General features: G+C 39.2%; 3 protein-coding genes and 1 pseudogene across 6 annotated transcripts in view; 2 read left to right on the forward strand and 2 right to left on the reverse strand.

Moving 5' to 3' along the window:
• The first annotated feature begins 20,102 nt into the window (after nucleotides 1-20,102).
• LOC103717261 (phytolongin Phyl1.1 pseudogene) lies at nucleotides 20,103-22,207 on the forward strand (annotated as a pseudogene). Of its 2 annotated transcripts, none has more exons than XR_015971157.1 (2): nucleotides 20,103-20,187; nucleotides 20,360-22,207. The product of XR_015971157.1 is annotated as a phytolongin Phyl1.1 pseudogene, transcript variant X1 (transcript). The 2 variants fall into 2 exon arrangements; XR_015971158.1 differs by having other exon boundaries at nucleotides 20,187-20,459; nucleotides 20,574-22,207.
• A 6,878-nt stretch (nucleotides 22,208-29,085) lies between these two features.
• LOC103717260 (single-stranded DNA-binding protein WHY2, mitochondrial-like) lies at nucleotides 29,086-53,869 on the reverse strand. 2 transcript variants are annotated; one of them, XM_008805576.5, is made up of 8 exons: nucleotides 53,714-53,869; nucleotides 36,856-36,977; nucleotides 36,683-36,780; nucleotides 36,495-36,587; nucleotides 35,978-36,072; nucleotides 35,802-35,875; nucleotides 31,258-31,346; nucleotides 29,086-29,510 (listed from the first exon to the last, which is right to left on the reverse strand). In XM_008805576.5, the coding sequence occupies exons 1-8, from the start codon at nucleotides 53,743-53,745 to the stop codon at nucleotides 29,388-29,390; spliced, it is 726 nt and encodes a 241-aa protein (XP_008803798.1). In that variant the 5' UTR covers nucleotides 53,746-53,869; the 3' UTR covers nucleotides 29,086-29,387. The 2 variants fall into 2 exon arrangements, with proteins under 2 accessions (XP_008803798.1, XP_088562949.1); XM_088706823.1 differs by lacking the exon at nucleotides 31,258-31,346.
• Nucleotides 36,978-44,760, reverse strand: LOC148700658 (uncharacterized). The gene has a single exon (XM_088706822.1). It carries the CDS (start codon nucleotides 42,556-42,558, stop codon nucleotides 41,314-41,316), a length of 1,245 nt encoding a protein of 414 aa, XP_088562948.1. The 5' UTR covers nucleotides 42,559-44,760; the 3' UTR covers nucleotides 36,978-41,313.
• A 12,664-nt stretch (nucleotides 53,870-66,533) lies between the features above and the next one.
• Nucleotides 66,534-72,089, forward strand: part of LOC103717257 (PHD finger protein At1g33420-like) — a 7,595-nt gene continuing 2,039 nt past the window's right edge. The window contains exons 1-3 of the mRNA XM_008805574.5: nucleotides 66,534-67,332; nucleotides 67,771-67,897; nucleotides 70,152-70,367. Of these exons, the coding sequence (XP_008803796.1) occupies nucleotides 66,984-67,332; nucleotides 67,771-67,897; nucleotides 70,152-70,367 (692 nt within the window). The 5' untranslated portion in view covers nucleotides 66,534-66,983. The remainder of the gene's footprint in view (nucleotides 67,333-67,770; nucleotides 67,898-70,151; nucleotides 70,368-72,089) is intronic.

Below are 72,089 nucleotides of genomic sequence, written 5' to 3' on the forward strand. Positions count from 1 at the left end.
TCCTCTGTGGGTTGATGCAGAAGTGGGCAAAGGTATGATTTAGTTCTGCCATTGTCTATTCTTGGCCCCCTTTTAGGCCCTGATGTTGGAAGTAACTTGATAGCTCCAAGTCATTAAGGTTGACGGGGAATTAGAATTATTTTTTTTCATTTCACTTTATTTGCTTTTCTTTATTTTTTTCTCCTTTTCTACAGGCTAAGTTGTTTTACTCTGATTCGGCAGCGGTTGAGTTACTAATCTAATCACTTGGCTGGACGATATTTATATTAGATTATGTTAAAATTTTAAAAGCTGGGTTAGGTTGGACTGCTTGGTTAAGCGCTTGGACTTTTTTAGAAAAGTTTTTAAATATTATTTTTAAAAATTACATATATTGTAAAATATTTGTATAATTATTGATAATACCTATTTTAAATGTAACTGTTTTAATAATTTTTAAATAATAACTCGTATTTTATAAATAAACAGGTCGTTTATATTTTATCTTTTCAAATAACAGAAATTATCACATCAGATTATATAAAATATAAACTACAAAGGAAGTAAATGCTATCACCTTTGTCAAGAAAAAAGAAGCAAGGAATAGGGGCGGCGGGCACACCTATGCATATTATACGTATATTTAAAAGAGAAGGAAATCAAGACTACGAATCTAAAGTAGGCACAAATGTAGAATCTAATTCATATAGAAATAGAATATGATAATTAACAATTAATGGCTGTGAGATTTTGTAGCTTCATAAAGCTCAACAAGAATTAGCACGTTGAGGTTTGAGGCAATAGATCTCGTACATGAACCATTTCCTAACCTTAATTCCACAAATAAAAACAAAAGAGAGACTAAAAACAATATAAAAAATAAAAAATAAAAGACTCATTATAAAAAGAAAGAAAAAGAAGTAGGAGGGGAAGGAGGAGAAGAAAGAAGAAAGGTGACGAAGAAGAAGAAGAATAATAAGGAAAAGGAAAAGATGGAGGAGAAAGGGAACAAGAAGGAGAGAAGAATAATAAGGGGGAGGAGGAGGAGGTGGAGAAGAAGAATGACAAGTAGAAAGAGGAAGAGAGAAGAAAAAGATGAAGAAGAATAACTAGAAGAGGGAGGAGGAGGAGAATAAGAAAAACAATTACAATGAGTAGGAGGAGAAAGAAGAAAATTGAGAGCGAGGAGGAGGAGAAGGAGGAGCGGAAGCAACAAAAGAACAAAAAGGAGAAGAATAAAAACATGGAGGAGGAGGAGGAGGAGGAGAAAAGCAGCAACATGAAGAAGAAGAATATCCAAGCGGAGAAGAAGAAGAAGAACAACAATGTTAACAGGAGGACAAGTTAAAGGAGATGGAGCGACTTTGAGATTATGCATCTTAAAACATGATTGGGCAGCCATGCCTATGCGAAAGACCTAATCTGGTCGCTTTGCTGCTTTAAATTACGAGCCTCCCATGAGGTCTGCTGGCCTTGCGGGCTGTACATTTGTGCAAGAACTATTCATAGTTCCTTGGTAGATGTATAATTTTGTACGTTGCAAACTTCACCTCAAGTCGGCAGCTTATATAGACTCCAGCTTAAAGAAGTGCGGTATCTGTTGCAACATCCTGATATCCTGCACAATTGGCCTAATCGTCCAAGGGAATCCCTCCCCTTTTTCTAAAACGTCGGCAAGTGCAAGGGTATCACACTCAACAATCAACTTTGGAAAACAGATGCTAGAAGCCAACAATCTACAGGTTATACAAGTTTTCAATAGGTTGTCAACATGTCAAATGTAAGAAATAGTTGATTTCACAATTTCACTTTGCTAGCAATGCGGTAGAACTGTGTAAGATTTATCACCATCAGCTTCATGAGTTTACAACCTACATTGACGAAATAGTTTCATGCATTGTGTGGCAAGTTCATTCGATAAATATATAACAAGTGAAGCCTCATGCCAAGCACTGTTGCTTTGCGTTATGACACCTCCTCCTCTAGACTTTCTGAATTCCTTCGTGATCATTTGAAGACATTAGAACCCCTTTTCTCATCAAAGGTCTCCTCAAATCTTTGTGCGCATGCTCTTATCATCCAAGTCGTTTCTAGATCACCTCATTAGAAAATCTGCATTTCCTGTCCTTCCTATTTGTACCAAAGAGATGCCACTAGTATCTTGAAGCAATCTCTTCATTTGTCAACATCCAATGCATATTAAAATTTTTGCGAGAACCCCAGAAGGCATGTTACTGAAATATGGCTTATTATTACCAAGAACAAGTATATGACATTATGGATTATTATCATCACCAGTAAGTATAGATATCATACTCTTTTTTTTTTTTTTTTTTTTGAATTGGAGTATTTTTTCTCGTTTTCCTCTGTCTTTAGTCCATCAGTCATTGGTTGTGCTCTGATGGTGTTCTAAGTAGATCTTGGTGTCCATCCTACCTTGTTTCAACTATTTGGTCCGAAGGTTCAGTCCTGTACCGTCGAGTCCAAAGACTCGGCTCCATTCCCTTTTCGAGGTCAAAATCAAGGTAAGGGATGTTTTAGTTTCTTGGAAGTGGAGCGACTCCCTCTGTACATTCATCCTCTAGGAGGACGTCCGGATAGATGCTTCTTGACATCTCAACAAGAAGGTTGTTCTTGCATTCTCAAGCGCTCTGCCTTGAAATGTTCCACAAGCGGTAGTGAGGCTTGGATTCAGATGTTAAGCTTGGATTCTAATTGTGGACTGGACCGAAACCCCTTCTGGATTCTAATTGTGGAACCATGAAAAGACTTCTTGTGCTAGATGGTGAGTTCGGAAGTTCTGGAGGTGAGCCTAAGTTGGTCCAGACTTGCCAATTGGTAATTCCGGCCTGATTTTTTTTTTTTTTTTTTTGCTAAAAACGGGAGTATCATACATAACATGTACGGATATAACCAAAAAAGTCAAAAAACAGTATATCACGGAGTGCACTGGGCAACTCTACCTCTTCTACCCAGAGATGGTCCCCCGAATGGTTGACAACAAAAGAGGCCATCAATCTGCAGCTTCATTGGCCTTTCTAAACACGTGCTTCGCCTGAAGCACCATCCTACTACGGATCATGGCTCGGATATCTTTCAGCAGTGGGTGATGATCACCGACCCCTCTGGAAACCTGCATGATCCACCTAATGACCGTCGCCGAATCATCCTCCAGAATGACCTTTCTCTCCTATAGGGCACGCCAAACGCAGCACAAACCATCCCAGGCCGTTCTCAGTTCCGCCTCTGGCACAGAGGTGTCAAACAAGTGGGAGCCCCCAGCAATAATCACCCTGGAGTCTGGGTCCCTAACAACGAAGCCCGCCCCACCCCTCCTACCATCTAGGACGCATCTATTGAAATTGACCTTAAGAAAACTTGGGGGTGGGAGCTCCATGGTTGAAAACACCAAACGGGACGCTTCACAAGCAGATGAGGAGCTCCAGATATCCCGAGCTGTCAAAAGTCTATTCAACCGGATCGCCTGAGAGGCCTCCACCGCCAACAGTCGCGCCCTCTCCACCACTACCCCAGGTGATGGGCAGCTCTCCCCAAATGTCCAGGCGTTCCCGGCCTGAGTTCTTAAAAAAGACCTGAATTACAAGCCTTTGATGGATCTTGGCAAAGTCCAATGTGGCCGAACCAAATCCGTGGGTATGCCAGCTCCTTGGCCAGGCCTTCTACATATCACATGAGAATTATTTGTTACCAACCTGTCATGGTCTGATTCACTTCAATGCATGCGTGGAACAGAAAGGTAAAAGATCAGAACCTGCTCCTTGGATAATTTGTAAGCTGCCTATGATGGACAAAACTCCTTTGTTGACTAAACATTGGCCTTATTAAATGGCACTGTCCGTTCTTGTGGAACGTAGACCAGCTGCATTGATTCCGTTGTCTGATTCAGAAACGGATGGCGATCAGTTGTTGCGAGCAAAATCACAAAAGCCATGTGAGCCCCATTAAGCTGGTCTCCACATGCACCATGGAAAAGCTGTCCTAATGTGACGAGCGGGAGCGCAAGTTTTCCAATGACACTGATGAAGCTTCTTAGCAAAAGGCCGTGAGGTTGCGAGGTATTTGCCGACTGTGTCGGCTAACACCAGGTGGCTGATAGGCGATGGGCGGAGCGTCGATGTGACCGATGATCCATGGGTGGACACTTTGCCTCTGAGATGTTGGCCGACGATGGTGGATACTGAGGCAGCAGAGGGGCTTCGGGTGTGTGACCTCCTAGCACCAGGGAGGACAGAGTGGGATGATACCAGACTACATCAGCTGTTTGGGACACATCTTGCTGCGAGGGTACGGTCCCTTCCAGTACCAGATTGCGAGGGGCCAGACGTTAGGGTCTGGGGCACCTCATGCAGGGCCAGTGTCAGGCTGGGTGATCTATCCCGGGTCATCCAGCAGGAGCATGAGCGAGGACCAGACTGCGCCTGGATTTGGAGGTCCGGCCTCCAGCCGAGGGCAGCACTCTTTTTATGGAAGGTGATGTGGGATCGCCTTCCGACGAGAGCAGTGTTGAGCCGGCGTGCTTTGGGGATCCCCGCGGAGTGCGGGGTTTGCAGTGTTGATGAGACTGTGGATCATGTTCTATTTCAGTGCACTTGGGCGAGATCGACATGGCTGTGGACAGGTATCCCGGAGGAGGTGTGGCAGGAGAGGAGCCTCTTCCTGCATTTGATACGACAGGGGTTGGCCAGTCCCGGGTCATGCCAGGAGGCCATCCGAGCGACTTGCACAGCCCATCAGATCTGGCTGGCAAGGAACGCTCGCATTTTCAGTGGGCGCAGGATGTCGCCGAGGTTTGTTGCGGAGTCTGCTCGAGCACTAGCGATGGAGTCCAGACTTCCTACCCCCTCAGACACACCCTTGACAGCTTGGGACACCTGGGGTTCCTCTACTGCTCAGGCAGCTCCTCGGACGGTGTTTTTCACCTGGGAGCCCCCACCCCCGAGCTTCCTCAAGGTAAACTTTGATGGGTCGGTGTTGGACAGAGGTACGCGAGGCGGGGCAGGCTTCGTCATACGGGACCCTCACTCTAGGGTTGTGGCAGCAGGTGGCTGCCAGTTGTTCGTCACATCAGTTCCAGGGGCAGAACTGCGAGCTGCCTGGGCAGGTCTTCGCCATGCTCGGCAGGTGCTGCAGGCCAGCTCGATCATCCTAGAGGGTGACTCGGCTACAGTTATTGGCTGGATCCGGCGGGGACTGAGTGGTGAGAGCATCGACCATCCTCTGATCCGGGACATTAGGATGATGGTGAGGGATGGCGTGGCCTTTGAGGCCAAGCATGTATTCAGGGAGGCCAACGGGGCGGCTGATTGGGTGGCTGCATTCGCGGCCCACCACTCTGGATACGCTCTGTGGGTGGGAGAGAGAGAGTTGCCATTGGCACTTCGTGAGATTGTGTATTTTGACTTTATTGGGTGTATTCAGACACGCGTTGTCTGAAAAACCCGGCTTTAGCAAAAAAAAAAAAAAAAAAAAAAAAAAAGGCCGTGACCTTTTGTGGAGAGTGCCGTTCATTCAGGAAATGAGGCATTTGCTAAAAGACTAATTAGTGGAGCCCCATCATGCGACGAGAGAGGAGCTTATTAGTTCTTGACATGACATGGCTTAACATGGTGATGAGATTCCCAAACTTGTTATAATGTTGGCTCCCCACGGTGTACTAACATTTGGCAATGGTATCTGATTGGGGATTCTTTATTAATTTATTGAGAGAAAACGATTCTTTATTAATTAGGAAGGCTTTCTGGTGCACTAGCATTGGAAGTGCCGAAGTGGGATGTACATGCCCGTTTTGAGAGTATTGGTAGTCGCGAACGTTCATCAGATTATTTTTTTATAATCATTTAACTCAATAAATTCGGTCCGCCTTTGGTCAATGCACCTTCTTTCTATGTCTTTCTAGAAGTAACAAATCATGGGTGTATTTGTTAATATTAAGAGTACTAAAACATAGATTAGAGGCGGAGATAGATGACCAGATGACGTTAGCCTAGTCTAGGGTTTGCTTCATAAAATATTGTTATTGCCAGTGCACGCCGGAAAAAGGTTGAAAACTTGTAACTTCCATTTGATTAAATATTTTTAGTTTTTATGTAACTTGTAGCAAGAGTATTTTGGAAATGTGAACCTATTATAAATGTGCGAAGTGGCAAGTAGTGGAGTTCGTTATTAATTTATCAGGAACAAACAATTATTTGCCTTTAAATGAGGAGACTATATGTTACCTAAGAAATTCATATATAATTTAAAAATTCTGCAAGAATTATATATATATATATATATGTCTAATATCATTATTCACGTATACCGAGAATATATACATTATTACCTCAGTAACCATCCCTTAATCAATTATCCTGTCAATAGCTAAATTGTGGAAAAAGGTAAAAAACTAAAAGGGCGAAGAGGGTTCCATGTGGTTAGACTTATTTCTGTTGTAATAATCAATTCAAAGAACTCAAATAAAACTTAAATAATTTAATATCACTGAAACAACTGATTCCAATACGTACCTCTTTGATGTCGTTTTCTTTAGATCCAAAATAAAATAGATAATACCTGTAGATCGGTCCGAGGCGTGTAGTCACTGTCTTTGAAAGAGATTCGCCTCCTTATATGCACCGGATTCTGGCGATCCCTTCCCAAGATACAACGGACATTGATTTTGTAGACGTGTACAATACTACAAAATTTCTTGAACTCAGCAGGAATTTTTTTCTTTGCTCGTACACTATGGTTTGATAAGAAATGAAGAAAGAATAGAAAAAGGAAGAGTACAGAGCTTGAAATGATCACTCTGCTTAAAAGACCGTGAAGGAAACCAAGCTTAAAAAATTCAAAGAAAGGGATGAAAGAACTCTGTTGTTTTTTTTTTTTTTTTTTCTCTCGTTGAAGCCCCTTTATCTTTGGCTTCACACCAGGAGACGTTAGGCCCCAACGTCTCCCTATTCAAGAGGTTTTTAATGACGGTCTTCCGTTGAGTTTTTCAACGGGTGGATCATTCAAGGGTCAGTTTCAAAACGTAAGAAATGAGAGACGGTTTCGTAACCGTTCTTCTCAAATTTCAAAAACTTCTTACATTTCCCCACCATTTTTGAAATTTTAAAAATTTAAAATAATTTTGAAAATAATAAAAATTCTGAAAATTCAAAGTACAAGCAATCAGTACACTTAGCTTTCGATAAAAGGTGTCTTCCAGACTTGAACCTTCTTCTAGTTGGTATTTTGCCATTCACACCGGTCCGAAGTGAACAAAGTCTTGAACTGGGACTTTATGTATAGATTTTAAAATACCGAACAACTAAGAGTTGACCCTGCATGTGAGTTCCATCGGGGTAGCGCATTACGGCCGTGCGCAGGTATCTTGTTTTGTGAGTGTCTCCTAGAGAACAAGTCTTAATTCTCTATTTGACTGCAGCCCCACAGTCACACTCACATCGGTGATATCTCCAAGGGTATACTGCAACTCTATACCCTGCTATAATAGCCTTGATATCATTAAGGCATTACGCCATCCTCCTGTCTAGTGCAGTTGAGCACCTGCTCCATAGAGATGGGTAGTGAACTGAGTTCACTTTAAATTTGGTGCTCCTACCAACCACTCAGTCAGCTTGTTTGTCCCATGAACCTACATCTTGGGATCTCCAGTCAGATAGGTTGGGTTGCCGCTGACGGTGACTCAAAAATAGGCTTTAAACCCATCCCCCTCGAAGCATATTGAACTTGTCCTCTCGACAAGCCCTTGGTCAGATGAACTGCCAAGTTTTCCACTGATTTAATATAACTTAAAGTTATAACTCCAGTAGAGGTGAGCTTCCTTAAAATTTTATATCGAAGCTCAATATGCCTAGACGACTTCGAGTTGTGATGTTTACTTTTTACTTTTGCTATAGTCGCCTGATTATCACAATTAATTAGAACAGCAGGAATAGGCTTATCCATCATGGGAATATCTGATAACATACCCTTAAGCCAATCTGCTTCTCCACCAGCTAACTCTAAGGCTACCATCTCAGCCTCCATGGTGGATCTAGTAATCAAGGTCTGCTTGGAAGATTTCCAAGCGACTGCACCACCACCTAGTGTAAAGACAAATCCACTAGTGGCCTTTGTATCTTCGGAATCAGAAATCCAGTTAGCATCACTATACCCTTCTAGTATAGTAGGAAAACCAGAATAGTATATCCCGTAGTTAATGGTACCCTTCAAATATTTAAGAAGCCTGTCTATTGCATTCCAATGTGTTTTATCGGGATTACTAGTGTATCTACTTAGTCTTCCTACAGCATAGGAGATATCTGGTCTTGTACAGTTAGATAAATACATAAGACTTCCAATTAATTGAGAATACTTTAATTGGAAAATACTATCCCCACCATTTTTCTTTAATTTTATGCTAGGATCATATGGGGTACTAACTGGCTTGTAATTTTCGTACCCAAATTTCTTTAACACCTTTTCAACATAGTGAGATTGACTTAGAACAATCTCATTTTGTGTCCTTTTAATTTTGATTCCTAAGATTACTTTAGCTAATCCTAGATCTTTCATGTCAAAATTATCACTTAAGTATTTCTTCACTTCAAAAATTGTGACATGTTCACTACTAAAAATTAAAATGTCATCTACGTATAAACATAGGATAATAATAGACCTATCAAATATTTTCCAATATACACATTTATCGAAGTCACAAATATTAAAGCCATATGATAAAATGACTTGGTCAAACTTTTCATGCCACTGTCTAGGAGCTTGTTTTAATCCATATAAGGATTTGACTAGCTTACACACTTTATTCTCTTGACCAGGAACTACAAAACCTTCTGGCTGCTCCATATAAATTTCTTTATCTAACTCGCCATTAAGAAAGGCTGTTTTCACATCCATCTGATGGAGTTCAAGTTTATAAGATGCCGCCAATGCTATAAGCACTCGAATTGTAGTTATCCTAGTGACTGGAGAATAAGTGTCAAAATAGTCCATTCCTTCTCTTTGACTAAAACCTTTAGCAACTAATCTAGCTTTGTATTTTTCAATGGATCCATCAGGATGTTGTTTCCTTTTAAAGACCCATTTGCATCCTAGTGGTCTAGACCCTGGAGGTAAGTCGGTTAACACCCATGTATTGTGTGAAAGGATTGATTCCATCTCACTTTTAATGGCTTCCTCCCATAGAGGTGCATCACTAGATTTCATTGCTTCAGCATAAGTCAAAGGTTCATCTTCAACAAGGAATGTGTAGAAGTCATCTCCTAGGTTTTTTTCTATTCTAGGCCTCTTGCTCCTTCTAAGTTCAACTTGGGGTTCTATTTCAGTGTTATCATTTTGTGATTTAGAGGATTCTCCTATTTCTAACTTTCTCTTTTCTTTCATAGGAAACACATTCTCAGAAAATACTGCATCATTCGATTCTTTAATAGTGTTCGGTGTAATGTCAGGTACATCTGATCGTACTACTAAGAATCGGTATGCGTTACTATTTTCCGCGTATCCTATGAAAGCTGCATCGAAAGTCTTAGAAGACAGTTTAGTCATCTTGCTAGAGTTAATTTTAACTTTTGCAAGGCAACCCCAAACTTTAAAATATTTTAGACTAGGTTTTTTACCCCACCATAACTCATATGGTGTTTTCTGGTTATCTTTAAATGGTATACGATTAAGTATTTTACATGCTGAAATTAGAGCTTCACCCCATAAATTGTTGGAAAGACCAGAACTAATAAGCATTGAGTTAATCATGTCAAGAAAAGTTCTATTTTTTCTTTCAGCAACTCCATTTGACTGAGGAGAATAAGGGGCAGTAGTTTCATGTATAATCCCATGTTCCTCACAGAATTTTTCAAATTCTGTTGAACTATATTCTCCTCCTCTATCTGACCTCAGTCTTTTTATTGTTTTCTGGGTTTGATTTTCAACCTTTGATTTATAAATTTTAAATTTTTCTAAGGCTTCATCCGTAGTTTTTATTAAATATACATAGCAGTATTTTGACATATCATCTATAAAGGTAATAAAGTATCTTTTTCCTGCTCTCGTCAAAATACCGCTCATCTCGCAAATATCACTATGTATTAAATCAAGTAGGTTAGAACTTCTACTTGTTGATTTAAATGGTTTCCTAGGTTGTTTAGCTTGAACACAAATTTCACATTTTTTGTTCTTCTCTAAATTATATTTAGGAATTAAATCTAAACTCATCATTCTTTTGAGAGTATTGTTATTCACGTGTCCAAGTCTACTATGCCACATCTCTAAAGAGTCGATATGCATAACAAGTGGAGAAGAAATATTTTTATTCATATTGTAGCATGGTAATACACTCAATTTAAATAACCCATTAGCAACATAACCCCTCCCTATAAATGTCCCACCTTTGGTAATTACAACCTTATTTGATTCAAACACTAATTTAAAGCCTAATTGACTCAAAAGAAAACCACTAACAAGATTCTTGCGAACATCTGGCACATGTTGCACGTTGTGGAGAGTAATAATTTTTTCAGATGTGAACTTCAATTTTACTTCTCCTTCTCCAATCACTTGTGCAACACTGGAGTTGCCCATGGTCACAGTTCTCCCTTTAACCTCCTGGTAGAAAGAAAAAGAGGAAATATCAGAACATATATGGACAGTAGCTCATGTATCAATCCACCATTCGGTTGGATTGTAGGCCAGATTTAACTCAAGTTTTGAGATTACTAACCTGTCCTCGATTCCAGTAGAACCAGAACCTGTTATCATATTTGCCTGAGGAGTCACTTTGTCACCTTGCCCCTTGACTTTGTCCTTTCTATGTCTACACTGTTTGGCAAAGTGTCCTGGTTTTCCACAGATATAACATGTTCTCTTGCTCTGTTCCTTTTGAATCTTTGGTTTTGGCTTCTCAAAGTGTTTTTTGGGTTTATTTCTCCAGAAGTTAGTTTTCTTCGTTTCTACTAAGTTTGCCTTTGCATTAACTTCTGAGTCAATACCCAAATCCTGTTTATGGTTATTCCTGTGTTTTTCTTCTATTTGAAGGGACACAAGTACTTGATCCAAAGAGAGGGTGTGTCTCTTATGCTTCAAAGAGACTTTAAAATTTGTCCAAGAAGATGGAAGCTTTTCTATAAGGGCTGCCGCCTGAATTCTCTCATCTATAGAAATTCCCATTGCGACGATCTTCGCCACTATATTCTGGACTTCATGTGCTTGATCAATTACTGATTTTTGATCTACCATTTTGTAAGAAAAATATTCTCCTATGATGAACTTTTCTTCTGATTCGGTTTCTTTACCATATTTCGACTCAAGTTCATCCCACAATATCTTAGCTGTACCCTCAGCTCTAGAGTAGATGTCGTATAAGTTATCATTTAGTGCACTAAGTATCAAACTTTTGCACAAACGATCATCTTTATCAAATTTGTATTTAGCAGCTGATTTGTCGGGTTCATGATCCATTGGGTCCTTAGTTGAAGGATTGTTTGAAACCACATAAAATAAATCTAATGTGTCTAACCAAGACTCCATCTTTGTTTGCCATCTAACAAAATTCTTTCCATCAAATGACTCGGGTTTCAGGATATCGTTTAATGAGTTCTTAACTTTATCCATCTTTGTATTTCAGAAGCGAAAATCTCTTTCAAAAATGTTGTAATAATCAACTCAAAGAACTCAAATAAAACTTAAATAATTTAATATCATTGAAACAACTGATTCCAATGCGTACCTCTTTGATGTCATTTTCTTTAGATCCAAAATAAAATAGATAATACCTGTAGATCGGTCCGAGGCGTGTAGTCACTGTCTTTGAAAGAGATTCGCCTCCTTATATGCACCGGATTCTGGCGATCCCTTCCCAAGATACAACAGACCGTTGATTTTGTAGACGTGCACAATACTATAAAATCTCTTGAACTCCGCAGGAATTTTTCTCTTTGCTCGTACACTATGGTTTGATAAGAAATGAAGAAAGAATAGAAAAAGGAAGAGTACAGAGCTTGAAATGATCACTCTGCTTAAAAGACCGTGAAGGAAACCAAGCTTAAAAAATTCAAAGAAAGGGATGAAAGAACACTGTTGTTTTTTTTTTTTTTCTCTCGGTGAAGCCCCTTTATCTTTGGCTTCACACCAGGAGACGTTAGGCCCCAACGTCTCCCTATTCAAGAGGTTTTTAATGACGGTCTTCCGTTGAGTTTTTCAACAGGTGGATCATTCAAGGGTCAGTTTCAAAACGTAAGAAATGAGAGACGGTTTCGTAACCGTTCTTCTCAAATTTCAAAAACTTCTTACAATTTCATCTCGGGGCATAAGGCTAGTACAGTGTTTCGAGTTTCACAAATAAGCAAGGTAGAATGTTGATTGCAATATGCCCGGTGTATGTCTTTTTGCTTTAAGCCTTGTTGGTTGGATGAAAACTATTTTCTTGCTTAGCTCCTAACGGGTGCCCATACAAGAGTTCGCTTCGTAATATAGTATGCCCAGTGGCTTCTTTCTTTGAGCCTTGTTGGTTGGATGGAAGCTATCTGCTTGCTTAGCTCCAAACCATTTCTTCTAACCTATCTAATTCTATGTTCCTCGGCAGTGTTAACAGCATGGATTAAGGCAACCTTTATTTCATTGCTGGCGGTTTGTTAGGTTTCGGCAACTTTTCTTTGACCAGAATTGACAAGTTATTATCGTGCAAAAGCCTTTTTGGACAAAAATATCATTTGCTAGTGCATTCATGTGGATTTTTTTTTTTTTTTTTTGTTGGGCCGGGGGCGGGGGGGGGGGGGGGGGGGGGGGAGGGGGAGGGAGAGAGGTGTTGAGGTGGGATGTTGATGGTACCCTCACATCAAGGTTATTACGATTTTTTAAACCTCATCAAGGTATGGAAGGTTCTCTGAAAGAGTCAAAACTCGGAAGCTTGATTCAGATAAGTATGATGGAGAAGGAAATTGTCAACGCATATGTAATGCTACACCAACTACACCAATGATGTGTAGATTCTTCCAAGGAGTAGCTGATGTTGGAGTTATCAAATTAATAAAATATATGTTGTCACTCATAAGTAACTCTCCCACGAGCATGCAAGGCACATCATGATATCAAAATTAGATAGCAGAAATAATTTAAATAATAACGTTCAAATTCTAATTAAATAACAAAATTAAAAGTCTTACAAAATTAATAATATTCTAAAATCTTGCATCAACTCTAAAAGAAAATCTAGTCCAAATAAAAGATGTCAAAATCTTGTCAATAATCGTTATTGAAATCAATACATTCAATTAAGAATCATACAATATACTAGAAAGAAGCACATATAATAATAAAATACTATGCATCAACTTCATAAATCAAGAATGATTTGTTTAAGAAAATAACTATAATTTGTCAATAGATCTAGAAAAAAGAGTTACATTACTTACCTTGCGAGCAAATACAAAGTATCATTCCAATCAATTTCAAAAATTCTTCTAAGATCCTGATTTTTAAATTAACAAAATTTATTATAATTATTCCAAAAAATAAAAATTTTAATTCCAATACCCTCATAGGGCTAATCAAGCGAGAGTGTCCGACACCCAGGTTGGTCTAATCAAGACAAAACTCATCTGGTCATGTTCGAACTAGGTACAAATAGTTTAATAAAGATCGAAGGTAACCAAATCTAGTAGTATTTGGCAAGGACTAGGGTGAGAGCTGGCACGCTGCCCGACGACTCTAAATCATGATCCTTCATCTAGGTCGATCCAAAAATTACTAATAGTTGTACTTATGGAGTACAATTAATTCTAGAGAGAGAAAGTTCAGATAGGAAGAGATAAGAAAGGAGAGAGACAGAAGAGACAGACTCCCTTTTTCTTCTCCAAATAAAGGGAGTCTATCTCTCCCTTTTCTCTATAGGCAGAGGGGGTGGCATCCCATGGTGGCTCAGCCTTGAGTGATGGTGACCACGGAGACTCTCAGCCACAGTCATCACTGACAACGACGGCTGATAGTGGCAAAACCTAGAAGAAAAATGGGCCAAAACAGGGCACTCTATTTCAGATGGTTTTTTGGCGATTCTCCAGCCTAAATCTCATCTAAAATAGCCAGAGAGAGAAAGGAAGAAGAAGAAGAAGACCTACCTCAATCCGACGAGGTGGTCTAATGGCTCCTTTCGGCGATAAATCGAGGAAGAAGATTGGAGGAGGAGCTTTGGATCGGTGGCTCGATCTTGAGTGAACTCCAAAGAGGAAGGGGGTCTTTAAATAGGCAATCCCGGCCTTATCTGGCCAGTCTTTAGATGGTGATGGGACTTCGATCACCGTCGGGATCGCAGAGGAAGAAGACTCCCAGCCGGAGTCTTCCTCCCGATCCGTCCACATGTGCATCGCACATAAATTCCAAGGCCAAAATATGGTTGGGCTTGTCAAGTGGACCGGGCGCAGTCCACTAGTTTCACATTCTCCCCCCTAAAAAGAATTCGTCCACAAAATTTTTGTAGCTATAGTTCAAAAAGTAGAGAATATTTCTTCCAAATCAAATCATAATGCTTCTCAAATCAAAGCCATCTTATTTGACCTGTATCAAAATAATTCAATTCACCATCCTTTTACTACGCAACTCTGATTTAAACCACAACAGACTCATGTCAAGTCTAAGTTTTCTAAAATTACCAATTTTTTAGTACATGTATTGCTATATCTTAATCCTTGTGAACACTTCCAAAATTTAAAAGTTCACATTCTTCTTTTGATAGATAATCAAAGAATGTTATGTAGCCACTTAATCTTTTCCTAGCAACATAATAAGTCATCTAACAAAAGCAATGGGTATGAGTAATACTCGTATCAAACAATACATAGGAATAAATACTAAAATTAGATAAGTACATATCACTATCGCATTAGTAGCTTGTGCATCTTGTTGCATAATAGCATAGACCCTTCGTTGGGTTCGTGGTTTTTGACTTGCCTCCTTTTTTTGTTTAGTTGTGAGGGCAGGTTGATTTTCCTCCCTTTGTGGACATTTAGCTATTTTATGACTCTTCTGCCCACAACCAAAGCATGCACTGGTGTTCTAGTGATAATCATTTACAGCATGATTTCTACCACATCTGGAACATTTATTGCTATTCATCTGCTCAGGGTTGTCACTCTTTGATCTCTTGTTTGAACTCTTAGTGTTTCTATTACTCTGTTCCTGAGATTTATTTGACCTATTCTTCTACTTTTGATTCATTTCTTTTTTTGCCTGTTCTTCGTTAACTTCCCTTTCAATTATCAAGGCTTTATTTACCACATCTGCATAGGTAGTCAATTCGTATGGCACTACTTGTTTCCTTATTTTGATTTTTAGTCCCATCTAAAATTTGTGCACTCAATCTTGCTCATCCTTGACTAACCTTGGAACAAATGTAGCTAGTTCGGTAAATTTAGCTTCATATTCTGCAACAGTCATATTTCTTTGTTTTAGATGAATAAATTCTTGCTCTTTCTGTGTCCTTACACTTCGAGAAAAATATTTATCATAGAATGCTCCTTAGAATCTTTCCCAAATGGCTCCCTATCTTGCTCATATTTATGTTCCAATATCTGCCACTAATTAAATGCCTCATATTGCAACATGTATGATTTATAAAAATTCTTTTCATTGTTCTGGCATCTCTGAACAGTGAACGTGTTCTCCATCTCTATAAATTGTCAGGTTCCAAAGGTTTCGTAGTTCCCTTGAAAGTTGGAGGATCTAGCTTCTTAAACTCAACTATGTTACTACATTGCCCGTACTGCTCCCCTTGTTCTTGCTATTGCTATGCATGGTGCAATTGCATTTGATGTCGTCGACCTGTTACTATTGGAGCAACTGCTACTGTACCTACTGTTGCATCTGCATTATACCAACTAAGGTCTATATAACCTGGCCTAAGCTCGGCTCTTGTTGTTCTATCTGAATATTCTGGTAGGATCGACGAATCCCTCTTGCTGAGGGGTGCCACCAACTTGTTTGGATGTGCCACCATCTTGCTGGTTTGGTACCTCAACATTAGCACTACTAGTAGTCTTTCTCATCTGATGTAGAAGCATCCTAACCTATATCCATCAGATAGTAGCATACCCATAATAAGCTTACCAACTAATTACAAGTATTTACAAACTTGTCACAATCATCATAAACTAACGTCCCAATATCCCTAGTGTCTATCCACCTACGCTCATATTATGTCTGATTCTACAACTTATGATTCATCTATTTATGCTCCAATACCATATTAATTATCATGCCTCCAACCCGAGATTGCGAGCCGGGGGTTGTAGCAATCACCACACACTCATAGGAAACTCTTTCGGTGAGCATGCAAGGCATCTCATCACGATATCAAAATCAGGCAGCAGAAATAATTTAAATAATAACGTTCAAATTTTAATTAAATAGCAAAATTAAAAGTCTTACAAAACCAATAATCTTGCATCAACTCTAAAACAAAATCTTATCTACGTAAAGATGTCAAAGTCTTGTCTTTAATTGTTCTCCGATGAAAAATTCCTGAGTCTAGCTAATTTTTTGGATATGTAAAAATAGTAATAAATCATATAATGAGCTAGACAACTTAGTAAGCCATCATATAATAAGCTAGACAACCCAGTAAGCAATGAACACTTTAACTAAATAAATCAAGCAATAAAACAATAATAATATAATAAAATTAAGAATGCAAAATATATCAATTCAAAGCCAAATCGATGTGCTATCACTTCAAATTTCAAATCTTGTTTCGTAAATCAATTATTTTTCAAATTATCAATTTTATCTCGACACCCATGAGCTATGACCACATTTATACCATATGGCTAGGATAGAACATGAGCTCATCAAAATGCCAATGTATAACCTCCATTAGTAGGGTATCGATATGCCAACATATAATCTCCACTAGTAAGGTATCGATATGCCAACATATAAATCCCACTGGCAGGGTGTCGATATACAACGAATAACCTCTACTGGTAGGGTGTCGATATACCGGCAAATAATCCTTACTGACAGTGTCTCGATATACCATAAATAACCTCCATTGGCGGAGTGTCGATATACCAGCGAATAATCCTCACTAGCAAGGTATCGATACATAGTCTGGCTGCGAGTCCAAATATGTTTGCAAAAACTCGTTTTCTCATATTTAGTGCTCCAAATCATAAGATACATAAATTCATATGACATCGAAATCAATCGAACATATCTATATCGAAATCAATATGTTCAATTAACAATCAAACAATATTTTAGAAATAAGCACATATAATAATAAAATACCGTGCATCAACTTCATATATCAAGAATGATTCATTTTAGAAAATAGCTATAATTTGTCGATAGATCTAGAAAAAATAGTTATATTACTTACCTTGCGAGCGAATCCAAAATATCAGTCCAATCAATTTCTTTTTTTTTTTAAGATTCGAGTATTTAAAAATTATCATAATTTATCATAATCATTCTAATAAATAAAAGTTCTATTTCAATACTCTCATAGAGCTGACCAAGCAGGAGTGCCCGACACCCTGATTGGTCTAATCAAGACAAAACTCTGATCATGTTCGAACTAGGTACAAATGGTTTAATAGAGATTAGAAGTGACCAAATCTCATAGTGTTTGGCAAGGATCAAGGGTGAGGGTTGGCACGCTGCTTGACGACTCTTGATGAGGATCTTTCAACTAGGTCAATTCAAAAATCACTAAGAGTTGTACTTATGGGGTCCAATCAACTCTAAAAAGAGAAAATTTAGGTAGAGAGATAGAAGAAAGGAGAGAGAAAGAAGAGAGAGAAAAGAAACAAAGAAAGAGAGAGAAGAGAAAGACTCTCTTCTTCTCCTAAATAGGGGAGAGTCCATCTCTCCCTTTTCTCTTCGGTCAGAGGGGGTGGCAGCCCATGGTGGCTTAGCCCCGAGCGATGATGGCTACGATGGCTCTCAACCATAGTCATTGCCAGCAATGATGGCTGGCGGCAGCGAATCCCAGAAGAAAAAGGGGCCAAAATAAGGCACCATGTTTCGAATGGTTTTTCAGCAATTCACCAACCCAAATATCAACTAAAATAGCAAGAGAGAGAGAAAGGAAGAAGAAGACCTACCTTGGTCTAGTGAGGTGGTCCGACGGCTCCTTTCAGCGACAAATCGAGGAAGAAGACCGGAGGAGGAGTTTGGGATTGGTGGCTCGATCTTGGGTGAACTCGAAAAAGGAAGAAGGGAGTCTTTAAATAGGCAATCCTGATCTTATCCGGCCGGTCTTTGGATGGCGATGGTACTACAAACACCATTGCGATCGAGGAGGAAGAAAACTCCTAGCCACAGTATTCCTCTCGATCCATCCACACGTGCGTCGCATGTGAAGCCCAATGCCAAAAATATAGTTGGGCTGGTCAAGTGGACAGGGCCGGTCCACTGGTTCAACACGTCATACTTATCCTTAAATGTGTATGTTATAATAACTGGAAAAGCAATCGACAATTTGGCAAAAATATGACAGAAGAAAGTGGGCCCTCTAGAAATGAGCTAAATAGTTTAGATGACTCCCCAAAAAAATGATTGCATATGATTAGAGTAGAACTGCTCTATCATGCCTACAATTTTTAATTCCTATACTAGAAAACAGACGTAATTTTGAGATATAATCATTAATTTGGGGTATAGACTATGCATTCTGGATAAACACACAAATAAGCAATCATGTACCCAAAAAAAATACACATTAAATAGGATATCTAGCACAAGCAGTGCAAATGATTTTTCTGATAGAGATTAAAGTAGAGGTAGAAATGCATGGGCCCCACCCTTACTAGTTCATTATGTGCTAAGAGAAGAACAAATGCAAACAGAAGAACAAAGCAATAGCTTTACGAAAACAAATATTTACAGCTAAGTTTTCACAGAAGGATTTTACTTAGTGAGAACCAACTCTTCGGAAAAATAAGTTCATGTCACAGACAACAGGCTCAAAATCGATGCAGGATAATGAAAATCTTGTACTATCTTTCACATTGATAAACCTCAAAATAATAAATGATATACTAATACTCTTAACCTACCTATCTTGCACATCTTGAAGTGAGAGTCTTGAACGCTACCATTTATCCCTTCTCAAGCAAAGATGATACGCTACCCCTGGCTCAAAATAATCACTTTCTGCTTTTGCATAAAAGCTGCCTAGAAAAATATGCTTGTCGCACTCAAAGGAAATCTCCATCACTTATTGGTACACATAAATTGACTTTATTTTTTCCTCTTATTTTCTCATCCAATGTCACATCGTCTGATGTTTTTGACCATCCATGCTTATCTCACTGACAATTAGTTTACCAGTGCATCAGAAAAAATCAAAATGATAGAGCGCTAAAGAAGATCATCAACGAATCTGACTATCAGAAAAGGAAATCAAATAACCAAATAAAAGAAGGATTTGGCATTTTAGTTACATTATATGTTTGAAAAATGAATCTCGAGCACTTGCAATATATTTTGACAATACTTTTTCATCTATTATCTGTTAGTAAGAGCGCTACCATATTTTTCTTATCTTATATTTTTTTTGTAATTTTTAATTAGACACAATAAAAAAATATTAGAATAAATAGTCTTCTAGATGCAACATCAGCTTATCATATGAAATTCACATAAAACATCAAAAAAAAAAGTCTGTTATCTTATTTTTCCATGAGATAATTAAAAGGAGTGCTTGTGACCAACCCAATTTTGAAAGTGATTTCAAAACATGGAAATTTTGTACCATTTGTTCTGTGCTAAGCCTAAGCTAAAAATGTTCATTGGACCATTTATGTATAATTTTATTAAATCAATAGAAGAGCAATCTGATACAAGGAAATTGTTTTTTGATCAAATTCATGAACTGAACTTTCTTCCATGTCTATATTACCTCAATTTTAAGCTAATTAAAAAGGAGTATTTTCAGAATGACTCTAAAAGCAAGATCTGCCGAAGAATTTGTCTGCAAATGACCAGCAGGGAAAAGACCATGAGCCACAAGCCAGCCGAGATACGACTTTTGAAATACAAAAACAACTAAATTACTTGATAACTAGAGATCCTATCCAAATCGGCTACTTCCAAATGAATTCTCAACTAAGACCTAGGCGTTCAGATTGAAGTTTTCAGCTGCCGGCCAATTCCCACTGATTTAAGAAAGCCCGTTGAAATGGATAAATAGGTCGTGTACACTTAATCAAGTTGGTAGGTACTTAGACATTAATTTATTTATTTTTTCTTTATTTAAATATCTGGGCAAAATCCCCTCTCAAAAGAAAATTAGGGACAGCCCCAGAGAGCGCTTTATTCAACTTATTAGAATGAAGAAATTGTGTGCGTGTATATGACATTTTATTCCTTTCCCATTCTATTTAAGCTGAAGCAACCAAAAAAGAGAGAAGTGGCGCGAGTCTGTATCTAGGGTTTTTGGATCTGGGCCTCTTCAGAAATCCTGAGCTTCCTAGCAAGCGATTACGGTACTTCTTTCTCTGGATTCTCTCTGTTCTCCTTTCTCAAAAGCGCCGAACTTTCATTTGACTGTGTATTCTTCCCTCCGAATAATTGAAATTAGGATTTTTTTCTTGAACTAGATTTCTTGCAAGAAGTAAGGAAACGTCTTGATTTTCTGAATTTTCATCTTTGGCATACGATATTTTCTGTTGGGAGGAGAATTCCGCTTGGCAACTGCAACCTTTGGGGTTTATATTGGATCCTGCATCCGGTCTTCTTTTGTGGCATATTTCCAAAACCCCAAACCAAGAACTAGTTCTCTAAATTTGCAAGATCTGTGGCTAGATTATGAAATCTGAGGAGAGACCCGAACAGAAATTTTTCCGAGCTTCTGATTATAATCGAAATCCTTCTTGAAGCTCAGAACTTTGATAAATTCCCGGCGGTCAAGGTCCGTGTGGTTTGTTTCATCTCATGGCAAATCCATGGAAAGCAGAGATCTGTGACTGGATTATTAAATCTGAGGAGTGATTCGAAACCGAAAGGTCAAAGTTTTCAGAGCTTCTGATCATAATCCTAATCCCTTTCGAAGCATAGAACTTTGATGAATTCACAGCGGTCGAGGTCCCTGAGACTTGTTTCATCTCATTGCAAATCCATGGGAGTAGAGATAGTAGAGCAGTCATCAACAGATTCTTCTATGGACAACACAGTGTACTGCTGCATCGCGAAAGGAAACAGAATTCTCTACTCTTACAACACCAAAGACCGTGAGCTTGAGGCCCTGGCGGCCCTCTGCCTTGCGAATGCCCCACCCTTCCACAGGTGGTACTTCCACACTGTTGGGACAAGAACTTTTGGTTACTTGATGGAAGGTGGATGCACCTATTTCGCCATTGTGGAACCTAGCTTGGGGAATCTGGAGATCCTTCGGTTCCTAAAGCACATCAGGGATGGGTTCAAGAAGGTCTCAATGAATGGTTTCCATGATGAAGTGGTGCCCATCATCCGGCAGTTGATCAACTCATTGGAAAGAATGCCTCGACCAACAACAATTTCTGTTGATGAGAGCTTGGAGGGGAATGTGTCAAGTGATAGTTCCATATCTGGAAGGACCCCTTTACTTGGAAACAGCAAGCATGATAAGAGGAAGATGAAGGACAAAGTAGTTGAGAATCATGAAGTTTGTGAAGACCGTATAGACAGAGGAGTGAAGATCAACATGCCACCAGAGCCAGTAGGCAGTATGCCGTTGCAAAAGAGCTCAAGTTTGAGGAGGACTCAGGCACCGCAAGTTGAACAGAGGTTGTGGTGGCGACATGTGAAATTAGTTGTTGCTGCTGACATTATCCTTTGCTTGGTTTTGTTTGGTGTTTGGTTGGCTGTCTGCAAGGGTTTCAAGTGTATTTCGGATGGATAGCTAAATGGGTTAGATTTGGAGAACAAGGATAGTGCGGGAATTGGAAGCATGAAACACTTCATTGGATGTTATTTTGAAACGTTTATTTGTTTAGAAATGAAAGATGGATGCAACAAAACTACAACACGGTTGATATTTCTTGTTGCAACTTTTAGGAAGAATGGATTAGGAGATTTACTTGGCAGTTGTCAAGATTATTGAGATATGGTGTATTTGTATGTATTCATTTGCATTTTTTTTTCACTTCAGTGTTACTACTGCAACAATGGCTGCTTATATGTACTTCATGCTCTTGTTTTGTGTGGTTCTTGAGCAAACAGATAAAGCACGATATAAAATGATATTTTCAGTTTCCTTTTTGACTTTGTTTACATTTGCTAATCGACTGAAATTCATTTTTTTTTTGGGTCAATGTGGTGTTAGAAATAGAAAGGACAGCTCTTAATTGACAGTACTCTAGTTTGCTATATGTTAACTTGTTATGAGGTTTATACGAAAGTAACATTTGAACTCCAGAAAAAGCTAACTTTATTCTTCTTGCTTTAACTTCCACTTCTGAACAAGCATTGATGTGGCATTTTGGAAAACCGAAGTTCATCTGTATCTCCTTTTTTAATTTCTATTACTTATATGAGATTGAAATTGTTAAAAATTGTACTAAACTTCTATGGCATTAGAACTTTTTCGTTTTCATAATGTTGCTCAAAGGTAACTTTCTTAAGATGTACTTCTATGTACTTCTATGTTACTGTTAAAGTGTTGCCGATAGCGAGAAGCTTACTAATATAAAGAGAGGGAAATCCTAGAACAAAAGGTGAAGAAGCGAGGGAGGAAACATGGCAAAATAAAAGGAAGGAAAAAAGAGGGGCGTTGCTTAAAATTCTGCTATATATTCTTGTAAGAAAAATGATAGATGGAGAGAAGGAAGAACTTATCAGTTGAGGCGTGATTTCACTGTCCTTAAGAATAGATCGCGCCCCTCGGAGAATGAATCTCGGTGTAGCAGGTAATGGCGGCCTATCCTCCAGGATACAACAACTGGATCACTCCAAGCGCACACTCGCAGATGCCCGCGGGGGGGGGGGGGGGGGGGGGGGGGGTCCCCCTGCGCGTGATAATCGCAACGCGCCCGGTTAAACGTTTCCGGATCGGATTCGCCAATTTTGGTTTGGACCTCCATTGGGCTCATGCGCGCGTGGGCTACTTTCTTTCTTTGCTTCACCAAGTTAAAAGGTTGAATACTATATAAAGATCTTTTGAGTTTTGTTCCTTTCCAATGTGGGACTAAAAGAAATTACACTAGACAAAAAGACAAAAGACAAAGAAGGGCAGACTCGGAATTTTGAAATATTCCAACAATCCCCCACATATTTTAAAATTCAATAATAAGTTAACGAGCGCGAGAGTTCAATGCATCAAATTGGTGTCTTTGAGACTATGAACCATTTTTTTAGGACTAGTAAGTATGACTTACAGAACTTTTGGTGAAACATGAAATTTCTATGAACCAAAAGTCCTTTATGTAAATCAGTGACTCATAGCCCACATTGACCTCTCAAGTTCTGGGCTTGTTCTAAACGGGTTGGTGCAAATAGGCCATGCACCTTACCTGGATATTCATGAGTGCTTTAGAACTGCCTAATTCTCATAGGAAGCGGCCCCACTTCCACACCCATATAGGTGGATCCATCAAGTGTGTACTGCAGGTATACACACCATCCTAAAGGACTATGGTATCCATTAAGAGCTTTACCTCATCCTTATCTACTACAGTTTGCACTATCTACACCATAGGGATGGATTTTCAAAATTAAATACGATAGTGTACTCACAGTCAACTAGCGACTTGTTATTACCCATATGAACATGCTTCATGGGATCTCCAATCACACATGTTGGGTTTCTGTCGTTATTGACTTTGATATAGGCATTAGTCCCATCCCCCTCGATGTTTCACTCACTAGTTTTCTACCTAGTGGTTTTGTCAAAGGATCGGCCAAATTCAACTCTGACTTTACAAACTCAAGAGATATAATCCCATCATCAAGCAGCTGCCTTACAATATTATGTCTCAACCTTATGTGTCTATTCTTTCCATTATAAACTTTATTCTTAGCTCGATATATAGCAGCTTGGTTATCACAAAGAATAGACACAGAAGGTGTTGGTTTATTCCATAATGGAATATCTCCCACAAGTATCTATAACTATATTCAAATCAGTTCCCATTATAAGCATATCATTAACATACAAACATATGATCACAACAACATTATTAACAACCTTACTATAAACACACTTATCAGCTTCATTAATTAGAAAGCCATTAGATACCAATACTTTATCAAATTTTTCATGCCATTGTTTAGGTGCTTGTTTTAATCCATATAAGGATTTTACTAATTTACAAACTTTGTGCTCATTACTAGGAACAATACAACCTTCAGGTTGTTCCATGTAAATTTCTTCATCTAATTCTCCATTCAAAAATGCAGTTTTTACATCCATTTGGTGAATTACTAAATTATGAATGGATGCTAATGCAATGAGTACTCTAATAGATGAAATTCTAGAAACTGGTGCAAAGGTGTCAAAATAATCAATATCTTTTCTTTGTGAGTATCTTTTTGCTACTAATCTTGCTTTAAACTTATCAATTGAATTATCTGGTTTTAACTTTCTTTTAAAAATTCACTTACAACCAATTGATTTAGCACCTGGAGGCAAATCAACTAAGGTCCATGTATGATTAGACATAATAGACTCTATTTCATTATTAATAGCCTCCTTCCAAAAAGGTGCATCAGCTGAAGTTATTGCTTCTTTATAAGTTTGAGGTTCATTATCAACAAGAAAGGTGTAAAAATCATTTCCAAAATTTTTCTCTTTTCTAGTTCTTTTACTTCTTCTTAAATCAATTTCATAATTTTCATGTGCCTCCTTTTCTTGTTTATTATGAGACTGAGAGTCAATTTTTTCTTTACCTAGTTTCATAGGAAAGATATGTTCAAAGAAATCAGCATTTTTAGATTCTACTATAGTGTTGGGTTCCATAATATTAGATTCACATTTTAATACCAAGAATCTATAAGCAGCACTATTTAATGCATAACCAATAAATAAGCAATCAAAGGTTTTAGGTCTTAACTTTCTTTTCTTTGGTTCAGGTAATAGAACTTTGGCCAAACACCCCCACACTTTAAGATATGTAAGGTTAGGTACATGACCTTCCCATAACTCATAGGGTGTCTTACCAATTTTCTTATAAGGTATTCTATTTTGAATGTGACAAGCGGAGAGAATAGCTTCCCCCCACAAATAAAGAGGTACTCCTGAGCTTATTAACATAGCATTCATCATTTCTTTTAGAGTTCTATTTTTACGTTCAGCAACTCCATTAGATTCAGGAGAATATGGTGGGGTAATCTCATGGATTATACCTTTATCTTCACAAAATTTATTGAAGAGATTATACTCATATTCTCCTCCTCTATCAGTCCTTATTCTTTTAATTTTCTTATTAAATTTATTTTCTACTTCAGTAACATATTGCTGAAATTTTTCAAAAGTTTCATCTTTAGTCCTAAGTAGATATACCTTAGTGTATTTAGAATAATCATCAATAAAAATTATGTAAAATCTTTTTCCTCCTCTAGTTGGAGTGTTTTTCAAATCTCCTAAATCAGAATGTATTAATCCAAGTAATTCAGTTTCTCTTTCTATTGACTTATGACTCTTTTTAGTAGATTTAGATTCTACACACACTTCACATTTATCATTCACATTTCCAAAGGTAATATTATTTAACAAGCCTAGGTCTTTCATTTTCTTGATATAAGAAAAATTAACATGTCCTAATCTACCATGCCATACATCAACAGAATCAATCAAATAAGCAAAAGATGATGCATTTTCATTCATAGTTTCGGTTACATTCAAGACAAATAAACCCTGGTTACAATAACCCTTCCCAATGAAAACATTATTCTTAGTCATTACAATTTTATCAGACTCAAAATACACTTTAATTCCAGCCTTTCCTAATAAAGATACAGATACTAAGTTCCAACGGATATTAGGAACATGCAGCACATCATTCAGGGAAAGGACTTTTCCTGATGTTAGCTTGAGGAGTACTTTTCCTTTGCCAACCACTGGCGAGGGTCTCGAATCACCCATGAACACTTGTTCTTCGCCTTCATTTAATGGAGTGTAGGAAGTATATGCACTCCTATTGCCACAAATATGTCTGGTAGCCCCAGAATCTACCACCCAGTCCTTTGCTGCCATAACCATGTTGGTTTCAGACACAACTGCTGCAATAATATCTGTCTCTACCAAGTTAGCATTTGGTTTAACAGATATATCATTCCTTTTTCTAAACTTGCATTGATTAGCATAATGTCCAGGTATTCCACAAACAAAACAAGTTCCCTTTCTTTTAAAACCAAGACCTTGGAACTTAGGTTTCTTATCATTTTTGAGATAATGCTTCTTGAACTTTGAACGAGACCCACCTGGTTTGCTGACTATTACATTGGCTTTGGAAGTCATTTCCTTGGCCAATTGTTCTCGGTCTCTGACTCGATTTTGTTCTTCAATTCTAATATGAACAATAACATCTTCAAGACTCATATGTTTCCTTTTGTGCTTCATGCTGTTTTTATAATTTTTCCAAGACTCAGGTAATTTTTCAATCAAACAGCCGGCTAGGAAAACTTCTTGAAGCATTATATCTTCATTTTTAAGATCAGTGACTAACCTATGAAAATCATGTATTTGGGATGACACATCCCTATCCTCGGACATTTGAAAGTGCAGAAAATTTCCTATAGCATATTTCTGTACTCCAGCATCTTCTAACACATATTTTTTATTCAAATTTTCCCAAATTTCTGCAGCTTCTTTGTATGAACAGTAGACATCAAAAAGTTCATTGGACAGTGTACTCAGAATTGTGTGTCTACAGATTTTATTTCCATGTTCCCACTCTTTGAATTTAGTGTCAAAATCTTCAGACCCTTCTATCGGTTTTGACTGATTTAAATACTGAGCAAAATTAAGCATATCCAATGCAGAATAAACACGTTCTTGCCATCTCTTAAAATACATACCATTGAAACTCTCAATTTTAGAAGTATCAGGAATTGATCTAGCAGTAATCATAGCAGAATCCATGCCGAACTATTCTTAATGTTGAGGCGTGATTTCAGCCCCTCGGAGAATGAGAGAGAGAGGCTTTTTGATTGATTAACTCTATCGGATCTGATAGGGTTTAAAAAGAAATGAAGATCAAAACAATTCAAAAAATAAAACGGCAAAAAGAAACCTGACTCAAGCCCACACTCGCGGGGGGGGGGGGGGGTCCCCCTGCGCGTGAAACTCTCAATTTTAGAAGTATCAGGAATTGATCTAGCAGTAATCATAGCAGAATCCATGCCGAACTATTCTTAATGTTGAGGCGTGATTTCAGCCCCTCGGAGAATGAGAGAGAGAGGCTTTTTGATTGATTAACTCTATCGGATCTGATAGGGTTTAAAAAGAAATGAAGATCAAAACAATTCAAAAAATAAAACGGCAAAAAGAAACCTGACTCAAGCCCACACTCGCGGGGGGGGGGGTCCCCCTGCGCGTGATAATCGCAACGCGCCCGGATCGGATTCGCCAATTTTGGTTTGGACCTCCATTGGGCTCATGCGCGCGTGGGCTACTTTCTTTCTTTGCTTCACCAAGTTAAAAGGTTGAATACTATATAAAGATCTTTTGAGTTTTGTTCCTTTCCAATGTGGGACTAAAAGAAAGTACACTAGACAAAAAGACAAAAGACAAAGAAGGGCAGACTCGGAATTTTGAAATATTCCAACAATTCTCTCATATTTGCTTAATATTAGGTCCTTGTGCCCCATACTAACAGAAATATATGGTTTAGAGGTCAACGAACAGGTCCGTGATAGATGAAAGTTTTAGATTTTGAAAGTGAATAGGTCTGGTGTTTGGTTACAAGTGAAGCACTGGAATTTGTTGTTGGATGAGGAAAATGGCAAAGGTTCGGTTTAATGTCTTGGAGGGGAAGGAATGAGTGGAAGGAAATAGCAAAATATGGTTTCAAGAGTTCAAGGATTGGTTAAAAAGTAGAGAGGAGATTGCATGGTGAATGGCAATAATGAACAGTTGATAGCTTATATTTTAGGCAAATGGCTAAGGTAACTGAATTGAAGTTTCTCATGAAGCTCTTTGGCTTGTTTCTCCCCCCTATACCATTAGAAGTTGGGGTGTTTAAAGCCATCCGATTGGGTTAAATGGGGGATAGGTTGGCTTGCAGGATAATTTCTCAAGTAGCTATATATAACGTGGCTGATAGAATGGTTTGCAGGGTCGCTATAGGATGGCCATATCCTCTTATTTTGTTAAAGACTTCTGCGTTATTGCAGTATATATTCTTTCACCTAAAGCTGATTGCTGCTGAGTTAGGTGAACCCAAAGGTACGCAAACAAAATAGTTATTTCCCATTTTTTTTCAGCACAATTTTCTCATTTCTCATATTACAGATTTAGATAATTTTTGGTCGGTCCATGTCACAGATTTGGATATAATATATTTAGATAACTTTTGGTTGGCTTTTCCGTTCATAGTTTTTGCATGGCTGCCTTTTTTTTTTTGGGAGTTCAAAAGAAATTAGATATCTTTAAATGTTGGAGTTCTATAAGAATTAGATAACTTTATAGAGTTTTTTTCCTATGTGTTTTTTTTTCCTACGTGGTTTTCTCATTTCTCATGCGACAGATTCAGATAACTTTTGGTTTCTTCATGTAACAGATTTAGATAGAATAGATTTAAATAACTTTTGATTGATGAAAATAGGAAGACACGGTTTTTTTTTTGTTTTTTAATATTTTTCTGAATTTTTTGGAGAAATTTTTTTATGATTTTCCCTTTTTATGTCTTGTTTTTTACAAGATAGGTTTGCAAGTAATGGAGATATCTTTCCGGCCAGCACCTTCAGTTTCTCACCCTAGATCCCAAAAGGCACGGGCAAGGCTTGGTGAAGTCTGAACCCTTGTTTCTGCCCACCATACTAAGCATGAAAATACCTTTTCAGCAGTCAAAGTGTATCTATATTTTATAGGATCCATGGCAAATAGTGAATTACATATTAGTACACGAGCGTTCAGTGACAACATCTGGGATCCTGCTGTATAGGCACAAGTTAGGACGACAAGGCATTTCGCTATTTGTTAACGATGATATACGTGGATGCACATCTTTTTATTCCATGCTAATATAGGTAGACGCACATATTTTAAATACATGAGCCATCTATGCGTTTACAAACAAAACCTCAAAGCCCGCCCTGTGGGAAGAAAGCATGTCATCTGCCCATTTTAGTTGAAAAACTAATTTAATTTCCATCACCAAATATGCGAGGACAATTGACACTGTTAAGCTACTAACCCAACTCCTCTGACAGAACAATATTGGCATCATGATGTTTGAAGCCACAAGCAATAGTCAAGGTATCGAATTATATCATCATCATCTTTCCCATTCGAAATCTGGGTCTGGCCGCATCTCTCTCTGCTTTGGCCGCTCCCCTTCGACACTCTCCAACTGTGGCTTAACGACCTGGTCCCAGCCCATGATATATGGCAAGATGAACTGCACAGAAGCAAAATATTTAGTGCTAGTTCCATTTAATCAATTATCAAACGACATACAATATAGCTGAATTTATTGCAATAAAACACAAACAGCTAAATTTAAAAGCACCCATCATATATGCGCGCATGTATACATTCATACATGTGTGTGTATATATATATATATATATATATATATATATATATATATATACATGCCAACAGATGGTGACCTTAGGATTTAGTTGAGCTCATTTGTCATCCAAACTAAACCCGTCCCAACTCTCCAAATCCACACCAGCAACCACCCACAAGCTCTGACTTTCCAATTCAAAAATAGCAACGACCATAACCAGAACAAATGCGTACCGGTGTTTGTTAGATTTTACCTTCTTTATCACAAGATTTAATAAATCCTTTCTCAAAATTGCCGATCATGTTATCTCAGGTTTTCCCTCTATCCAAACCCTTAGAAGAAAATTCATTTATTCCCCTTGGTCCTTAATGCCTCCTCTACCTTTATAGCACATGATCGTGCTGTCTTGATTGATTCCTGGCAATGCTGTCTAAAAATAATAGCCTTGCACCTCTGAAAAGGTCATTTTTATCCTTCTAATATTGCCGCACATTTGCATTAAAATCTCAACTTTGTAAAATTTAGCTATTTTCCTTGATTATCTTAAACATAACAAGTCGTACACCATCACAAGCCTCACTTCCATCTTGTAAGGTTTTTCTACAATCTAAAATGCATAATTACTATCATAGTGACCCAAAGGCACTTCCTCTATTTGTTCATCCTAACAAAAGATGGAAAAAGAAGCTAAAAGGATGACAGTAGTGCATCTCCTGGCCATCAATTATTATCCCATAAAATTTGTGTTCCATATGTTCTCTACCTTGACTGATTTTAAGACTCTCATCCTGGAGAACCTCCATCCTTTCCAATTCAACATTTGAATCAAGTCTTAAATCATCAATTAACATTTTATCATAGCAAATATTATCCATGATGGAACCTCCTCTTAAATACAGCAATCAATTCATCCATGTCAAGTGTAAAGCCGTGAAAGACTTATTTGTCACCCCTTATGCAGTCCCACCATACTGAAATTCTCAACACACTCTTAACTACTTTTCATTTGTTTAAATTCCTTCATTCATGTATCAATCCTGTTTTACTGCTTTACAACACAATTTTCCCTTGTGTGCCACCAAACCACCCTCACTATAGTCTATCATATGCCCTTCATCAACAAATTCCATGTGTTACTTCCTCATATCGACCATTACATTGATTTCACAAGCAAGTCCAAGGCTATCCTTCATGGCATAAAACCAAATTTGTTTTAATTCTATCACCCTCTTACACAAAGGTCACTTCGAATTTCTATCACTTTGATCAATATAAACAGAAACCACAAAACTGCTCTAACACCGGATTAGGATCCAAATCACATGCAGGCTGCCAAAGCTCCTTCAGCAAGACCACCCATTAATGCATCAGTACATACAAGTCATAATGCACAACAAAAAGAGGAAGCAAATATGCTTTCTGCATAAACATGCAGTCACAATTTATAGTTACTTTATATGTTCCATGGTGCACATGTCAGTGACTATACCTGCATGTAAGTTACATTACATATATATATATGAATAAATGCAACTCTATTAGCGTGCATTTGTTTTATCCTATGATTTGGAAGGAAAAAATAACATTGTATAGAGTTCCACTATAAGATAATGGTTCCTGCAAAACTTACACTAAAAGCTGCACGCACCACTGCAAACTCAGCTTTTGCCACGGGTACAGAAAAACGATCATTTGTTTTCTGGACAGAATTCATGACAGCTGCACAGAGAGAGTAATTGTAATACTTACATGAATACTGCAGTTTGCAGACCATGGTTGATAATATTTAAGCATCCATAGAGTAACAAGCACATAAACTCAATAAAGGACAGAGAAACACCAGACTTTCACAGTTCTAAAAGCTCCATAGAAATGCCAACACTTCTTACGTGTGAAAACTCTTGTATTCCCAAGAAACACCTACCACTTGACAGGACTTTCTAATCCCCACCTTCCTTTCCTCCAATCCCCCTTCACCATGCCCACCACCACAATTCCAACCTCCTTCCCAACAATCAGCACTCAACTACCATCATCTCCTCCATTTCAATCTTCATCACCACCACTACTCTACCATCATCACCATTTCCACCTACAACCCAATGACAACCAACATAACCATTGTCATCATCAGCAACACCATCACCACAAATATGAGGTACAATCAACGCTCTGTAAATTCTGGAACACCAATGATACTCTGTTCAGTCCACACCACCCCTTGGAGATGGAGGTTAAACCCTTAATTTTTGACAGTCATGGGGACCTCTGGATTTAGGTTATAGCATAGGTTTGTGTATAGTTGAAAGAAATGAACCATGTTAGAGTGTGGATTTAGTGATAGAAATAAGCAAATCATATAGGTGGAGTTGGTTGCCATAAAGCAGGCATATAGCTTGGAGTAAGCATCATGCCTAACGTAAGCATCATGCCTAACGGCTTCTGAAAAGCGGGCATAGGCAAGGAACAGTTATGCCAGTCAAACTTGCTTATGCCATGCATAACTATTCAAAGTTAGAGGTGCCATTAGCTATTTCAGGAATAAAGCCACCATTTATGCCTGTGTCCTCATTTTTAAATGGATACGAGCAATATCAACCAAAAGTTATTCTAGACACTGTAGCCAAACAAATAGCAATGACATTTGGCACAACCATCTCTAATCCACTTTTGTGTTATGCCTGAACTGAATGCAGCCACGGGATTAGATGGCTTAGGAGAATGGCACTGAAGTATGATGACAACAGAATTGTAGGACTTGGTATGGATTCATTTGGAGTACTTTTGTTTTAATTAGGCGAATGAAAAGGTCATTTATTCTAACTGACACCTAACCTTCTGCAGAGTTCTTTTTTGAAATCTCTTGATCATCATACTTCCAATAATACCCATACTATTTATTCTCCATCTATTATTGCTTTGAAGTTTAAACGTCTCTATTTTCCAGCATAGGTGTCACCGGCAAAAAAAGAGGAACACACACACACACAGAGAGAGAGAGAGAGCCTTTTAGAATAACATTCAAATAGGAGTATTGAAACAGAAAATATACATCTGAACATTATGGCTACTTATAATAGGTGCCTGATTCCAAAAAATTGAAGACTACCACAATGACCAACAGAAATTTGTCTCCTGTAATGATCTCACATAGGCAATCCACTATCACAGTTTAAAAGATTTCAATTTGAAGTGCAACAATATTAATGCTTCTCAGGAAATTTGCACATATTTAATGTTGTTTATGATTTAACATTAAATCATCATCATAATCATTATTATTAGTGTACAAAATATTCTGGATAAACCTAAATTATGATATTGGGATCTTGTACAATGTATATGTATGAATTTGATTCATCACAAATCTTGTGCTTGATGAGCAGCTTATATAGTACTTTAAAAATACTGCATATATAATCACTTCTTGAGAATCAGTGGTATTGTAAAATAGACTCATGGCTGAATAGGCACCTACAAGTTTACTCCCAATGACTAGGTTCTAATATCATATTTGCCTGAGGGTGTCAGCATGTTGAATTTTGTTTTAATGAAATTAGGTCATTGATAAGAATTTTCAGTCAATACACATGCCTATGCACATGCAATATAACTAGTCTGGAAAATGTACGTGAACTGTGATTCCACAAGTAGTCAAGTATAATGCCTTGAGAAAGTTACCATTGGAACAAGATATTAGACTAGATTTTCAGCATCATTTTAGTTTGGGTGGTGATAATAACTGGCAGTTTGCAAAAGTTCGATGCACTTCTGTTCATCCTTTGCTTTCGCACAATGGAATAATTTACACTTGCCGAAGTATATAGAGTCATCAAATGCAATTATCAACCATAACCATCTTGTCCCTATTATATGGCGTTCACTTATAGAATCTTAAACTATTATTTGTGGTTTCCACCATATTACTCTCATAAAATTAAAGCATAGATTCCGATCGTGCCTTCGAGCACTCCAACATTATGACCTACAACTTAATAAAGATGACATAAAATTGAATTAACAACGAATGAGTCATAAAATTGATGTGATGAGAGTGAAAAACTAAAGGCAATGCACAGCGATGTATATTAGTTTAAAAACTTTTAAATTAAAAGAAGAATGTCCACTCTTACACAATCTTCCCTTAAAATAACCAGAAGACGAGCAAACAGCAGCAGACTGCTGTTCCCTTTTCTAGCCCTACACTTATATAATCTCTGAATTCTAAATTTGATTCTACTTACTGATAAACTGGGATTAACAATGAATGACAAAAGATTAATACAGATTTTTAATAGCCCACAGACCTAATATAGCAGCACAACTCTGAAAAACACAGAATTGGGCATTCAAATTTACATGGTATCCAGCTCCAAAATATTTTGGTTTTTATGGGGTTTAGCATGTGTAGACCAAGCACAACAGTTTGGATTTTTGAATTATATTGCCTAAGATGTAGTTTAGTTCTCTAACTATATTGAAAATGTGCAACTGTCCATTTTGTGTTCACTTGCAACCCATGTTATTGCATGCTAATTGCTAACTCAACTTGAACCAACCTGAAATCTCATCGCTTCAGCAAGTCAATACAGACACATTAGAAATGCTCCATATGCTTTAATTTCTTAATTATCCGGCCATCATTCACAAAAATGGTCGTGCAAAGAGCAGCAATGAAGGTTGATAACTCAATACACTCCAAATTTCAGATTCAGGTAGAAAAAGATTTGGATCTACAAGCTTATTGCGTTTCACTGTAGAAAGAAAAATTAGAAAGAAATGTGTGCCTGCAGTAAATATTTACTTAGAAAGAAAAAAGGGGGATGGGAAGGTTGTGCTTAACCCTCTGTCAGATTTTAAGTAATTCTATAAATGCAAAACACTAATTCTATGTGAAATGCTTTTGAGGTTCCTTGCCTATTTGATTGGTAACATAACATTTGTAATTCATAGATAACCTAATTGTGTAAACACATATGTTACATACATAATGTCATTTACATGCATACATGTGTATGTTGCATGCACGTATTCATGTATGTATTTACATATGTACGCATGTCTATATATGTATGTATGTGTCGATCTCCACTCAAATCCGGTCAGGTCTATATTGGACGAGGGAGCCTCATATCAATGATCCAAGTTGTTGGATGTGATCTACTAGCTCTAAATTGCTTATACACCACAAATCATAAGATTTGGAAACTTCTAGGTCAAAAAATTGGACAATCTAAATAACATCAAATTATATATGTTATTTTGGTTGCTTGGTGCATACGATCTCCAAATTATATGATTTCTTTTGTGTGTAAGCTATTTAGAGGTAGTACATCACAACCAACGGCTTGGATCATCAATATGAGACCCACATCGTCCAATCTACATCTAATTGGATCTGAGTGGAAATCTACTCGAGTGTAGCCAAGTCCAGCTCTCTCTCTATATATATCTCTATCTATCTATCTATCTATCTATCTATCTATCTATCTATCTATATATATATATATATATATATATAAACATTGCTAGCCCTTGAAAAACTAGAATAATATAGATGATAAAGAAGCAAAGGTTTTAAAAGTTCAAGTAGATGAGTTGTTTGACCAACTATTCCACTAGGCTGCTCATATAATTGTCTCCCATATTCAAGGAGGGAAAAATTAAAGCTAGACAAGTGCGTGCCCTTTGCATTTATTGAAAAGAATGTAACAAAAGAAACCCTTCCACATTAGCCAACTTAGAGCATTTTTTATGGAACCAGAAACCACCAAGCAGAAAAAACTATGATTACTCATCCAAGTGTGTGCATCTGATATCATCTTCTAGATCAAGTCAGAAACATCAAACAGGATAATTGCCCAGAACATCAAAAATTTAACCATCCATACTTAAAGACATGTCATTGCACTAAGGCCCAACTCTAAGCAATTGACATTCTCCAGCTCCAAGAACTATTCCTAGGTCTCTTTGTTACTTTTGCTACAAAGATCCGCATTTCCTAAACCATATAACTCAAAATAGTTTTAAACCTAAACTTCAATCAGTCTTCATAAGAACAAAGGAAAAGCTACTTAGTAAAGAAGCAAAACAATGGCAAATGCTAGTTATTCAACCATGGGATCTATCAGTAAGCAAAGAAAAGAGGACTACTAAAATAGTCAGAGAACTTACTTAGATTAAAGAAATAACCCTCGCCATTGGGAACTGGGGAAACTGATAGTGTTTTCTTCACTTGACCTTCCAGACTGTAACATTGTATATCAGAAACCAGGGGTGGTGTGGGGTGTGGGAAGGGATACAATAGGCCTATGAAGATAGTGCATATTAATGGATGTCAAATAGCAAACCTTGACTTCATTGAAGGATCATGGAAAAATTCACATGATTCAGCAGGACCTAGGCTTATTAGGCACCCAATTTCAGTAGCTGATAATGCAAAGAGCTACAAAAACCAGTAATTAGCATGTGAAGCATCACTACATAGAAAATGCATATAAACATATGGTTCAAAAAATTAAACTAGCAGCAAAAGAAAAGAAACAAAAGGTTTAAATCCAAACATGCAGGTGAACTGGGTTGTGCCAACAGTCACAACCCCCTGCTTAATAACCAAAGGTTCTGGGTCCGAGCATTAGTGGTGCATTCCAAGTATTTGCGCATGGGTAATTATAGTGCAGGTGGGTCTCCCTGCCTTTCCAACAAAAAAAAAAATCCAAATTTCCAGCATAGATTTCTATGGATCCCAAAAAAATCCTGGCTAATATCTAATAAAAAGTTATTGGAAAGATTAAACAGGTCAGTGGAACAAGCAGAAAATGACTCAAATAGAAGCGCAATTGCAAACACTACAGAAAAAACCAGTACCTGTTTCTTTTCAGGATCATACTTCCGTTGACCAATAGCAGGCATGAACTTCAATAGCACAACTCCCCTTCTATCAACTTTAGAACTCCCAGACTGCCCAAAATATTTTATAAATGAGGTGTAAAGAAAGAAAATCTTGGTCGAAAAATAAATCTCGAAACTAATGACCCCAAAAACCCAAACCATACATCCAGCCTGCTGAATGTTGGCAGAACAGGGGAAACTGTAAGTGCAGCTTTTCCTTTAAAAATAGAGAAATCTGCATATGTTTTTCCTGAATAATTCCCTGCAGAGGAACAAGAGTCTGAGCAATATCGATGAATGACAGAGGTAGCTGGAGTGAAACCAGATTTCATCATACCATGTTTTATGGAATCTGATCTTGCAGTTGAAATACCGAATCGAGAACTGTAATTACTGAACCATGAAGCTTCCTTGATATTACTATTTTTCTCAGGCAGAAATTTTGAAGCCAGTTGATTCCTGCAGAACCCAATCAAATGGTCAAAAGGTTATAATATGCAACCTAAAACCCAAACTATATGGTAAATAATGGATCTGAAGAAAAACATGCATGGAATATCCAATCGTCGCCTAAATCAATTTCACCATATAAGGGGACAAGACCAAATTTTATCATCAGAGTGAAAATAGAGTTACAGAGTGATTAAGCATCTAAGATTTAGCAGAGATTTAAGATGAAACCATGTAGCTGTCAAGAAGCTACTGAAACAAAGACATCAGGAGTTTCAGGCATGATAGTGAGAAGTCATATACTACTATCTCCAGAACTATCAAAACCAGCTTGTAACCATAAATTCTTGTTCCAGCTATTTGATGTCCACTTTATGAATCCTCATTTGCCAGGTATTTTTTTCTAGAGCCACTTTTGATGTTATTTTTGAGCTTCTCCATATCTTTTATTTCACAGCATTTATCCATGTTATCTTAGGTCTTCCCCTCTCAGATCTTCGTATTACATTTAGGCTCTTTTGGTCCTGCTACCTTCAAATCATTTTCTTGGATCCATTTTACTGCCCAGCATTCTAAACATAAAATACTGTTAACTTCATTATGATTCTATAATTTTTCCCTTAAACACCAAGGTATGCGCATACTAACCTGGAAGTACCCTTCAACTTTTCCAACCAGCTCTAATTCTATTAGACATGAATTCATCTATCTCTCTATTATTCCATAATAATAGATTCTAAATAACAAAAACAGTCACTTGCCCGTCGATCTTAACTGAGACCTCATATTCACTTATATTTTCACCAAAAGTGCATTTCCTAAGTTCTACTTTTGTTCTGCTGATATTTAAGCCCTTATCATGATGCTTTCTTCAATAAATCTGATTTAGCATTTAATCTTGTCATCTGCTGATCAATCAACACTACTATCATTAGCAAATAACCAAATAGCATACACCATAATACATCTTTGTTGATATTAATAGTAAGTTATTAAATGATTAGTTACCCAGCTCTCAAACAAATAAATAAAACAGGAATAAATTTCCACTAGCATGCAACAAGTTATGCAACTTCAAATATAGAGAACTTTAGTTCTCTTCTTTATAATGGCTATCAATATCTTTAAAACGTATAGAACAAAGGAATCCTGCATGAAAACAGGGAAAAATGTCAAATATGTACTACCAGAGGAAAATGACCCGGAGTCAATGTCACATGGATGGATGTGTTTCAATGCATACAGTTAAAGTGGAGATGTATGCAGCTCCATTTAATAAGCCTCATCATTTCACTCTTCAAAACCAAAATCTTTCCATGTTTAAGGATGCCATGGAGAACTAAGCCTGAATTGCCAAACAACAACTAATGCACCCCTTGTTACCACATGGTATTTGTGGTTCAACCAACTCTAGCCCAAAGTTTAACTGGTCAGAAACTTCATACTAATTGAATGCAGGACCACCTGGGAAGGGCATGTGCATGCACAAGTGTATCTAAAAGGCAAAGAAGAAAAGTTTTGACTTTAAGGACTCCTGATCAATTCAGAATTCCACTACATCCAAAACTTTCCAAATACAACCAAGTAAAAGGAAAGAAAAGACAAAGGTTGGACTCATTAAAACTCTCTTACATCACTAATACTTCTCCTCAAATCTCTCCCTGGAGAATTCGAGAGCAAGTAATCTATTTTGCTAGACCAAATCCCAATCATCAATTATATTGAATGTTCTGATATGCTCTGGTAATGCTCGTAGCAGCTGGATGAGGTTCCCAAAGGACCGGGGGGGGTGGGGTGAGTGTGGGAGAGGAAAACCTGTTATCCTGCGGCTGATTCAACAACCAAAACAGAGGAGGGAACAGGGGAGTTTTGGGCTCAAGAACAGAGCTTTTTCTGGGTTTTTTTTTTTCACGAGAAAGCAATGAAGAAGAAGGAGGCGGCGCTCCTTTACAACCTTTATACATAACCACAACTCCCCTAAATCCCTAATCACAATCCTAATCAAACAGACTCCTAATTCAACTCAACTCAGACCCTAAACAAGCTTAGATTGGAAATCAACTTGATTAAACAAGGACTCAATTAGACTCAACCAAACCAGAATTCAAAAAAAATCACTTAATCAAGGCTCCATGCTGGGTTTCATTATGGTCCTGCATCAGTCCCCTCCACTTGAACACGACTCGTCCTCGAGTTTTCATCTGGGTATAGCTGCTCTTCAGGGTTATGGTATTCATAGATATCAGCGACATTAAAAGTCTTTGAAATTCCCATATCATCTAGTAGGTCCACAACGTAAGCATTGTTATTGATCATTTTCAAAATTCTGTATGGTCCGTACTTTCTTGGCTTCCATTTGCTGTAAGTTCCCACGGGAAATCTTTCTTTGCGCAAGAAAACCATCACCATGTCGCCTTCTTGAAATTCTTTGTGCCTTCGATGTTTATCCGCCCTTGATTTGTACTTAGCATTTGTGTCCTCTAGGCGTTTCTTCACTTCTAACTGTATAGCTTGAATTTCTTCTGCCAAATGTTCTGTTGCTGCACTGTTTCCAAAAATTTTCGGTAGGCGCGCCAGATCCAATACAGGCTTTGGTGCCTTTGAATAAACAATGGAGAAAGGCGACCGTCCGGTTCCACTATAGACAGCATTGTTGTAAGCAAACTCTGCTTGGGCCAAAGCATAATCCCAATGTTTCGGGATGCTCCCAGAAATGCAACGGATAAAATTACCCATGTTCTGTTAACCACTTCCGTCTGTCCATCAGTCTGAGGATGCGCAGTGCTGCTGAAATTTAATGAAGTGTCAAACATCCTCCATAGAGTAAGCCAGAAGTGACTCAAAAATTTGGAATCCCGATCTGATGTTATGGATTGTGGTACTCCATGCAAACAAACAATCTCTCGAAAGAACAACCTTGCAATGTGGGATGCATCTGATGTCTTCTTGCAAGGGATGAAATGCGCCATCTTGGAGAACCTGTCCACCACCACGAAAACTGAGTCTACACCTCTTTATGTTCGGGGAAGATCCAACACAAAATCCATCGACAGATCCTCCCAAATAGCATTTGGCACAAGTAGAGGCATATATAGTCCAGTGTTTTGCGATTGCCCCTTCGCTGTTTGGCAAGTATAACACCTTTGAATAAATTTTCCAACATCTCTTCTCAGCTGCGGCCAATGATACCTTTCCGTGAGACTGGCAATGATCTTGTCCCGACCCATATGCCCACTAAGGCCGCCACCATGAAAGTCTCTAATCAGCTTCTCTCGCAATGAGGATCTAGGAATACATAAGGAATTGCCCCAAAATAGATAGCCATCCTGAATGTTGAAGTCTCCAGTTGCTTGATGACTTGTACACTTTGCCCATACATCTTTGAAATCCTCATCCTCTGCATACAACTCTTTCAAATATTCAAACCCCACAACCTCTGCCTGCATGGTAGTCAATAAAGCATTGCATCGGCTCAGAGCATCTGCCACCCGATTTTGTGGCCCAGACACCGATGCTTCAACACAAAGAAAAATTTCTGCAAAAAGCTTACCCATCGAGCATGCATTCGGTTCAAATTGTTCTGATTACTGATGTACTTCAAGGCTTGATGGTCGCTGTACAGAACAAATTCTTTTTGAATAAGGTAATGCTCCCAATGCTTCAACGCCCGGATGATCGCATAGAAGTCTAGCTCGTAGGTTGTCCACTTTTGCCGTGCTTCACTAAGTTTTTCACTGAAGTACTCCACGGGCCGTCCTTCTTGGGTCAAAACAGCCCCTATGCCGACCACAGAAGCATCACACTCCACTCCAAATAACTTTTCAAAACTCGGTAATGCTAGTACTGGTGCAGAAGTTAGCTTTTCTTTTATCAATTCAAAACTTGCTTGTTGCTGCTCCCTCCATTGAAATCGGCCCTTCTTCATGCATTCGGTGATGGGAGCGATGATGGTACTGAAGTTCCGAATGAAACGCCGATAGAACGTCGCTAACCCATGAAAGCTGCGGACTTGGCTAACATTTGTAGGAATCGGCAACTCCCGTATTGCCTTTACCTTCTCTTCATCAACATGTATGCCATCAGCCCCAACAACAAATTCCAGGAACACCAAGCGTTTTGTAACAAAATGACACTTCTTAAGATTAACAAACAACCGATTCTCCCGTAAAGCAAGCAAAACTGCTCTCAAGTGCTCCTTATGCTCAATTTCATTGCGACTATAGATCAGAATATCATCAAAGTAGACGACGACGAACTTTCCAATAAATGATTTTAGTACCTGGTTCATTATTCTCATGAAGGTGCTCGGTGCGTTGGATAGGCCAAAAGGCATGACCATCCACTCCTAAAGTCCATCCTTCGTCTTGAATGCTGTCTTCCATTCGTCACCGGGCCGAATTCGGATATGATGGTAGCCGCTCCGAAGATCAATTTTGGATAAGACCTTGGCTCCTTCTAACATGTCGAGCATATCATTCAAACGGGGTATGGAAAACCGGTATTTTACTGTTATCCTATTGATTGCACGGCTGTCCACACACATGCGCCAACTCCCATCCTTCTTCGGCGTCAAAAGTGCAGGCACCGCGCACGGACTCATGCTCTCCCGGATCAGCCCCTTCTTGATCAAATCTTCAACTTGTTGCTGCAGAATTTTGCTCTCCTTAGGACTCATGCGGTAATGAGGCAGATTGGGGAGACTTGCACCAGGCACCAAATCAATATGGTGCTGAATATCTCGCATGGGAGGCAGTCCATTCGGTAATTCTGCAGGGGTGATGTCTTTGAACTCTGTCAGCAATTCTTTGAACTCCTCAGGCACTTGCTGCATGATAGGCATCTTCGACCCCTTAACAACCAACACCATAACCTCTTCAGCCCCCTTGAGTTCTGCCATGAACTGCGCACCAGAAATAGCAAAGAAAGACTTTTCCTCCACTTGAGAAGTTTTGGGGGTAGGCTTCTCTTTCATAGGCACCAACAGAATTTTTCTACCTTGCCATCGGAACAAGTATGCATTGTCTCGGCCCCTGAATGTAACATCTGTGTGATGCTGCCATGGACGCCCGAGTAGAACATGACATGCATCCATATCCACTACATCGCACACCACTTCATCCTTGTAGTACCTCCCGATGGACAATGGCACCCTACATACATTCTCTACTCTCGTTTCAGCACCTTTCTTAATCCATCCAATCTTATAAGAAAACGGGTGTTTTTCTGTCTTCAATCCCATCGCACGAACCAACGTGGAAGAAACAATATTTTCGCTGATGCCGCTGTCAATAATCACATTGCACACAGTTTTGTGGATAGTGCAGCAAGTTTTGAAGATACTGTGGCATTGCGATTCCTCTTCATTCCTCGGGGCAAATAAAATTCGCTGAACTACGAAGGAGGCCGGAACTCCTTGATCCGGTGCCGTCACCTCGACGTCTTCATCGTCGGTCTGCCCCTCTTCATGATCCTCGTCCTCATGCGGCATTTCTTCTTCATCCTCAGCTTCGACTACATTGACTGGCCGTCGCCTCGGACACTCGTTAGACCAATGCCCAAACTCTTGACATCTGTAACATTTTATAGGCATTGGTCTCTCGTAGGGGTTGCCACTACCTTTTGGGGCCGCCTGCTGCTTGCTGAAATTTCCAGCTCCTCTCGACGTGGACGTTGGTGGTGGTTAACTCGAAGTGGCCGCTCCTTCAACAGTCTTCTGCTTTGCTATGGTGGAGCGCAAGAACGATGCTCTATTCATGGGCTGAAATTGGTGTGCCTTTCGTGTCGCCTGCGCCTCAAATTTTAAGGCCAAACTTGTAGCTTCCGACAGGCTCCACACCGGATATAAATCCACCTGATCTCGGATAACCGGCTTCAACCCACCAATGTACCTCGCCACTTGCTGATTTTCTGTTTCTGACAAGTTGTTGCGGGCATTGAGGCGGTTGAATTCGTCAGTGTATTCGGTCACCGTTCGAGGGCCCTGTTGGCAGTAGGACTGTTAACGAGCCGAGCCGAGCCTGAGCCTGGGAGAGCTCGGCTCGGCTCGTTTCACAGAAGCTCGGGCTCGGGCTCGGTAACGAGCTCTATATTGGGCTCAAGCTCGGGCTTGCTTGGCAAAGCAAAGGCTCGGGCTTGAGCTCGTAAAGCTCGTTTCAATTACGAGCTCCAGAACGAGCCCAAGCTTAGGCTCGTAATCGGGCTCGAGCTTAGGCTCGGGCTCGATAACAGGCTATTTTTCTCTATGTGGTCAGATTTTTATGAATTATAGTGCTGAAATAAGATTTTTTAGTGGGAAACTAGAGCTCGTTTGGGCTCGTGAGCTGCTCGGGCTCGAGCTCGGGCTCGGGCTCGGATGTAAACGAGCCTTATATTGGGCTCGGGCTCGGGCTCGTTTGACTAACAAGCCGAGCCCGAGCCGAGCCCGAGCAGCTCGGCTCATTAACAGCCCTAGTCGGCAGTTCTGGTACTGATGGTAGAGCGCCTGCTCATAGTCAGGCGGAAGAAAACGGCCACGCAGATATTGCTTCATCTTGCGCCAGGTGGTGATCTGCATCTTTCCTTGCCGTAGACGGTTATGTTACAGTTGATCCCACCATGCAGATGCTCCTCCCTTCAATTTATATGCGACCAACTTCACCTTCTTCTGATATGGGATCTCCATATAATCGAAAATTTTTTCTACCTCAGCCAACCAATCCAAAAATCCCTTAATATGAAGATTACCGTTGAATGCACGGAGATCCACCTTTAATCTAAAATCAGGGGAGCCCCTATCACGAACGCCCCAAGGGAGCCTGTTTCTCACAGGTTCTGCATTCCTTCCCCCTGCATGGGCCCTGTTCATCCATGGATGTGGCTCGGGGACTTCGTCGGCGACTGCATCTTCATCAGGGGGCCAGCCGTCAATAGCCACCCCTCCAAAAGAAAGTCTGTGGTCGACTCCATTGAACCTGTAGCCTGCTTGGCCTTGGTTCCTCCGTGGACGTTGCCCTCCAAGCCCCTCATCTCCTTCATCCGGATAGCGATGGTTGAATGCCATTCGGTCCCGTTCGCCTCCGTTGAAGCCGTATCCACCTGGGTGCAGTCGCGGTCCACCGAATGCTCCAAAGACAGCGTCATCTTCCTCTTCGTCGGAAGACTCCGGAGGAACTCGCTGGCAACGCCGGCGAGGGGGATCTCGCGCCGGTGCCGGTGGACCGTGAGGGAGATCCTCGTGAGCCCGCACGCGCTCCCGGTTGGGATCCATGGTATTTTCAATCCGCATGGCTTGGAGAGTTTGCTGGATATCCCGCACGGCCCCTTCCAACCTGCGGATCGCTGCCCAAAGGCTGGCACCCCGTGATCGCCGGGGTGGACGCTCGTGGCACTGTCATTCGCCATCAATGCCAGTTGACCTCGCTCTGATACCAAATGGTGCGGTGAGCGTGGGAGAGGAAAACCTGTTATCCTGCGGCTAATTCAACAACCAAAACAGAGGAGGGAACAGGGGAGTTTTGGGCTCAAGAACAGAGCTTTTTCTGGTTTTTTTTTTCACGGGAAAGCAATGAAGAAGGAGGCGGCGCTCCTTTACAACCTTTATACATAACCACAACTCCCCTAAATCCCTAATCACAATCCTAATCAAACAGACTCCTAATTCAACTCAACTCAGACCCTAAACAAGCTTAGATTGGAAATCAACTTGATTAAACAAGGACTCAAGGACTCAATTAGACTCAACCAAACCATAATTCAAAAAAAATCACTTAATCAAGGCTCCATGCTGGGTTTCATTATGGTCCTACATCGCGGGGGGGGGGGGGGGGGGGGGGGGGGGGGGGGGGTGTAGCGGGCACAACATGGTGGATAACTGTTTAGAAACCAATAGAAAAAAATTTTGAATTCGCATTAAGCTCATACCACCAGATTTAACCTGATGGTAAGTAACAACTCTTAAGAGCAGTGGCAACTTTTTTGTAAACCTCATATATGCTACTTTTCTTGCATAATCAATTTTTCCCACCGGTATTCAAGAGCACTAACCAAAATTCAACCTACACACATCAACTAAAATCCACACTCTCCATACTATCATAGTAACAGAATATTCTATCAAGTCCCACCAAATTCCCTAAAACCTAAGTAATTTATTTATTTACTTTCATCTTGCTTCTAATTTTACTTGATTGAATATTTGATACCAAGACTTAGTGCTTAATTATAGTGACATGAAAGTAATCTGAGCAACAATCAATCGCTATACAAGAACCACATGGAAAACAGGCAGAATCCAGCAAGAAAATGTTCCATCTCAAACATTTGGACAGTTACCAGTCAATCAAAAAGACATGATAATGAGAATAAATGGGGCAATAGCATATGTTTCTATAAAATCTAAAGGAGTTTTTGGACAACTTTTGGTTCAAGTCACAAAAATGTCAAAAATGAGACATACAGGTAGTAATGAGGGATTATCTACCCTAAAGATCCTACCAGTGAAATGCATAATGAGCATATGTAATTTCCAATTACCATCACAAGCTTATACATGCAATAGCCTTTTTATGTGCATGTAGACCTATTCAGCAGATTTATTAAAAACTAATATCATGGGCTACAGCATTTGCATATGGCCAAGATATTGTTATTAGTGTTATGCACCAATGCCAGGCAGTCACAAGTATGATTGTGAGGACCCGTGTGGGCTTGTATTTAGTTCCACATCGATTATCCACTGAGTAGATCTTGAATACTTATACAGGATCAAGAAATCCAAATAATACTTTCTGACTGGCCATTTTGGATGAGACCCTAGGTTGTCACAAATGGTATTAGAGCAGACCTGGCCCATTATCCATACGGACTAGAGGATACTGTAGCACGGATTCATTGGGGCTAACCACTAGCTAATTGTGGTGCTTGTGATTAGATTTGAATGGATTTAAAATCTTAGCCTGGCGATGACGTCAGGGCTTAAACGGAAAGAGTATGTGAATACCCATGTGGGCATGTGTTTAGTCCCACATCGGTTATCTGTTAGGCAGATCTTGGATACTTATATAAGATAAAGGAACCCAAATAATATCCTCTGGCTAGCCATTTTGGGTAAGATCCTTGATGAGAGTACAAAAGTGAAATTTTCATATTATCTTAATTAGTATTATAGTTAATTTTTATTAATAAAATTAATTAATTAATGTTTTATTTGTGTTTGAGTGAAATTAATCCAAGAGACCCAGTAACTCTGGTTTGAGCCCAATTTCTGACGGTCCGAGCTCAACAAATCCTTAGCATCTCATCTGAGCCTTACGTTGCCCGTCATCCGCATGCAATCTATATCACTGCGTCCAGCTGATTCAGCCAGCATTAGTGCCTGCGTCATGAAGATCCCAGCATTTTTCAACCGACCGTGGCAGCATGCAACTGGATCATCCCCAAGCCGCGTCTCACACGTGGCTTCCATATCCCCTGTTTCGAGAACAGAATCTACAATCAAAACGCTTCCAGCAACCATTCATCTTCAAAACTCCCAAACCGGCTCTTTCATCCGTGAAGCAACGTTCCAATGAACAGAGCAGGATTCATCCATGAGGAGCTTCCCAGCGATCGTGGCATCCAATTGTTTCATCTTCAAATTCCCAAACGGCAGCGAGGGAACTCCAAAGCCAGTCCTTCCGTCTCCCCCGTTTCTTTTCTTCCCAACGGTCATCTTCTTCCACAATTTCCAGCTGAAGAATCCCAAGCGATTCAACTTCATCCCGTATCTCAAGCAAACCGGATCATTCCAAGCTGCATTCAAATCCATGCGTTTCAGATGCTTCATCATCTCAACAGCCGAATCAAAACCTTCCCATGACCGAGTCCATCGCAAAGCACCCAGCAATCTCGGTTCGACTTCCATCGCGAAAACAGGGAGCAAATTAAACGGCCGGTTTGATCTTCATTGATTCCCAGCGTCTCTTGAGCTTTGGGAAAATTCTATAAAAGGGAGAGCCATCCGGTGGAAGGAGGGAGAGGAGGCGAGGGGAGGTCACAGAACGGAAGGGAGAAAGCAGCCGGGAGAGCCATCCGGAGCATCTTCTCTTCCAATCTAGGCAGCCGACGGGAGAGAGGAGAAGAGGACAGCTAGAGGCCAAGGGAACCAGGAAGCTCCCTCTTCCGATCTACCTTCTCAGCCGAACAAGAGAAGGAGGAGAAGCAACGGGAGGAGAAAACCCAAAGAAAGAAAACAGAGCACCCTGTTTTCTTAAGAGGAGAAAGAAAAAAAAAAAGGATTTATGTTTATTTTATTTACTCTATACTAATCCTTTTTATAAAATTGCTTGCATCTCATATGGATAGCTAAATCTTCTCTAGCTAAGGCTAGGGAAAAGCCTAGCATTTTCTTCATGTATTTTCTTTAATCATCAATTGGATTTTAATGTTTTTTTGATTTGATTTATGGTGCAGTAGATTGATAGAAATTATTTCAAACTTATATATTTTCTTTGATTTGTTATTTCCCCCGGGTATAACAGATGCTTAGAAATCCCTGTAGTTTAAAATAGAATTACTGTAATACTGCCCATAAAACTAAATCTATTTAACTGAGATAATAGATGATTTTAGGAAAAACTTGATGAAGTGCTAGGCTGAATCCTGATGCCTTAGTTATATTTTGTTAATCCGAATATTATTTAGCCTTTAGTTTTTGTTCACTGTCAAATCCCTGTGGATTCGATCTCGGACTCACCGAGAATATTACTTTGCTACACCCTATACTTGGGGTATCCTACGTTTAATTTTTCTTTTTAAAAGAGCAAGATTAAAATCGTAGCAAGTTTTTGGCGCCGTTGCCGGGGATTCAGGAAAGGTCTCTTCTTGACCAAGGTATGCATACTTTAGCTCAGATGGTAAAGGTTTTAGCTCATTTTTGGGTCATGCAGGATTTTATAGGAGATTCATTAAAGATTTTAGCTCAATATCTAAACCCTTATGTAATCTCCTTCAAAAGAAAACCCAATTTGTGTGGTCTGAAGAATGTCAAAGAGCTTTTGATAAACTTAAAAGCTTGCTGACCTCTGCTCCCATCATGCAACCACCTGACTGGTCACTTCCTTTTGAAATTATGTGTAATGCTAGTGAATATGCAGTTGGGGTAGTTCTAGGGCAAAGAAAAGAAAGAAAGCCTTATGTTATTTACTATGCAAGTAAGACTTTAAATAGTGCACAAATGAATTACACCACTACGGAAAAAGAACTACTCGCCGTAGTATTTGCACTAGAAAAATTTAGGTCTTACTTGATTGGATCCAAAATCATTATCTACACTGACCATGCTGCCCTTAAGTACCTTCTTTCAAAAAAGGATGCTAAGGCGCGTTTGCTTAGGTGGATTCTTCTGCTCCAAGAATTTTTTCTAGAAATAAGAGATAAAAAGGGGGTAGAGAATGTAGTAGCTAATCACTTGTCCCGTCTCACTTTTCCAGATTCCTTAGACAATTCACCCATAAAAGACACTTTTCCTGATGAGCAACTGTTTGAGATCACATCTTCACCCTGGTTTGCAGACATTGCAAATTTTCTAGTCACAGGTGAACTACCAAGTCATTGGAATAAACAAGACAAAAGAAAATTTTTGACTGAAATAAAAAAATTTTTCTGGGATGATCCTTATCTTTTCAAATATTGCCCAGATCAAATTATTAGGAGATGTGTACCTAATGACGAATTTATTAGTGTCATTTCCTTTTGTCATTCTGAAGCTTGCGGTGGTCATTTCTCTGCTAAGAAAACGGCTGCAAAAATTTTACAGTGCGGTTTCTATTGGCCCACCTTGTTTAAAGATTCCCATAACTTTTGCAAAGCTTGCGAGCGCTGTCAAAAGTTAGGTGGGATAACTCGTAGGAATATGATGCCTCTCAACCCAATTTTAATTATTGAAATATTTGATTGTTGGGGAATAGATTTTATGGGCCCATTTCCTCCTTCATTCGGAAATTTGTACATTTTAGTAGCTGTAGATTATGTCTCCAAATGGATTGAGGCAATTCCTTGCAAACATAATGACCACAAAACTGTTCTAAAATTTTTAAAGGAAAACATTCTTTCCAGATTTGGAACACCTCGAGCCATCATCAGTGATGGGGGTTCACACTTCTGTAATAAGCCTTTTGAGGCTTTAATGCGAAAATATGGGATCACCCATAAAATCGCCACCCCTTATCATCCACAAACAAGTGGACAAGTTGAAGTATCAAATCGATCAATTAAGAATATTCTGGAAAAAACGGTTAACCCAAATCGCAAAGACTGGTCTTTGCGTTTAACTGATGCACTTTGGGCTTATCATACTGCTTTTAAAACTCCGATTGGTATGTCTCCGTACCGTCTTATTTTTGGTAAACCGTGTCATTTGCCTGTGGAATTGGAGCATAGGGCATACTGGGCTATTAAGAGATTTAATTTTGATATGGATAAAGCTAGTTCACTACGCAAACTTCAACTTAATGAACTAGAGGAAATCAGAAATGAAGCATATGAGAATGCTCGAATTTATAAGCATAAAATGAAAGTCTTTCATGATAGAAATATTATAAGAAAAACATTTGAGCCTTCCCAGAAAGTTCTATTGTATAATTCAAGACTTCATTTATTTTCAGGAAAATTGAGATCTAGGTGGACTGGTCCATTTATAGTTAAAACTGTTTATCCGTATGGAACCGTTGAGATAGAGAATCCAAACACCGGTAATATTTTTAAAGTAAATGGCCAACGTTTGAAGTTATTTTTGGACAACTTTACCCCAGAAGTTGAATCGACCAATCTGGGAGATCCTGTTTATCAGGATTGATCTCTATATCTGCTAGAGATCCTCTGTTTGTACATAATTTTTCTTTCTTTCATATGACAATTGGTGAGCAACAGCAGTGTGCAGTCATTCTATCAGGTAAATTCTCACCTTCGGCCTTATTATACTTCATACAATCATATTTAATGCACTCATGTTGAAACATTGGGGACAATGTTGAATTTAAGTTGGGGGGAGAGATTACTATATTTTTCTATATATCATACCAATTGTCATATATTTCAAAAAAAAAAAAAAAAAAAATTATTTAAACATATATGTTGTAGTCATTTAATTACCACTATATTTTTCAAAGAAATAAACATGTGCAGCTATTAAGGCAAGGAGCATATTATGACTTATCAGAGACCTATTACTAGATCCCCACATAGGTATTCAATGACAATAGGAAGGCCTCAGGAGTTCACTTGTTTTACCTACTTGTTTGTTGATCTTATTCGCAAGAGAAGTACGAGTGTCCTTGTCTTAAAGTTCATGATTTGGTTTTCACATAAAGATTGAGTTTGAAATTCCCGGCTAGATCGCCTGGGTGCCTTATGTTCTGACCTTGGTTGACCTATAGTCACAATACAGTCACGTTACATATGTATATATATATAAAAAAAAATTTAAAAAAAAAAAAGAGAGAAATAATACTGTTTGTCTTCACTGAGTAACCGGGCCTCTTGCCTACAAAGCAGCGAGTGTTCGCGTAAAAAGGTGAAAATGACTGAAATAAGTGACTAGTCCGGCCTCGTGGCGTAGTCTGGTTCGAGTAATTAAGTCCGAGGGGTGTTTCACCTAATGCCTTGAGCCAACTGGATCAAGAGTCATTGACCCAAAGCTCGTTACATGGACCTTACTAGAGCCTAATGGAGTTGGACTGTTGTAGTCATTGTGTTAAAAAAAAAAAAGAAAAAGAAAAAAATAATAATAATAATAATATTTTAAACACGAGTGAGTTAGTTAAACTTAAACCAAGTGACATGTGGATGACTGGTTTGACTCCATTATTTTAGAACTCTGTGTACCTGGGATGTCTAGTTGGGATTGATAGCTTCATTTTTATATGCGAACCATTCTGGATAAATAACATGTGATATTCGGAAAATTTTGTGGATCGGGAGCTAACAAATGATAGTTAACACTTGTGAATTTGAGTAGTGCACCTAGAACTCAAGGGGTACCCAATTGTGGTGGAGGTATAGGTATTCTGAGACGTCACATTTACATTTGCCTTAAGGGTTGCTATGTTTTAAAGTATCTTCTAACTTAAAAACGATGTTTGTGGGTAACATCACTGCAAACCCTCACGAGACAACACTCGTCCACTAGGGTAACCTAGGGGTTTAACGGCTTGTTGCACGTGCTAAGTGCAATCGTAATGCTCTACGAAAGTGAGTATTTATTTTAATTCATGCATATTGATAAAATAAACAATACTTTTGCACCCTCATTTTATCATTTTCACACTAAATTGCTAGAGACTAGCAATAAGCTAGTTGAGGGGTGTGATGAGAGTACAAAAGTGAAATTTTCATATTATCTTAATTAGTATTATAGTTAATTTTTATTAATAAAATTAATTAATTAATGTTTTATTTGTGTTTGAGTGAAATTAATTCAAGAGACCCAGTAACTCTGGTTTGAGCCCAATTTCTGACGGTCCGAGCTCAACAAATCCTTAGCATCTCATCTGAGCCTTACGTTGCCCGTCATCCGCATGCAATCTATATCACTGCGTCCAGCTGATTCAGCCAGCATTAGTGCCTGCGTCATGAAGATCCCAGCATTTTTCAACCGACCGTGGCAGCATGCAACTGGATCATCCCCAAGCCGCGTCTCACACGTGGCTTCCATATCCCCTGTTTCAAGAACAGAATCTACAATCAAAACGCTTCCAGCAACCATTCATCTTCAAAACTCCCAAACCGGCTCTTTCATCCATGAAGCAACGTTCCAATGAACAGAGCAGGATTCATCCATGAGGAGCTTCCCAGCGATCGTGGCATCCAATTGTTTCATCTTCAAATTCCCAAACGGCAGCGAGGGAACTCCAAAGCCAGTCCTTCCGTCTCCCCCGTTTCTTTTCTTCCCAACGGTCATCTTCTTCCACAATTTCCAGCTGAAGAATCCCAAGCGATTCAACTTCATCCCGTATCTCAAGCAAACCGGATCATTCCAAGCTGCATTCAAATCCATGCGTTTCAGATGCTTCATCATCTCAACAGCCGAATCAAAACCTTCCCATGACCGAGTCCATCGCAAAGCACCCAGCAATCTCGGTTCGACTTCCATCGCGAAAACAGGGAGCAAATTAAACGGCCGGTTTGATCTTCATTGATTCCCAGCGTCTCTTGAGCTTTGGGAAAATTCTATAAAAGGGAGAGCCATCCGGTGGAAGGAGGGAGAGGAGGCGAGGGGAGGTCACGGAACGGAAGGGAGAAAGCAGCCGGGAGAGCCATCCGGAGCATCTTCTCTTCCAATCTAGGCAGCCGACGGGAGAGAGGAGAAGAGGACAGCTAGAGGCCAAGGGAACCAGGAAGCTCCCTCTTCCGATCTACCTTCTCAGCCGAACAAGAGAAGGAGGAGAAGCAACGGGAGGAGAAAACCCAAAGAAAGAAAACAGAGCACCCTGTTTTCTTAAGAGGAGAAAGAAAAAAAAAAGGATTTATGTTTATTTTATTTACTCTATACTAATCCTTTTTATAAAATTGCTTGCATCTCATATGGATAGCTAAATCTTCTCTAGCTAAGGCTAGGGAAAAGCCTAGCATTTTCTTCATGTATTTTCTTTAATCATCAATTGGATTTTAATGTTTTTTTGATTTGATTTATGGTGCAGTAGATTGATAGAAATTATTTCAAACTTATATATTTTCTTTGATTTGTTATTTCCCCCGGGTATAACAGATGCTTAGAAATCCCTGTAGTTTAAAATAGAATTACTGTAATACTGCCCATAAAACTAAATCTATTTAACTGAGATAATAGATGATTTTAGGAAAAACTTGATGAAGTGCTAGGCTGAATCCTGATGCCTTAGTTATATTTTGTTAATCCGAATATTATTTAGCCTTTAGTTTTTGTTCACTGTCAAATCCCTGTGGATTCGATCTCGGACTCACCGAGAATATTACTTTGCTACACCCTATACTTGGGGTATCCTACGTTTAATTTTTCTTTTTAAAAGAGCAAGATTAAAATCGTAGCAATCCTAGGTTGTTACAATAATAAATTAGAAACATCCCTAGATCCTTCTCGAATTTATTCACCCTCCCATCTTACCCAAGATAGACCGGATGCACACATAACTCAAGAACCCAACAACTGATACAACCTAGCCTTGAGTAAAGTGCTGAACCGAGGACTAGAACTTGCTTCAAATGTTCGACCCATTTGCACAACAGATACTACTCCAAGCCACAAAAACTGTACCTCGACCAAGCACCAGAACGCCCAAATGGTTCGAATGTGATTATCCTCTTACTAAGGAGCGATCGAGAGAAATGCCTAGCACCATTTCAGGTACCACATGTTTAGTGCTTTTTTACCTAACCTATTAGAAAGAGTCATGAAGTAATTTCAACATCCTTGTAGCTTTTTCCATCTATTAGAAAAGAAAATATTATTAGGACTCGGGAGGGCGTAATCCATGCTTTTATCGACTCGTATTTCTCCATGGAACGAATAAAAACGTTTCCAGTTATGCGGTGGAAGGCAAAAGAAAACGTTCTGTAGAAAGCCCAAGAACTAAAAATCCGACCAACACGAAGCATTAAGATATGGAATAGAAATGAGAGTGGGAAAAAGAGGCGGGTTTCGGAGAAGCGTGATTAAGACCACTTTTAAGTAAAAACAAAAAAAAAAACCCACGAAGGGAAAAGGAGAGATTGAAGGGGGGAAACAAGAGGATGATTAGAGTTAGGTGACTTGCCTGGGCAACCAGAAGCGGGAGAACTTCATCATTCTGGAGCAAGCGAGAGAGAGAGAGAGAGAGAGAGAGAGATTGTGCGGCGCTTCGGGAAATTAGGACAGCAGCGGTGCACGGAAGCACATGGTTCGGATGAACCTGGGAAGCGAACCAACTGATTGGATTTCATTGGTTCGGTTTGCTTCGGTTCACTTTTTGGTTTGGTTCACATTGTGGTACAGATCTATTTAGTTCGGGTTTTTTTTTCCCCGGGAGTTTGATTCTGTTGGTTCACTTAGGAGTGAAGGGTTTGGGTAAGTCAATCCTATCCAATCTATATAATATTATACATAATCTATAGTTTATAATGTATATAATCTAATAATTTATTATGTCATACATTTATAGGATTTTTTTTGGTATAGATTTATAGTCTATGTTTAACTTCTGTTTTGTTGAGCAGAATGTTTGAGTCTCCTTGTTCCTATAACATGCTGTCCAGATCTTTTTTAGAAATTATTATTATTGAGTAGATTATTTGTTGCTCCAAAATTGTCCACTACCTATTCTTAGTACATTTTTTTGTAAAATCAATAAACCATTGTACTAGAAATTTTTTTTCAAGTATTTTAATAATTCAAAGAGCGATTTGCACCAATCAAATTTTGATAGTCTCATTTTGGTGTGGTTATAATATTGATTGGGCCACTTTCCATTTCAACAATTGAAAAGTAATTGGAATCAACCCAATCTCAAGTAGTGGCCTTCTTCCATCTTTTCTCATGTCTTTTTAAAGTAGACTTTTCAATGGCCAATCCCATGACGATGCAAATTATATTATTTAAACATAAACTTTCGACTTGATTGAATAACATGAATTATACTATTTTTTATCAATTAAATAGTGATTTTTTATATTCAAATTGTATAGATTCAATACTTGCTTTTCTGTGCTTGATTGGTTGTGTGCATGTATCAGATACATGGAACCTTGTAGGTGCAGTGTAAAAGTCCAAATATCTAGCAGACATGAACTATGTGCAATAAGTATGGAGCCCCTCTTGAGCAGTGAATAGTGATCTTGAAAATATGACTGCTATTTTTATTGTCAGTTATAAAATGTTCATTATAATGTTTATCAATTATTGTAATATAAAAATTCTCAAAAGTCAGATTTTGTATGACAAATAGCGGTTAGATGGCTCCGTTATACATGCTACTCTTAAAAATAAGGATTTTTTGCATGAATACCCTTCTAAATATCAAATTTTGCATAAATACCCTTCCAAAATTAATATTTGTATGTATACCGTCGTAAAACTCTGTTATTGTACAAATGCCCGTAATATAACGGTTATTCTAACGGTGTTAAGAAAAATCATATTTATATTAATTAAAAATAAAATTATGCTATTGTCCTTGTCTTTTTTCTCTATTATCGAGATCGCGATCTATTTGCATGTCTACCCATTAAAGGTATTCTGGTCATTTTAATTTGAAACCATTAATTTTTTAACGTCGTTAGATAGCATGGGTACATATGCAAAAACAAAAATAAAAAAAGGATAGAATAGCAAAACAAGTGTTTTACGAGAGTATATATGCAAATATCAATTTTGGAAGGATATTCATGCAAAATCCGATATTTAGGAGGGTATTCATGCAGAAAAACCCTAAAAATAAATAGTAGAAGTCTTTGGTCATCCTCATATAAATGACCAAAACTATTCTAGATTAATTCAAATAAAGGCTCTTAAAGAATAACAAAATATATGATAAATGTTATGTCAAATATCTACATGTGCAGATTCAGCAGCGTTTCCATTTCATGATATATATGAAATTGTTTAAATAATCCAAGTCAATGCCCTTATCGTACTCATCCATTTATTCAGTTCATAATTGAAATATTTGGATTGGTGTTGATTGGGGGAAAAAAAGTTATAGATCTGCTCAAATTCCTAAATAGCGTAGTATTGCAACTGAGAACTGACTGGCCTCATGCGCCACGGCGAAAAGCATGGCAATGCTGGAGAGCTCGATGGTCAACTTTTTTGGTCGAGATTGGAGAAGATGAGCGGCGCTTGGTCATTACAGCTGAGATCCTCACCAGATGACAGCTGATGCCGAACCAAATCCGGGAAGGATGACTGCGGTGGTGATGATGTACTTTTGGGATTACTACTGTATGTTATAGCTGTAAGATGGAAACAGGAACAGATGGAGAAGAGAAGGAGGAAGAGGAAAAGAAGAGGGAGAAGAGAAGGAGGAAGGGAGGAGGGAAAAACGTGGGGAAGAAATTGTTTAACCTTCATTAAAAACCTCATCATGAAAATAGTTCCCTATATATAGGGCCCAAATACACAATTTGCATAAACCCCCTTACACAGAAATAAATCCTAATAAGCCCACAAATAACACAAATAAACCACAAATAAACCCTAAAATGCAAATAAGCCCAGAAATAAAATAAACCACAAATAAGTCCTAAAATACAAATAAGCCCAGAAATAAAATAATAAAATAAACATGCAAATAAAATGGTGGCCTAGCTGATGTCCCCATCAACTCCTCCCAGGTGGAAAAAACTCAACCCCGTCGAGTGCAGATCTGGCCGGCTATCGTACTGCTCCAGAAGATCAGGGTCAAAGCGCTGCAACTCGGCTCGCGAAATCCACGTCACATCTGATTCGAGTCGACCTTTCCACCGAACAAGGTAACATTGGTAGCTTCCTCTCTTGGTAGAAATAACCTGCTCATCTAATATATGTTCTATGTATTCTCTGCGTGCATGAAAATTTGAAGGTGGAGGCTCAATAGCAGGTGCTGGGTCAGGTTGATCAACAACAACGGGTGTATCAACAAAAGGATCAGAAGGAATGAATGTGGACTTCTTGTATGGGACTAAATCTTCAATATTAAATGTCGCACTAATCCCATAGTCTTCAGGAAGATCTACAACATAAGCATTCGAACTGATTTTCTTTAAAACTTTGAATGGTCCCGCACTACAAGATTGTAACTTTTTGAACGTTCCCAAAGGGAGTCGTTCAGGTCTAATTCTTACCATGACATAATCGCCTACATTCAATTCTTTATAACGTCTGTGCAAATCAGCAAGGAATTTATATTTTAAGTTATTAGAGTGAATATGTTTGCTGATCTCCTGATGCAACGAATGCATGTGTGAAGCAAATGATTGTGCAGACTCAGAGACTTTATGTTGATGAGATATGGAAATCAAGTTTATGGGTTGCCTAGGTTTATATCCATTCACCACTTCGAAAGGACTCATGCCTAAGGTCCTATTGACCTAACTATTATATGCAAACTCGGCGGTTGGTAACACGAGATCCCAAGTCCTAGCATGCTCACCTACCAGACATCTTAAAAGATTCCCTAGACTTCGGTTGACAACTTCTGTCTGACCATTAGTTTGGGGATGATAGGTAGAGGAAAATTTTAATTTGGTACCCATCATGTGCTAAAAAATTTTCCAAAAATAGCTCATAAATTTAACATCCCTATCGGACACACTAGATTTTGGGAGGCCATGGAGTCTAACGATTTCGTCGAAATAGAGTTTCGCAATCCTAGAAGCATCGGAAGTCTTAGAACATGGAAGAAAATGAGCCATTTTAGAGAATCGGTCCACCACTACAAAAATGGAATCGTGTTTGGTCGAGGTACGTGGAAGCCCTAACACAAAATCCATGCTAACATCTTGCTATGGACAATCAGGAACAGGTAGTGGAGTGTAAAGACTAGTGTTCTGTTTACGTTGTTTGGCTAGTTGACATGTGCAACACTGACCGACAATTTTGGCCACGTCTCTCTTGAGACTCGGCCAAAAGAAACGTCTTTCCACCATTTCAATGGTTTTGTCTCTCTCGAAATGCCCAGACAGTCCTCCAGCATGTATTTTCCATATGAAGAAATCTCTCAATGAGGTTCGAAGAATACACAATCGGTCAGAGCGAAAGAGATAATCATCTTGTAAAAAGAAATTATCTTGTCTCTCTCTACTCCATCTCGTAGGGTCAGGTATACATCACTAAAATCGGGACAGGTGGTATATTGTTCCCTGATCCTTTCAAACCCAACTACTTCAGTGCTCATCACGGATAGGAGGAAGATCCATCGACTGAGCGCATCAGCAGCCTTGTTCTCAACTTCAGCTTTATGTTTCAGTACAAAAGTATAGGCTTGCAGAAACTCAATCCATCGGCCGTGTCGAAGGTTTAGTTTTTTTTGGAAATTGAGATACTTTAAAGCCTCATGGTATGAATACAGGATAAATTCTTGCGGTAACAAATAGTGTCGCCAATGTCGCAAAGTTTGCACTACCGCATAGAATTCCTTATCATAGGTGGAATAACGCAACCTGCTGTCGCTTAACTTTTCGCTAAAGAACGCGACAGGGTGACCTTCTTGGCTTAACACGCCACCTATGCCAACGCCAGAGGCATCACATGCGACCTCGAATACCTTAGTGAAATCGGGGAGGCGCAAGACAGGTGCTTCGGTCATTCTTTGCTTAATTTCTTTAAATGCTTGGGATGCCGACTTAGTCCAGATAAAATCTCCTTTCTTCATGCAATCTGTAATGGAAGACATTATCGAACTAAAATTTCTAATGAAACGACAATAGAAAGTAGCCAGACTATGAAAACTACGTACTTCTGCTAGGGTCTTGGGCTCAGGCCAATCGACTATCGCGCTTACTTTTTTCGGATCAGCGGAGATACCCTTGGAAGACACTATGAACCCTAAGAAAGTGACGTGATCAGTCAGGAAGGCACACTTCTTAGGGTTTGCAAAGAAGCTTTCTCTCCGTAGGACATCACAAACATGCCTTAAGTATGAGAGATGGAGCTCTTGAGTTTGACTATAGATGAGGATATCATCAAAATATACAACGACAAATTTATTCAAGAAAGGTTGAAAGATCTATGTCATCACCCTCATAAAAGTACTAGGAGTATTTGTTAATCCGAAAGGCATTACTAGCCATTCGTGGAGTCCATCTTTGGTTTTAAAGGCAGTTTTCCATTCATCCCCAGGACGAATCCGAATCTGGTGGTACCCACTCTTTAGGTCGATCTTGGAAAAAACTGTAGCACCAGATATATAGTCCAAAAGGTTGTCCAGCTTGAGAATGGAAAAACGATACTTAACTATGATTTTATTGATAGCACGGCTATCGACGCACATCCTTCAAGAGCCATCTTTCTTATGAGTGAGGAGTGCAAGTACAGCACAGGGACTCAAACTCTCACGAATATATCCTCGAGTAAAGAGTTCGTCAACTTGACGTTTCAGTTCAGTGTGCTCGTTTGGGTTTAGCCTATGATGGGGAAGATTTGGCAAAGATGCTCCAGGAATGAGATCAATTACGTGTTGGATATCACGCATCGAAGGGAGTGTATCTGGAAGATCCTTAGGAAAAACAGAGTGAAACTCCTCCAATAGGGGAACTACTCTAGTTGGTGATGTGACATGCAGCGCTACTAATGAATCCTTACCAAATGCAATGCAGGACAACCTACTAATGCAACCTACTATGAATTCGGAAATCAGCAAATTTTCACAAAAATAACTTAAAATTAAATGTTACTAATTTGTACTTTGGTTATTTCAGAATTAAAGTAGGAAATTAGTCACTATAAGAAGTTAGGTTGCAAACACGTATTACAGTCGTTCTAATCCTAAAGTAATCTGATCGACGGATGCCAAGAATTATCCTGTTGCTAAGGTGTGCTAATTTAATATCTAGAGTTAAAGGGTAAGTAAGATGGGTGTGGTAGTAGATGTTCTAGGTTTTGCAGTTTGATAGGAAAGTAAGTTTTCAAAATAGGACTGTCATGCAAGAGAACTAGAACATAATTAGATAAACAAGTCCAAAAGAAAGAAGAACCTGTTACCTGTGGTGGATGCAGTTAAACAGAATCATATACTCGTGGACAGGGGCGACGATCGGGGCATGGTTGCAGCCGATGGACTCTCGAAACGGCTCCAATTGGATCTGATCACAGCAACTTAGTTGGGCTTGCGGAAGAGAGGAAATTGGGCCCAAAAGGCCTGCGGGTCAGGGGCCCGCACAGAGAAAGCAGGGTGGGCGGGCCGGAGTGAGGGTGGGCCCTGAGGGTGTGCAATGTTGTTTGGGCCCGATGAGAAAGGAGGGTGGTAGGGCACGTGGAGCCGGCCCGTGAAGGAAGAGGGGGGGGGAAGGGTTCAATGTTGAAACCCTCGATGAAAAGAAAGGGGGGGGGGGGGAATTGGGGGTGGAAAGGCGGTGAAGTGGTGGTGTGCGAGCAGAGGAGGGGCGGGCAGCGGCGAAGCAAGGAGGGGCGATGAGGCGGCGGTGGTGGCAATCGGGCGGTCGCGGGAGCGACGGGACGGCGACGGCGAGGCGGCATGGCTCGGTGGGGAGGGAGAAGACGGCCTCGGGCGATTGCGGATCTCGGCGGCGACAGGAAGCGGCTCGGGCGGAGGCGGCGAAGACGGAGCGGCACAGTGGCGGTGGCGCAACTGCGGAGGAGCGAAGACGGCCACGGCAGTGACGGCGACGGCGGCGGAAACCCCTTGGGTTTCCTTTCGGCAGAAATAGAGGTAAGCTTCTTTTTTTTCGAGTTAACGGGCTCGGGTTTTCGGTTGCAACCTGCTCCGATAACCGTGAAGTTGAGCACGTGCAGGTCCCGTGCAAAATATTTTTTTTTTTAACTTGTTGGATTTTGGACCCGGGCTACCAGGTTTTGGGGGTAACGGGTTTAGAACTTACCCGTTACCACTCGTCTTCAACCTCCCAACCGAAATGGGAGGACGATCCGGTCGCTTCGGCGGTGGTTGCGGAACGGCTGAACGGTGTGGCGATGGAGTTCGCGGCCGTAGCTCCGTGGTCGGCGGCGACAGGCGGCGGCCGAACGTGGTGGCGGCCGGATTTCTCCTGTGTGCAGTGGTCGGCGGGTGCGTCGACAGTTTCGAGGGATAGGGCTGAAAATAGAGCGGCGACGCTCTTCTTCTTTCCGGCAGCGGGATTCACTCATGGCCCGTCAGCACGCTCTGGTGTCCGTGGTCGGGGTACCCCGTAGAGCTCGTGCACCAACCGGAATCCGGGGATTCGGCGCTGCTCCACCATACATCGGCGGGGTTTTCTGTGGAAGGCGATGCGGCCGCCGGTGTTGAAGCAAGGGAGGTGGAACACGACGAGGGTACCGCGGTTGATGGTGGTGTCGGGCGTGATGACAGGTGGACGGGGAAGACCAGCCGCAGAGATCTCTTCGTTCTTCTTTTTTTTTTGTGAAGCTGACAGAGGGAAAGAAGAAGGAACCGAGAGAGGCCCGGTGAGCCAGGGGTTGTTCCCCTCTGTCCCTTCTTGTGAGAATCGAGAGAGCGAGAGACCCCTTTTCTGGTGAGCGGAATTGACAGAAGGAGGGGCCCTGTTCTTGTTGTTGGTGGGAACCGAGGAAAAGGAAGACTATTGTTGGATCGGGCTTTGGCAATAGAAGCAAAACCGATTTGCTCTGATACCAAGCTGATGCTGAACCAGATCCGGGAAGGATGACTACGGTGGTGATGATGTACTTTTGGGATTACTACTGTACATTATAGCTGTAAGATGGAAACGGAAAAAGATGGAGAAGAGAAGGAGGAAGAGGAAAAGAAGAGGGAGAAGAGAAGGAGGAAGGGAGGAGGGAAAGACGTGGGGAAGAAATTGTTAAACCTTCATTAAAAACCTCATCATGAAAATAGTTCCTTATATATAGGGCCCAAATACACAATTTGCATAAACCCCCTTACACAGAAATAAATCCTAATAAGCCCACAAATAACACACATAAACCACAAATAAACCCTAAAATGCAAATAAGCCCAGAAATAAAATAAACCACAAATAAGTCCTAAAATACAAATAAGCCCAGAAATAAAATAATAAAATAAACATGCAAATAAAATGGTGGCCTAGCTGATGTCCCCATAAGCAGCATTCCAACCTAAAACAACATAGAGCAAAGAAATCTTCTGGTCGGAACGTATCTCGGTAGGGGACTCTTCGATGCCTCAGTCACTGTAGTTATTAGAGAACAAAAGGAAGTTTTCTCAATCTTCTTACTTACCTCCTCCTCAATCGTCGTGTGCCTTTCATGAGCGAAACTTCTTTTCTTCTGCCGAATCGGCTAGTGAGTAGGGTCCACACTTAGCCTGTGGATGATAACCTTTGGGTCTATACCTGGTATATCAGAAGCTGACTAAGCAAAGATATTAGACTCAGCACAAAAAAATTTTGGGAGCTGCACTCAAACAGTATCATCAAGATGGGCTCCAATTTGCACTAAAAGCTCTCCAGTAGAGCCTTTTGAGCTTTTGGAAAAGTCAAAAAGTTGTTTTAAAATTTTTATCAAATATCTCAAAATCACCCAAAAAAGCCTTTGACCCTCTAAGAAGTAATTTTTGGTCCTCTAAAAAGCAACGTCAAACAGAGTCAGAGTCCAATGATGCTGCAATGAAAATGCTTGGCTTAATTAAGAAGTTCTTTTTATTATTTTCGACTAGGAGACCAAATAAGAATAAAAAGTTTTATTCTTCTATTAGAAAGATATTCATGGCCTAAGACACCACTTGCTAATGGAAATTTATTTATTAATGTTTCTGACAGTATGCGTGCAGAGAACTAAGCAGAATTTCAAAAAATTTTATGCGGAAAGAACGGGTTAAACATTTTAACCCAAAATATGCTTGATATTTTAGATATTTTGACTCTGGTACCAGTCGAAGACAGTCTTCAACTGCACATCACATGTGTTTCGGGCTCGGTCCCAATACATAGGGTGACACCCGCGCGTGCCTATCAAAGCACTTATCACATGAGCCCCCGGGTGGAGAGCCACGCTTCGTCACACGATCACACGTAAGAGTTTCCGAGAATCGGATAGTCTCCACCAATCCTTTGCTTTGATACCAAATATCACAAAGCTCTCAGATTCCGAGAATTGTGTGATTCAAATAAATATGCATAAATCACAACTTCTTGTGATTTGAAGATTGAGATCATATCTCAACCGTAAAAGAGATCAGATCTCTTACCTTTAGAAGGGGGTTCTTTCAAGGATGCTTCGCAGTCGCACAAGCGTCCGGCCTCGATGACTCGTCCACGCGAAGCTCCAGAATGATCAGCTTTTCGGGGAGTGCTAGCTCGCAGGGAGGCAGAAGGTTGGCTGAAAGGGAGAAGAAGGAAGAAGATGGACCTTCATAGCTCAAGAACTCCTTCTTGGGCTTTCACCTTCAGAGCTTCTCTCTCCTCTCACTCTCTTTCTCTGGTGTTCTTTGATGTCAAGAACAAGGAAGAGGGGTGGCCTATTTATAGGCCAAAAAGGGAGGTGTCCCTATGAGGTGTCTGATGAGGTGTCCTGCCAGGACACATGTCACACATGCAAGAAAAAGAGGTGTCCTGCTCCACCACGTGTCATGCATGCAAAGGGGTGAGATGGCCTAGAGGGCGATGTCATGGATGACCTCATGAGGCAGATGAGGTCATGGATGACATCAGGAGGAGTGTGGGGTGTCTAGGCCCGCCACATGTCACACATGCAAGCAAGAATATGCTTAAGAGCGGACGATCGGGATGTGGATCCCACATACAGTATGTGGGTCCCATAAATGCAGGATGTGGGTCCCACATATAGTATGTGGGTCCCATAAATACAGTAGTGTGGGTCCCACAAATGCAGGATGTGGGTCCCACAAATGCAGGATGTGGGTCCCACAAAAGGAAGGGAGTCCTAGTCATACTAGGATCATAATTGATTTCAATCCAATTTGACTCAAGCCAAATCTGATTTGGTTGGGGCAAATTAGACATTTTTACCAAACCAATTTTGGTGTCAATTACGATTTTACCAATTTCAAATCATATTTGAATTTGGTCAAGCCCAATCTCTATTACTCAATCAAATTGAGTCTAATCAGTGATCCAATCACCAATTAACTTCTCCAAGCAACAATTGCTTAGGGCAATCAGTCAATCACATTGACTATTTTACCTCTAAACGATTCTCAATCGTCAATCAGCCATTTGATCAATTCAGAAACTTCTAAGCGTGTGACCTCACAGGTTCGAACCTAAGCCGGTAGTACAAGAACACTTCCTGCACTAATCGAAATAACCATCCAGCAATAGGACCCGACGACCGGATAGGCCGAATAGATGCAAAGCAATATTCTAGAACTTTTTGGACTATGGTTACCGCATAATTCATCCTCTTGACCAGAAAATGTCTAGGGTGGGTTCAGAGTCTGTCTACCCTGAAACGATCAATCCGGAAATATGTTTCAATTCAATAAGTCAAGTGATAGAGATTTGACTTTTTCTGACCAGGGTACTACTTAATTGAAAACACAAGGCATTCACCCTTATTCCTAAGGAAGGTCAATCCCATCTTGATCTGCAACTGACTACCACAAGTACTTGACTGGATCTAAAAACCTTCCGTCGCTGGATTAGAAATCTAGGTAGTCTGGCACCAAAGTACAGTGAGTTGCTTGCAAGCCACCGGTTGCAATCTTAGGTTTAAAGGATACATATACCCATATCCACTCGGAACAACTCTTGACAAGAGAGAGTCCGTCAATTGGTCACGTTCAGTGAACGTACACTACTATTCACCTGTATACCATACTAGTATCTCTATGCTCTTTGGTTTGGAAGACAACCAATAAATATGATATACAATGACCTACGTCCGATAATACTATCGTCCTATTAATAGTATATCATACGGTCATAAATATTTAAGGACCTGTGTGACAAAATCATATTTCATTACACAAAGCAGTCCTAAGGACTTCATCACATCGAAGTTTGTGAAGATGTTCTGGTGATGAATAAATACTATGTTATTGATTCAAATACATTTACAATCAACAATTAATTGGATTTAGGACATAATTCCAACCGTTTCAATTTGATATCATTCTGGTTTGCCAAACTTAACATTATTCTTAGGAATCAATCATGTGGGACTCATACGATGACAAGCTCAAAAAGATTAGAAGAGAGTTTTGTATGATGCCCTAAATAATTTAATTGATTTGTATCAAAAAAATAATTTAACTGATAGAGAAAGTAAGAAACCTTTCTTGATAGGCAGCATTTGGTGCTAAATTTAATCCTAGGAAGAGTTATTAATCAAACAATTGGAGTTGTTGCTCCAAAAATTCACTAAAAGTTAAGTAATGCAATGCTGCTTTCGATATTATGTATATCTGTGTTGTATATAAATATGCCTAAAAATGGATCAGATAAAATCTAACCAAATCCATTTTTGTATCTAATTTGGATCAGACTCAGATGAAAATTATAGTATCCTATCAGATCTAGATACTAATTTGGATATTTTTTTCTAACTTTTGCCAGATCTAAATTTGAATCTGAAGATAAGTGCCCAACCACCGGACCATGATGTTGTTACTGGTTTATATAGGTATTTTTTCACTTATTCAAAGCACTCGGTCATTAATAATCATTTCATATACATATTATGATATTTCATATTATAATAATTACTTTTTATAAACAATATTTTTTATAAAATTAAAAAATTAATCTTAGATATTTTCAAAACTTTATTGCTAAAAATATATAGAAATATTAGTAACTTGTGCGTGCTACTACATTTAAATAGTTTTTTTTACACGATCTCTAAAAATAGATAATTAATGATTTTTTATTTATATTATAATTAAAAAGTAATGCTAATATTGGATATAAAAATATTAATATTTTTATATCATAAATTTATTTTAAATAATTTTTTAATATTTTAATTCAAATCTAGCTAAACCAATAACTTGGAGTCTTGATCAGGTCCGTCTCCATATGGATTTAATAGTCATATCTTAAATCTTTACTTATCTTGTGTTACATACAATCTGCATAATGAATTTTATTACCATTTTTATGATTATACAACCAATATTAGTTCCGGATAAAATTACCATTTTTATAATTATATAACTAATATTAGTTCCGCTAAAAATTTGATTTATATCCCAATAATATCCAACCTGATAGGAAAGATATGGATATAACTAATATATAATTTCTATCCATATCCACTCAGGATAAGTATGAATGTAATTAATATCTGGCTTGTATTAGAAGAAATATGGATAATAGTTTTAGTATCTATTTAATATTATATTAATATTTGTTGGAAAATATACATAAATATAGCAATATATGATCGTTATTTAATCTATTTTCAGCCTTATATTAAAAAAAAGAAAAAAATTGAATGCCTAGTCTCGGGCTGGACTGAACCCATCACAGACTAGTGACTACACATACCGCGACAGCTCGACACTAACTTGCCAAGCAACGCGCCGGTTACATAAAATGCAAGATATCATGCAAATTCTGAAACTATGATATGTTTACATGTTGTATTAACAGATATGCTAATCGAGTCAAATGCTTTCTCAACTCAACCCAGCACCAATTAAGTGGTTAGAAAAATCCTATCCAGATCCTGAATTCCCGATCACTTTCCCGCAAAACCTCCCTCCAACCCGGTCTAAAATTCTAAGTCGACATTTTCAAAACAAAGAATCTATTATATAATTTTCTAATAATGGACCCTTACCCGTTCTTCGATTTCAAAATTTCAAATCAAAACCATCAGTAGTCAGCACGGAAAAAAAAAGGGGCGAGCCTCGTCCCGCGAATGCCCCTGTTTGGTAATTTGATACGTATCCGTATATGCCCATGTAGGGCTATTCCGGGAATTTGCCCACCGACCCTGTCCCTCCCTGATTTCTTCTATAAAATCATCAGGCCCGTAACAGAGGGACCGCTCCATCCGTCTCGCACCGCCTTAAAATAGATCATTTCGTAGCACAAAAAGTTAAAAGAGAGAGCCCAAAACTATGGCGCGGTCCCCCATTTTCCCATCTCCCGCTCTCTTTTGGGAAACCAATCCCTAACCTAACCCTAACCCTAACCCTAACTCAACCCTAACCCTGGTTATCGACTCCCAAGGCGACCCATCCGATCTCTCTCGTTTCCTCCTCTCCTCCTCCTCCTCCACCTCCTCCGCCTTCCTCTTTAATTTCTGAGCCGTAACTCTAGCCGATCGCTAACTGTAACCCAGATCTCCCCCCCCCCCCACCATCTATCTCCTCCTCTCTCTCCATTTTTAAGCGAAACACTAGCCGTACTTTTATCTTGGGCCGATCAACGGCGCCGTTTTCTCTGGAATCGCGAGATCTGGCCGTACCCTCGACGGAATCCGACGCCATGGTGGTGAACGGGCGGCCGCTGAAGCGCGCGAAGAGGCGGGTGACCGCAGATATGTGCGATTTTTTGACCTTTCCGGCCGCCGGCGACGGGATCTGCGATGGCCTCGACGGGCCATTCCGCATGAACGTCCGCGAGTTTCTAGTGCGGCACGCCCGGCTGTCGCCGCCGTCGTCGATTTTGTTGCCCTCCGCGGTCGCTTCGCCGCATCTCATACCCTGGCGGATCATGTTCCGGGTGGGTGATCCGGCGGAGGGTGAGCAGCCGAGAGCTTCCGTCGAACTTGATGTTGTGGAAGAGGATGTGCTGCGATCAAAATCGATCTATTGTGACCACTGTAGAGTCGTTGGTGAGATGATAATTTTACTGATTTTTTTTACCAATTTTCGCTCTCAAGTTTTTTTCTTTTTCACAACATTTTTATCTGTTTAGTTGACCGGACCTGATTTGGTAGGCCGGTTTCATCTGACAGCTGTCGCGCACTACGTTACCATCATTATAAATTTAATAACGAATTTATTTTGGATATTAAAATCTTAAAAAAAAATCAGTATCGATTTTATTTTTTTAAAAAAATTAAATAATTTTTGTTCAAGCACTTCCTCTTTAGTTCTTACAACACTTCACAATTTAATTAATTAGTTACAAGCTAGGCATTCATTCATTTGACGTTGATTGCATGATTGCTTGACAATTGAACCAGTGTCGTAATGGCTGGCTATGGTAATTCTTGCCTGTCCTGTTTTTGTGCGCTGAAAATGCTATTTTATGTTTGATCTTGTTCCAGGGTGGAGCGGTCATCCCGTTTGTGGAAAGCGTTACCATTTTATAATACGAAATGATGGTAAACCACCCACCAGTTGTCGCCATACTTGTATCCATTGTGGAACCTCCTTGCCCTTGCCGGATACAAGGTGGGAAGGATACTTTCTTGATAGCGTTCCATTTCTTTTGGGTTCATGTCCTTAACTACTCATATATCTTAAGTAGATTTCTCATGAGTGATTAAAATTGCTAATGCCCCCCTTTAGTCGAAGTTAGGATTCCAAACAGGCTAATTAGTTTTCTGTACATTGTGGACTTGAGGCTTAGTTGGGGCATGCAATGAACCGTCTGGGTCTAATCAAAATCCTTGGAACCGAATCAGAGAGATCCTGTCAAATGGAACTTCAACTATTGCTGACTTTTTGCAAGCATAATAGTTTCTGAGTAGTTCAAGGATTGTAATGCACGCTCCTTTCGCTGATGTTTTTATTGCATGATATATCTAACAGACTTGCATTAATTGTAATTTGTTAAGCAGGAACTCAACAGAATATAGTTGTACTATCTGCACTCTCATAAAAAAATGAAAGAAATTGAAAGTTCTCCATAGTAATTTTAATTAGGCAACTTGAGCTGGAAATCTGTTGTCTGTGGTTAGTGCTACACATTTTGATATCATCTTATTGTTGCATACTTCTGTTGAATCCTTTGTTAAATTATGCTTTACTTATACATTTTTTCTTTTGTGTAATCCTTCCATGGATTTATGTAAGCCTCTGTCGAGTTTAATGAGAAATTGGATATCCGTAATTTCTTTTGGGGGAACTTTTCTTTTCAAATGCTTCTCAAGAAAGTTCTTCTCCTGTTGCATTTTCTTTATTTGAGTCTCATTCAGTCTGACATGATTCTGAAAATGTCGGATCAGTTTGAAGCATCTTTGGTTCCTTGTTTTTGTTGATTTTCTCTTTTACTCTCCAAAGTTGCGAGTAAACATTTTAGTAGTCTAGACCACAAATTATGCTTAAGCTGATGAGTGTGACTTGAAATAGCTCAGTTAAAAGAAAAAGATGTGCATGGCAGTAGGTTTGTAGACAAATGGAAGCCTCTTCAAGGTTTGCTGGACTCCGAGTCAAGTATATCTAATCTTCCATGGAGGATTCTGATGTGTTGTTTCTGTTGGTTGTTTTCCTTAGATTAGCTTGACAGGCTGGGATCATTGGGCCTACACATTGAGCCCTAGAATAGAAGCTTGTTATCATCAGATTGCTCGCATCTTATATTAGATGCTGTTACCTTCATGGTGGTGCGCTTTTCTTCTGTAAAAAGCTCTTCTATGACAGTGTCTCAAGGATGAATATCCTTAGGATGCTCCAAACCTTTATCCTTTCATTGGAGTGATCTTCTCATTTTGGTCTGCTGTTAAGCTCCATACAATCTTTCCTTGGGATGGTCCTTGATTGTGCAGAGCATTTAGAAGACTTTCTCCTGAGCTATGATTATTTGCAATTCATAAAAAGGTTTGTAACGATAATTTCATATGACCATATGCCACCTGCATATGGCTTAGTCATTTATAACACTTAGAACTTGTTTATATTTTCCTTGATTTTTTTATGTCACGTAATGAAGATTTTGATTGCTTCGCTGTCTTGGTTCTGATTTGCAGTTCAGTGGACCAGTTTTGTAGCATTGTGTTTCATGTTACATAATGGAGCTAGATAAGAGACTCTATCTGGGTTGACTTCAGCATTTACATATTTCTATTGGAACAAAATTAGCAATTTGTTCCAATTAAGTGATTTGTTACCATTTTGACCTACAAAAGTGGGTATGAGGACAGCAGGGACACTTCTCTAACTTTATTTCGAGTAGCCTTTTGGAGCTAAACATTGTGGTGATCTACGTGCATGTTGGTATAGGCCAGGGTTTCTGTTATGCTGTGGAGTGGTTTGATTAGTAGAACAAAAACTGAGTTTATTTCTTTTGAGATACAGTGTTAGTGGCTAGGCATGTTAGCCATATATTAAGAACTGTGATAAACTTTAATATCTGTAGGCAAGTGTCTCATTGTTGTATTTTGTGGGACTCATTTTGGTGTCAATATATGTAGTAACTGGTTCAAGATTTGAGTGATTTTCAGATATTTATATTTAAAGTATAACTTTCAGTATTGTCTTGAAATGCTTCAGTGGAATTTGTTACTGCTTAATAACAGGTTGTCTCCTGCAATCACAATAATTCTTCAGTATGTGTGAAAACAATGGAGATCTGAGCAGGGCATTCTGCTAGCTATTTATTACGAAGCCTATAGATCTGAACTATATTTAGCGATCTTATGATGTTTGTTTATTGTGCAATGCTTTGTTGATATACTGTTTCTCATGCAAATGCACCCTTTTTCAGGTGTATTACATGCAAATATGAGATGACAGGTGATGATCTAGAAGATTGGCCATATGTACAGTTGGAAGATTCTAGTCATTTGCTGCATGCTGTAGTGCATGCAAATGGTTATGGCCACCTTCTCAGAGTTAATGGTCGAGAAGGTGGTTCAAAATATTTAACAGGATGTGATATAATGGGTTTTTGGGATCGCATATGCACAATGCTCCATGTCAGGTATGGACTATCTAGTGATTATTGTATATTTCTTGTCATTTTTGTTGATCATTATATGATCGAGGTTTACAATTGATTGCAACATTTTGTTAGGATATTCTAAAAACTGATGATTACTCAGTATGTTATTAAATGCTCAATGCTTACATTGTATTAGAAATTTGTATGCTAGACATCTTTTTGTTTCACAGTCAAATTTTTATTATCATAACAGCAAAATCTTAATATGTAACTCTTTTCGTATTGGGGAAAATCATATTGGCATATTTGTGGTTAAATTCACACAGTGGGGTGTTGAACTAGCAAGATTTTGTGGTTTGGGATGTACGATAGTTTTGGAGGGCAGGTTTACAATCTCAGGGACCCACACAGTAATTTTTTAAACTTCAAACAAATTTATGGTATTCCATTGGAGGAACATAATCATGAAAACTTTATTTTATTTGCCCTCAGGGTTTCTATTTAGTTGTCATATAACTGATTTGGTACAATAGTAAGGGTGTGCCTTGGCACAATGGTAAGGTTCCCCCTTTTTTTTATGGTTTTTTTTTGTACCTAGAGGTCATGGGCTTGAAATATGGAAACAGACCCTCCTCAAACAACCCCTTGGCAGGAGCGTCATGTATTGGGTCGTCCTTTATCATATAATTGGTTTTGCACATCTTTTGGACTATCGATGGAATGTCGAATTATAAACATAATAACTGAAGAGAGAACGGGGGCATCTAAACATCATCAAAGCCCATTGTGCACTAACTTCCTATGTTTTAAAAGATTCTACATGACAACTGACAAATTAACAACTTGAAGCCTGCTTGGTACCAAGACCCAATGGAGGTTCGGAGCAGGCTTTCAAAGGTCAAGGCTGCCCGAAAGAGTAATAAATTCAAAATTAATTTAGAAAAGAACAAAAATCTAACTTTTAATAGAGCAATTATAACATGCTGAATAAGGTATAGTAGATCAAAGGAAAATACTGACCTGGCAGCATCTATGCTAATTTATAAATCAATCTTATCCTCCATGATGCTAAGGCAGTGTGTAGGCAATTTCACTTAGGTAGGTCTCAGGTGGCCAAGGCAGCAGCAGGTTGTTCTTATAATGGGCCACAAAATTGGCAACGGATATTTGGTGACTGGATTGAAAATGACAAAACATGGTACAATGTCGTTAATTGACTTTGCAAAGTATGAATGTGGAGTTCTGATATTGTAAGTGGGTGAGTGTTTGAAGAACATTAGGAGGTTGAAGTTGGAATAGACGAGAGAATCTTGAGGAAGGAGCACAGAGGTATTGGAAAACTGCTTGTTAATAAAGAATATGTGAAAAATGTAAGATGATGAGTTAAAACAGCTAGAGCTCAGAGTATTGCATCCATGAAGTCTAGCCCAAGTTCTCTGCATCCTCTCCCCAAGGCAAGATAATGGATTTAATTTCCATCTCAAAATTTTGCATATCTTGTAGGTATGAAGCTGATGGTTTTGTGTGCAAAATACATGACGTGGGTGCTTATGGAATTTACATGGCTTTCACCTAATGCTTATTGATTGTTGGTTCTTGTGAAATTGGATTGCCTCTCCGATTCCACCCACTGTGAGGTTTTAAATGATTAATTCTGATTATATGGCGGCTACCGATATCACCCTTGTATATGCACTTTTCTACTTTGGGTCGCTCGTGCTTTTGATGGAACCATTGTCCCTGCATATATATAATTTGAAT

This window comes from Phoenix dactylifera, chromosome 11 (assembly GCF_051530095.1).
Source record: "Phoenix dactylifera cultivar Ajwa chromosome 11, Ajwa_hap1_PhDact_Kaust_v1.1, whole genome shotgun sequence".
Lineage (NCBI taxonomy): Eukaryota > Viridiplantae > Streptophyta > Magnoliopsida > Arecales > Arecaceae > Phoenix > Phoenix dactylifera.

Coding starts and splice junctions, on each gene's coding strand:
- LOC148700658 (XM_088706822.1), bottom strand. CDS start 42,558: ATGCCTATAAAATGTTACAGATGTCAAGAGTTTGGGCATTGGTCTAAC.
- LOC103717260 (XM_008805576.5), bottom strand. CDS start 53,745: ATGATGAAGTTCTCCCGCTTCTGGTTGCCCAG. Junction 36,978..53,713: donor TCCCGCTTCTGGTTGCCCAG/GCAAGTCACCTA, acceptor TGGGTTCTGCAG/GAATCAACTGGCTTCAAAAT. Junction 36,781..36,855: donor ATCAGATTCCATAAAACATG/GTATGATGAAAT, acceptor GTTCCTCTGCAG/GGAATTATTCAGGAAAAACA.